Source organism: Lactuca virosa, chromosome 1 (genome assembly GCF_052849685.1).
Source record: "Lactuca virosa cultivar CGN04683 chromosome 1, Lactuca_virosa_CGN04683_v6, whole genome shotgun sequence".
Classification (NCBI taxonomy): Eukaryota; Viridiplantae; Streptophyta; class Magnoliopsida; order Asterales; family Asteraceae; genus Lactuca; species Lactuca virosa.
Window position 1 is genome coordinate 127,313,008 of NC_136426.1, and position 72,089 is coordinate 127,385,096.

Consider the following 72,089-nt stretch of genomic DNA (forward strand, 5'->3'; position numbering starts at 1 on the left):
ACGATGGAACCGATTCATGAGGTTTCTGAAACGATTTCCAAACAAGGTTTGAATAACTAGAGGAATGTAGCAATGGTGGTGTGTTGGATGCGACTCATGTCATCAATAGCGGTGGCAGGTCCGATTCACGATGTTTTTGTGATGGTTGTTGTGCACCAGTTTAATAGAATAGAAGGCAACGATGGTTGATCTGATCATGAGCTTCACAGTTGGTTGATGAACCCAGAAAACCTGCAACTTAACAAACCCACAAACACATTACCTTTTACTCCCCACAATTGCATCTCTTTATGGACAAAACGAAAGGTAGGGTTCCACCCTTCAAACCTCTATCTGATCTCGCCGAGATCCACTCACCCCACCTACAATTTCTTTGTCACCTGAAATCATATCCGAGACCTAAGACCAACCTGTAATCTTTTTCTTGCTGAAAATTAGATTCAAAACCAATTGGTTAGGCCCCGTTTGATAGACATCTTTCCAGGTCCAAACAGATCTTTCTGGCCGAATGGACCAGAAAGACTGTTTGATACGCACAAAAAAATGGGTCTTTCCTGGTAAGATATGTCTTTCCCAGAAAGCTTCAAAACCATATCTTTCTGTCTGAATAAGCTGGAAAGACATTTGTGCCCTAAACTCTGCCTCTTTCTTTCTTGCATTATTAATTTATTTTAAATAATTTTTTAATTTCTTTTTTATTTAATTATTATATATTAATAATTATTATTTTTAATATATAATATTTATGTATTAATTAATATTATTTTATTAGATTATTAATTTCTTTTAAATAGTTCTTTTTTTATTTTTTTTATTGGATTATTATATATTAAAAAATATTATTTATAAATATATAATATTTATATATTAATAAATGTTACTTTATTGGATTATTAATTTCTTTTAGTTAATTTTTTAATTCATTTTTATTGGAGTAGTTCTTATTTTTTTGGGTAAATTACGCCAATCGTCCCTCGTGCACATGCCAAAAAGCATGTTTAGTCCCTATTTTCAAAAATTAACCCGGACCGTGCCTCATTTGAAATGACGATAATGCCCCTGGATATTTATTTTTTAATTATTCTAATATTATTTATAAATTAACAAAGAAAATAAAAAAAACAACTCTCTGTAATCTCTATCTCTCTCAATTACAGTGGAAAATACCACTACCTCCTCCGATCGATCTCTCACTCTCTCTCCCCATTCTTCTTCGATATATGCTCTCATCTTTTCGAGCCCATCCACCCATTCACTTCCAAACCCTTACGCTATTGTTACTGATCGGAGATAAAAGAGTAACCCAAAACACACACACACGTGTTCTGATACGATATTGAGATAGAGGCCAAGTGAGATGGAGATATAGCACGATACCAAGAGAGAAATAGGTTGAGAGAGACGGACTCGATGAAAGTAAAAAATGAGACCACAGGAAATGGGTGAGATGGAGATGTAGCACGATAAGAGAGAGAAATACTTGATTTTGATTGTGATTTTGAGTTTCCTCCTTCTTCATCGTCATCAAATCCAGAAACTGAAACTGATGTAGGTTTTCATTTTCATTTTGAGGTTCGTTTCAGAGAAATAACTTTCGATTAGAGCAGTGGATGGATCAATTTAATTATTGGGTTTCACCACGAAGCAGATAGATTGAAATGGGTAGTTTCGATGGTCGTTGGTGTTCTTAAGGCAGAGGGAGAGAACGAAAATAAGGATGGTGGTTTGGGGTCTGATTTTCGTACACTGATTTGGGGTTTTGGATGGTTAACGGGAATGGGTGAGAAGAGGGAGACAGAGGTAAAAGAAAATTGGGGAAAGGGAAGGGGAAGGTGTATGCGATGATAGGTTATGATGTCGGAGGTGGTGACACTAATATGTGGTGGTGCCGGTGGAGTCGGCGGTGATAGGTGGTGGTGGTGTCTTGTTGCAGAAATAAGGACTGAACGGGAGGGGGGGGGGGGTATTTGTTTACCCTTGTTTTACTATTATTATCATTATATATATATATATATATATATATATATATATATATATATATATATATATATATATATATATATATATATAGAGAGAGAGAGAGAGAGAGTTAGGTTCAAGTATTCTAACTAATTATTGTGCGGATATCGTATGCTATGAGAATTACTAAGAGAATAAGTTGTTTAGCAATGCGAATACGTTCAACCTTACAAAAATATCGTCATTTTCATGCATTCTCGCTAATTATTATTTATTTTTGTTCTCACACATCGTTTTTCATTCTGTCAGAATACAACCCAATAAACATTCTGACAAACATTCTGACAGAAATGAGAATAATAATAATAAGTGTATAATAACCTTATAGACGATTTAATTAGTGAGAATGTTTGCTAATGACAATAGTTATATAAGATTGAACGTATTTATATTATCAAACAACATATTTTCTTTATCATTCTTATAGCATACAATATCCGCACAATAATTAGTTAGAATAGAATAACCTTAGCCTATATATATATATATATATATATATATATATATATATATATATATATATATATATATATATATATATATATATATATATATATATATATATATAAAATTGAAACTGATAAACAAATGAAAAAAGGAAAAAAGAAATAACTAAAGGAAAATTAGTCTTCTCATGTCAATAGGGATGATGTGTGTAAGTTTAAAACAAAGAAGAGACCGGCCGAGTTAATCTTGGAAAATATGGACCGAATGTGCTTCTCGGCATCTGCACGAGGGACGATTGGTGTAATTTACGCTGTTTTTTTTGGACAACACTACCATCATCCTAATATATTTTGAAAAAATCCATCCATCCCACCGCTATCGGACATAAACCGAGTCAAGAATCACATGTTGAGTTAAAAAAAAATTTAAATTTCTAGAAAGAATAGCGACGTAACATTAAATTGAAAAAAAAAAACTAAAAACAACTTAATCGACATTCTATTTGGAATTTAAATGACTATTATGTAATTTTGATTTCGTATGACAATTTCTATGTTTTTATAAATATTTAGCAACTTCATCCATCACAGTATTGAACAGCGGAGTAATATTGTCATTTTTCATCATTTAGCACAGTCAGTTAGATGTACAATTAAACAACATTGTTTCTTTCCCATTTAGAAAATTTTCTCATACAACACTTTCCTTTTCCCAGACAGCACAGACAGAAACTATCAAACGGCCGGGGACTTAATCTCACCTGGTTAATTAGATTCGTCACCATCAAATTCAACTTGAGTCATGCTTCACACACACGGATGAAGGAGGGATCTAACTCACATACAAAGGAGGTATCTGATTTACCTAGAGGATAACGACAAGAAGGATTTCATGTGGATTTAAGAGATGTATGATTTTAGTGGGGTGGGGAAAAGTCAAAAGGGTCTGTGGGTTTTATTATTTTAATATTTAAAATTATAAAGAATAATTAATTTATTAAGAAACAAAGTGGTAAATGGCAGAATAGTCTTTTCATACGAAAGAGGGACTAAGCGCACAACAAAAACAAAAGTTAGGTATGGTCCATTTAAAAAATAATTTAGGGACCAACTACGTAAATTACCCCAAAATCGACAGTGGATTGCTAAACCGGATCATTTATGTAATTTACTCTATATTTTATTATATTATTAAACTGGAATTCATCTTTATATAACAGCAAAATCAACAGTGGATTGCTATCACTACAAGAAATCGTGTCATTGTTGGCGACACTATTAAATTATGTCGCCGATAAAAGTGTCGCCGACAATGCCTGGAAAACTATGATCCACGTCAAGCCGTTTTACCAAACCTTGTCCATTTCATCTGTCTATGATCCAAGGGCTAGGGCCTTCGTCTCGTTTAATCAATAGCGGCGACACGAATAATGGTGACAATGTCGCCGCTAATAGTCGAAAAATAACCCGTAATTTTTTCCCTCTTTCGCTGTCGCCGATATTTCCTAATTATCGCCACTATTGATCTGCCGTCGCCTCTATTAATCGTCGCCGGTATTACCTCCCCCGGATACAACACAACAATGTTGTCTTCCTTCTCACTCTCTCACTCTGTTACACTTCTTCTCTCGTTTTTCTCTCATTTTTGCTCTGATTTTCGACTGTTTCGGCCAAAAAAATCAACGAAGGCCACTGTGAAGCTTCCCCAAGCTACCCACTGATATTACCGGCGACCGCTAGGACGACGAAATTGTCTTCTCCGGCGACTAAGGCTCAATTACGACGGCTAAGGTGCAATTCCTTCCACATTTCTCGTTTTCTTTATTAATGTCTATTTTCAACTTATTGTTGAGTTAATTGCAAAACAAATCATTAATTTTAGTTTTTTTAGTTGTTGGATCGACTACGACCACCACCACTACACTACCTTGTTGATTTCTTGCCACCATTGTTGATTTCCGAGCACCATAGGTTCCTTTCTCCTTTAATTTCGATATTATTTCCAGATTTTGTGTATTTGTGTTTGCTATGTTAAAATTAGTCATATGTATGTATATTTGGTAAATATCTATGTGTATTTGTATGGTATATGTGAATGTACGTATAATGTGTATTTGTATGTATGAAAACATGAATGTGGAATATTGTATGTGTGTATAGTGTATGTATATGTGTGTATAATATGTATGAAATGTGGATTGTACATATGTATGAGATATGGATTGTAAGTAATGTGTATATTGCAATGATATAGTGGAAAAAGAGCAAATAAAGTAGGATGCTATTATTGATAATGGTATGTAAAGTATATGGGTATTTGTATGCAATGTAGATTATGTGTGTGTATAATGTGTATTTGTATGAATGAAAACATGACATTATGTATGTATATTTGATTTGTATGCAATGTGTATTTTTTGTAGGATGCTATTATTGAAAAGGCTATTATTGAGAATGCTATTATTGTAGGGTACTATTGTTGAATAAACAAAAAAAAAATTAGGATGCTATTATTGAGAATGATATTTTTTGTGAAAAAAAAACAATATGCGTTGTAAAAAAACAAATAAAGTATGATGATATTATTGTAGGACGCTATTATTGCAAAAAAAAAAAACAAATAAAGTAGGATGCTATTTTTAGTAAAAAAACAATGTGGATTGTAAAAAAAATAACAAATAAAGTAAGATGCTATTATTGGCAATGAAAATATAAAGTAAATCAGTACAACAGAAAACAACATAATATAATTTTATAAAATACAACGTTACAATTGAAAAAAATAAAATAAAATGTTATAAATAACAAAATTATAAAAAAAAAGTACAATGCTCAAATAGAAAAAAAGCAATATAATATTTAAAGTACAATGTTGTTATAGAAAACTTAAAACAAAATCAATTACCATAAATAACAAAAATATAAAAAAGTAAGATGATATAAATAACAAAAAAAATCTTCCAAATTCTAAAACCATTTTTTGAATACCTTATTGTCATTTTCTCTTTATCTTTTGCTCCACTGCACTACCTTGTGTTCACATATGAGATAAGGTATTCAAAAAATGGGTTTAGAAGCCTACCCTTATGAATACTCTATCTGTTTCCGAATTGTTGTCCCCGTTTTCAGGGGATACTGTAACGTCCCAAAAATCAAGACTAAAATTTCAATTTTTTTAAATTAATAAAACCATTATCCAAAACAACATCATAGAAATCATGGTGAATCAAAATGTATCAATAAACATCCAAGTACATCAGAGTAATATAATATAAGAAATAATGTGGTATGTGCACTGCAATCATCCCGGGCTCTTCCCCTTCGAACTACAAGTACCTAAAAAATAAACTGAAAACCGTAAGCACAAAGCTTAGTGAGTTCCCCAACATACCACATACCATACATATCAACCATATAATGGGCCCCGTTGGGCATCGAGCCACGCCCATCATCGGGCCGCACCCGACATCGAGCCCCACTCAGTAAACAGATCTGTCAGTCATCATGCCTCGCCTGGCATCGGGCCCCGCCCGGTATACATATAAACAAATAAACATATAAACATACAAACACATGCAATAATAAGAAAGATAAATAGCATACATGATAGTCATCGGGCACCGCCTGATAAACATATAACACATTACACATGCAAGAGTCACGCAGACAACTAGCATCCTAATATATCAAACCATGGGCCGGCATTGGTGCATTCGACTCGCAAAACACAGTGAGGAAACTTACCTCAATCAGAAGATAGCAAATCCCGCGCCCAAACTGCTACAAAATGGCTCCTCACACTGAACACAATCAATACCAACCCTAATTACATTCTTAAGGTCAAACCCATAAAACATGAGGCCCAAGAATGGCCCAAGCCCAAACTAGGCCCACTAATCGCCCAAACCGAATTAGAGGGTCCTAAGGCCCAATACGAGCCTAAGTCCAAAAAGGTCCACAACCCTAGAGTCCAAAAAAGGTGGCCCAAAATCAAAAGGTCCCCAAGGAGTGTACGCCCTGCGTACGGGCCATCTCAGCGCATGCTACACCTCGTCAAAGAAGAAGAAATGGGTACTCCTCGGGAGTGCGCCCTGTGTACCAGAAGAGTACACACCACGTACTCATCACCGAATCACAAAGTACAAACCGTTGATGCACGAAACACACATTACGATGAGCGTACTGCTATATACGCCCAACATACTCATCAGAGGCACAAAAGTCCATGATAAGCTCTTAATGGTTAAGACAAAAGCATCTAAACACTTATCAGATTCTAAATTATGTCTTAACATGTAAAGATGGCAACTTTACTCCTTTACATGACTTAATGTGACCAAATCCTTGATTTTATCCATATTAAGAACACCAACTTATGCATGCATCCATAAAAAAACCCTCAGGATGACATTTTTATGACCTAATAACTCAACAAGGACTAAATATGAGGCTCAAAGGTCTTGGAGTAGCTCTTACTCACAAGATCAACAAACTTGGGACAAAAACAAGGAAAAACTCCACCAAAACTAGATCTTTACTAGAGAACCATAAAGTTTGAAGCTTTATACCTCCAGAAGGTAGATCAAGATGATTAGAGATTGGATCCACAAGCTCCAAGCAATCCCACACTTCTCCAAGAAGATCCTTCTTCTTCAATGAGCACTAAAATGCATGAAGTCACTGATGGGTTTTATACAAACAATCCTATGTGTGCATGCAACCCTAGATTGGATCTATGTTTTCTCTATTAGACATATAAGCATTGAACACAAAATAGAAAACCCTAATATGCATCTAATATTTTGAAATCTACATAAGAAAGATTAGAACACATACCTTTGTTGCTATATAATAATAACAACAACCAATTCTTGAAGATCCTTGCTTTTGAGAAGAAGTACCACAAGCGTAGTACCTCTAATGGCTCACAAACACACTAGGGCAAGAGGATGAATATGAGAGAGAGGAGAGAGGAGTAACTTGCTCAGAAATTTGGCTCTTCTAGGCTTTCAAGAGGGTGCACGAATTGATGATGTAAAGGGCTCTATTTATAGTTGAGGCTAGCTAGGGTTTTAAGGTGGAAACCCTAATTCCTTAGCTTAAGGCCTAAGCAAGTCCATGGACCCCTTCCTTAGGGCTTGGACGAAAATCTATAGAGCCTTATAGGGATTTTCGGCCCTCCCTAATAAGGGTGATCCAATGGCCCAAAACCACAACTATCAAATAATTGCAAAACAGCACCTGCACTTTTAATCAGTTCCTTTAATCCCAAAATTAATTCCGAACTAATTTCTGATTAAATACTAATTAATAATATGATTTCTAATTAATATATTATTCTTATAATATATTAATAAATTAGTTTTTATGCACCAATTTATTATTGTTAATAATAAACTCAGCCTCTCTCTCCAATAGTCATCTTGTCTAGTTGCCAGTGTGAAGGCAACCCAAAAGGACCATGCTACCATCAAATCAAGTACATACCAATTATAATTATGAGCTTAGACACCTAATCCAACAGTCTCCCACTTGTATATTTCTAATAACTATAATTGCAAGCATGACTACAAAATTTGACTAGCAATCGTAGCTCTCAAAAGCCGCTATCGAACTATGACCTAATCGATGATGCGTCCTTAGATAAGCTATCAAATATCCCACCGTTCTACAAGATATCGAATTGACATGATGAGACATGGATTATAATCAATCTATCTGTGCAAGATTTGTTCCCGATTTCCGATTCATGACGACTGATTCAGACTACTATTGAACACTTCAACTTAGTTCTGGCTTGGCCAAGCGCTTAAGATGTCATCACTAAATCATCGAGGGGCCCACATATATCGCTTTTATCCCATTTAGGGTAAAAGGAACGGATAAACTTCGACTCAAATGCTTGTACTATTTACTCATCAAATCATACACACCAATACGTTTTATAACATCAAGTTACTGATGTGTTTACGTATTATCAATGCACAACCTAATTGTAAACAACTCATATGTCTCCGTTTCAATAATATAAGATATTATCATCTCAGAATTACTCGTGATAAAATCCATGAAGTAATTCACTGAGCGTGGGTTAATCCAATACTCAAATTCCTATTTCAGGAGTACTCATGAATACTGCAACAAACATTTGCCATGTCTAAGCTCTTAGACAATCACTACTAGAAAAACAGTCTTTTACGACGCGCAATTAATGACACACACCAGTAGAGGACACACATTTGTGCGTGCCCTAAAAATTAATGTCAGTTTTCCAAAATCTGAATGATAGAGGACACATATTTTTGCGCGCCCTAAAATTAGTGTCCAACAAAAAAAACACGGAGGGCACCTATCATAAGAAGTGTGTCGTGTAAGGGTGCCGTTTTATATTTTTCAGGAAGCGCATTCTCCATTTTTTTAATAGACTATGGGGGGAAATGAAATCCCAAAAAAATTAAACACCCCGCCTCTTTTTCTCCTTCTAAAATCCTCTACCAAATTAAGAACCCTAAAATAGACTAAACACATTTTCAATCATTCCTCTTCGATCAACCCAATCGATCGAACATACGAACACCTTATCTCCTACTAATACTCTCTTCTTAATCTTCTTCAACAAATTCCTTACCAGACACAACAACTCAACTCCAAGTCCTTCCTCTTCCTCCGAAGACGATGATATCGCCGATTCAACCACCACGCACATAAGAATGGCTTGAGCGGAGGCGACTTTTCTAATGGCTTGGCCCGGATAGAGATGGAGCTTATCGGTGGAGGTGAGTGACGGTATGTTGGTGTTATATTCAGTTACGAATTCAAATTTTGATGCTTGTAGATCTGAAATTCTGTAAAACAACTTCAGATTTTCTCGCGATCCAACTTCGTTGCTGAAATCTACGTCGTTTTATGTGTTAAACGTATACACCGTTCTCGATCTTATTAATTATGGATCTTCAGTGAGACTGATACTAGTTTTTCCTGAATAATTGGACGCTACTGTATTGTTGATTAGTTAATTCCTCGAAACCGATCAAATGTGTACTTAGAAATATCCTGGTGAATTCTATTTGATTTGTGTGACGAATGTTATCAAGTACAAGGGTAGAATTATGTCAAAATTGTTTCGAAAATACACATTATACTCCATACATGGGATAAAACTTGCATTAATTTTCATTATTGAGGAGTATCATATTCATATCAATGTTTAATGTTCACTGTTCACATTCTTTTGGGTGAAATTTCAAGGTTAAATCCTTATTCTTCCAACTTTTGGTACTTTTCATCAATCACCCTTTATTTTCTTATCAGCTTTGTGGGCATTATGATGTTTCTCATCAATAATATGTTTATTATTCCTTATATTGAACACACTTACTCCTATGCAGTGTCATTAAAGCCTGAACTTTTTGAGGGTATGTGTGTCTACTTTCCCAAGGGTCTGAATTAGAGATTTTCACTATGTCACAGGTAGCCAGCTACACATTTAACTTATTTTAACTTGGTATGGATTAATCTACTTCTGATTTGATGATTTTTCTGTTTTAATTTACAGTATTGTTATGGGGCCTACAGAACTTCCTTCTCAATCAGCTGACTTGGTATGTTGTTAATTCAATTTTGGACTTATATCTGCTTACAAATGAGCCTCACATGTCACATGGAATGTTCAACTTTGACTATAAGGTACATTATTCATCTTGTGGCTCTTTATGGTTATGATATCTATAAATATTGTAGTTTATGTTCTTGCATGACATTGTACCTTCAAAATTGAAATACACTTTAATTTGTTTTGATGCAAATGTCCATTTTTGTTATGGTGAATCGTTTTTTCTTGATGCAGGGTAGTGATTACAGGACACAGTTCAAACTTGGAAATGGTGGCCTCCTTGGAGCTAGTTATATCCAGGTAAACGATCCCTCATCTATTATATTTCATTTATTTAATATCAACATTTTCTCATGGGTAATATTCTGCTTGCAGAGTGTGACCCCTCACCTGTCTTTAGGTGGGGAAGTGTTATGGGCTGGTCAACATCGCAAATCTGGCCTTGGCTATGCTGTAAGATACAACACGGACAAAATGGTAATTTTGCTCTCACTTACATATGTTTGTCTTTTAGATATAAATAAATATATAATGAAAATTAATTCCTTAATCTGTTACAGGTTGAGAAGAACACACGCAGCATATTTAGTAACCGTTCTTTGCTGTTCAGGTGGTGCATTGGCAAGAGTAGAAGCCAACGCTGTAATAGGCACTAGCGGCTGCTGTTGTATGCCGCCAGTAGCAGCACCATCTCCCCCTCCACCTCCACGTGGAAGTATGCCACCCATGTCGTAAGGCACCGAAAGCATCCTTCCTCCCATGTTTCCATTCCCATGTTCCTACCTGGGTAACGATACATTTGTCCATCCCCTCTTGGAACCATCTGAAAAAAAAAAAAAAAAGAGAAGTCAATTTCCGCACACATGGTTGTTATATATAGATATAGATAATAAGATACTAAATGAAAATTAATCATACTTGCGGTTAACAAATCATAATTATTTCCTGGTAAATCATTTACCTGAAGCCTTGCCCTTCTTTCTTCCTTACGTTGAGCAAGTGCAACATAAAGTGGTTTGCTAACAATCATTTTCCTATTCATCTCACTAAGCTGTAAATGTAAAACAATGAAAAACCTCGTTAATTTTTCGTTAAAAAATTTTAAAAAATATAGTCCACAATATATATTAAAATCTTACAGCTCGAGAAGCCTCTTCAGTAGACGAAAAGGCAACAAAACCAGAACCTCTACTGATTCCGCTAGGATCACGCATAACCTAGTGACACAAAACCAAAAAAGGTTATCTTTTTTATGATTTTCCCAAAATACCCTTTAATTAATTAACTAATTAATGAAGTTAAATTCGGAAGCTAACCTTCCCAAAATATCCTTTAATTAATTCCTTAAACTTATTTTACAGAAAGGGATATTACCACAGATGATGCTCAAGCATGCTGCTCGACTAGGTAAAACTTTTTTGAATCAATAGTGTTAAAAATCATATACCCAGGGAATAAAAGTGTAATTTTCTGTTACTATCAGGTGGTTCTGGGAAATTAAATTGTGTTCAGTATGTTGATGGTGTTACGGTTCCCAAAAGAATGAAGAAGTTGGATAGCATTTGATGTAATTATCCTTTTGTTTCTGTATAGACCCCCCTTGAAAACTTAGAACCTGTTTTGAGGGAAGATATCCAGAAGGTAATTATAGTTAATAGTTATTAATTATTTATTGTATTACTCCACAATTGCAACACTTATAATGCTCTGTTCTTTGTCCCAGATTTGGGATTCTGTCCCTAAGCCAGAAGCCCACAAACATACTCCATTGAGTGACTTTTTTAATGTAGAAGTTGTTGCACTTTCTAGTTTTGAAGATAAAGAAGAACAATTTAAGGAGCGGGTATGATAAAGATGACTTTTTTATAATACAAATTTGATTAAAATCAGTTTTAATTTGATGTGAAATAGGTTGCTTTGGCAAAGCAGAGAGTTGATGAGTACATATATACTCAAATGATGCAGGAAACTGGTGGTCAGCAGTCCATGTAAGTTTCTTGATTTGTAACATCTTGTATTCAAGAAATAGCAATGTACTTTCCCTAAAAAAATTATAAATTATATTCTTTGAAAAAATTGCTAGATTGGTAGGTTTAAAAGTAGGATGTTCTAATAAGAATTAATTTTAAAAGTAGAATGAAAATGACAAGTGATTTTGTGTTGTGTTTACAGGGTTGATGAAAGCGAATAGCTCTGGAGTTAGAAGAGGAAAAGAAAGCTTAAGCTGAAAGACATAAGATGCTGCAAATGCAAGTGTTGCATTCTTCATTTCAATTGTTAGTATGAAACACAGAGTAGATTAGATGAATGCAAATTTATATATTATAAGAAATAGAATTGTATGACATTAAATTTTATGCAATGGATTGTATTTTTTGTATATGGTATTTTATTTATATTATGAGACATTAAATGCAAATTTAATTTAAAAATTAATAAATATATAAATATTTTTTTAAACATTTAAATTTACGATACGCAAAAATGTGTGTCATCTTCATTTATGACATGGCCTTTCTTGACAGGGGTTTTAATGATACGCATTGCGTGTCATAAATGCGCGTCGTAAATTCGCATCATCTATAGACGACGCGCAAAAGCGTGTCGTCTGTCGTTATGACAGGGCCTTCCTTGACGCACATTTGCGCGTCGTCTGAGCGTATTACGACACGCATTGCGCGTCGTAAAAGGCTGTTTTTCTAGTAGTGAATTTACAATCAGATTCATTAGAGTCTTAATTCACTACTTACTTCCAAAAGTATGATCGACTGTGGATATTTGAATAACCTAGTTATCCAGGAAGTAAAACATGTGAAGTGAAACACAAGAATAACCTAATTAAATATGGTCTCAACCAATTGAATATAAATAAAACACTTGTTATTTAATCACCATATCAATTAGACTTTATTCATTGTATAATGTTTCGATTAATCAACTAAATACTTAAATTAAAACAATAGTCATACCATGCTCCAAGCATGCACACTATGTTTATCTATGGTAATTCCTTTGTGAAATAGATCAATTGAACATATTTCCAATGATTTTTATTTCACAATTCCAAATCCTTATCACAAGTGTAGGAATACCAAATTCTTACCACTCCTAGAATGTGTTAGAGTCTAACCTTTCATATTCCTTGAACATCCTTCTTGCATCAAAGTTAATAACTCACACATAGATCTTAATATCCAACTCCCATGATGAAACATTTCATATTACATATGACTATCAATTCTAAACAACAGTTACCTCTATTCAGAACATGTCAATATGGTATGTCCAAATTAATACTATACTTCCAACTATCCACAAGCAACCAATCTTCGGTAAACCTCATATTGTCCTTGACAGTTGTTTAACATCTTTAGTCATATCAAGTTCTATTCCTTTTTCCCTCCTAATGCCCTAGGCATTTGGAAAAATCTGAACAAGTGAATATTATAGCATATGAAATCGATCCTATACTCGAAGCATATAGGATCCAATACACAATGTCATACATAAAGACCTGACAGTCTCTTGCTATAATATGTCCATATATCGAATCTTCCTATGTTGAATCGCTTCAACATATATGTTCATGACTAAGTTCCATTAAAATTCCAATCTAAGCTTTTAGATTCGAAATGAAGTATTATTGCCCTCTCCCTTAAGCCTTACTATAGCGAAACAATTTCCAAATTCTGCAACTTTACAAATTTAGAACTTGGTTTCCTATAAACAACATTGCTAACTTGCAATACTTAACATAATAATCACGCTCCCACTAGCATAACAATTATGTTCTTACCAGCATAACAATTAAGCTCCCACTAGTTTTGACATGTATCCAGAAATCAGCTGGGCTTCTAGAAATCAATACCTATTGACTTTCTTACCAAAGTTCAGATTTCTGATACGTGGTGCTTTGATAAGTCTTTATCTAGACTTCTCAAGATCATACACCTTTCATTAGACAGCTTATGTATGCGTCTAAACCCTCTCAGAATTTATAGCAATAAGTCCCGAATGTTCAAACTATTTTCCATTTCTCACAATTCGAACTATAAAAAGGGATGTCGTAATCATACTCGAATTTGAGAACACAATTATCACAACTGCTAACTCTAATGATATTAACCAATCCTATAAAATCCACAAGTGAAAGCGTTTCCTCACAATCATTTTCATGAAGTAGAGAGAAACCTCTTACCACTTAGATTTTATGATGTATGTGTTCCTATCCATGTGAATTTGTCATTTCCAACCACTATCATAAGACAAGGTTTATGACAAATTCAAACTCATATGGACTGGACATGCTTAATCTTAATTTCTTGCCATCCGGTAGCACAAGGGCCTACCAGTGCTTCCAAGTTATTGAGCAGCTCACTCATACAAATCAATGTACTTTCACTGATCAAGGTGCTTTGCCTTATGCAGTCAAATAAGAACTCATAGAACTCACATGCATAGTCAACTTAACTGGAATGGGCACAGAAACAAGAATGTGTCAACACGATAGGTTATTAACCTCAGGTCGTGTGCTAATGATTACTAATAGGCTTATTCTTGATTATCTCCTGAAACGTTTCAAGATCAACAAGACTCCCACTGACCTCTTGACATATAAGATTCTCTGTCAAGGAACATTCCTTGACAAACAAATATTCGAGAGTTAGTGTGGGTTCTTATCAAGAAAACACTTCATATAATTGGTCTTAGTTGGTATTTGTTTTAACCAAAACATCACAACTAGCAATTTCAAATGTGCTAGAGCAAGAAAACATTTCTACTCCACATTTCATGAGGTGTTGTAAACCTACTTAGAACATATTACTCAAAGTACAACTTGGAGTAACTAGAGTACCACTCTAAAACTTGATTTTGGAACGAAGTATGACTCATCTTCTTGATTTAACCATTTCAACGATACCTGATTCCTCTTCTTAGTCATATAAATGCACTAAGGTGTCCTTAGAGGATCAATTGTGACGTGGTTCCATAATCATCAGGATGATCATAAAACATGGTACTAAAGTACTCTCCTTTCCTTTCAGATTGGAGAAACTTTTATCCCTCTGCCCAATGGATTCTTCTTATTCGTTCCGTAATACTTTGAAACTTTTCAAGGTATCCGAATTACACTTAATCTTGTAAGCATAACCATATTTACTGAATCAACAGTAAATCATGACGAATAGACTTTATCGTCGTTTGTGGTGGATCTGACCAGTTCACATCGATGTGTACTAGATCCTTTAATCCTTCACTTGACTTACATATACATGTGAACAAGGAATTAGTCTCAATTTACCAAAGATCAAGATTCTTATACATCACACAATTCAAATCGTAAGATTCCAAGGTTCTATCCAGTTGAAACTTGGGTGATGAGAATCCTTCCTCACTTGGTAAATGATAACACTACCACAAGCGATATAAGTAAGAATCAAACCCATTTCCAGCATTGCTAATAATAGAAATATAAACACCAATTTTCATAGATGTCATTGCATGTAATCATAAAGCAAATAAAACCAAAATTTACTTTATTGATAATGTGCGAAAACTTGTCCTTACAATGCAAATACACATGAAAACTATGTTTCTAAATATTCCTAATCAATCTATCATAACTTCTAAGTAGCAGCTCCAAATCCTGATCATTGAACCATGTGACCGAAATCCATTTCTTCAGATCAGAATCAGCCGGTAACATCCCAAAATCATGACTAAAAATTTCATTTTTAAATCATTAAATAAACCATAGTTACCAAAAATCATTTATCAAAACAGGAACCATATTATCTCAAAACATCAAAATCAGTATATCCATATCAAAAAACATGTCAAATATATATCATAGTAACATCCCATGCTAACATCATGGTGTGTGCAATGCATTCATCTCGAGCTCTTCCCCTTGCTACCGGAAGTACCTGAAACCAAAACTAAAAACTGTAAGCACGAAGCTTAGTGAGTCTCCCCAAACTACCACATACCATACACATAAACACATAAACACATAATAACATATCATGAGCCCCGCCCGCTTCATTGGGCCCCGCCCGGCATCGGACAAAATTCGACATCGGGCCCCGCTCGACATCGGATAGAGTCCAACATCGGAACCCGCCCGGCATTGAGTAAAGCTCAGTATACATATAAAAATTTCAACAAATACTCCGAAATAATCACATAACATAAACATATAAACATTCCTCGGGTCCCGCCCGATATCAGACCGAAATCCGAAAGCATACAAACATTCCTCGGGCATTGCCCGACATCGGATCGTAATCCGGAAACATACAATACAGACACATGCAAGAATCACGAAGACATCAAGCATACAAACATTCCTCGGGCACCGCCTGACATCGGATCGAAATCTAGAAACATATAAACCTACATCGGGCACTGCCCGGCATCGGACCTTGGTCCGGAACATACTAGCATACATATACGGGCCGACATTGGTGCCTTCGATACATTCATACAGGAGGAAACTCACCTCGCAAATCTGAATGCAGAATCTTACAGTAATAAATCCCTAGCGGCTGCTCTGACGACTCCCCGAGCTATCAGTAGAAAATAACACTTAGTCAAAACTCAATAATCCTTCTTAGGGTAAAATAACCATTTTACCCCTGATCTAATTCAGACCATAACCTAGGCCCAAATCCACAACATAAATGATCAAATTCTATATAGCCTTTCTAAGCCCACTTATGGCCCAATTTTCTAAATTGGGCCCAACTCCTCAAACGGGCCTTCCCTTAAGCCCAACATGCCTTAGCCCAATAACTGACTTCTGATGGCCCATTATGGCCCATAATAACAAAGTCCATGGATCGGCCCAAATGACGAAAACCCATATCCAGTGAGTACATGGGGCGTACTCCTCTATACGCTTAGCGTACAGCTTGCATGGCTTGTACGTTGCGCGTATGGGCTTGTACGCCCATCGTACTAACCTGTTAAGCCATAAACTCCAAACATGCTTAATCCCTTAAGACCTTAAGCTTCAAACACAGATCTAAGTCCAACAAAGTGTCTTAACCCATAAAGTCGATTACTTCGTGGCTTGCAACCCACCAAATGGACCCAAACTTGAAATATGGCAACCAACTTCCATAGAAATGACTAAAACTCATGCATGGCCACAATAAGACCTTCAAGATGGTAACTTTTCTATCCTTGGGACTCATATAGCACTAAGGGTGGCAAACCTAAGTCTAGAAACATATTTGGACCATAAAAATCCATTCGTGGGACCAAAAAGGTCCAAAACACCATCACCATAGATCTAAGCATACATGAGACAAGTTGTGAGCTTTTTACCTTAAATGAGTATTAAATGATGATGATATCTCAGATCCTTGAGCTCAAGCTACACAAGTTCTTCTTCCCCAACTTCTTCTTTCTCCTTCCAAGCTCCAAACCACCAAAATGGGATTTACAAGATAAAAAATCACACAAGGATGAGGAATGTTAGGCTTTCTAGGGTTTCCGAGTTTGAGAGGCTGGTAAGGAGGCTAGCGTTTTGGACATAACGATGTATTTATACGACTTAAACCCTAAAAATTAGGGTTTTGGGTTGGCTCGCGTACGTTGCGCTTACGCACATCAACCCCCCCCCCCCTCCCCCCCCCCCCCCCCGCATCCAATGTTGCCACTACGCCCCGCGTACACCAAGCTTACGCCCAGCGTACGTCCTCAGTCGACCCACTCACTAACGGGCCAACTCAAATAATACAACATTACTTTCATAATACAACAATTAATTACAAAAATTAAATAATTTAGCATTAACTCGAACCACGGATGTTACAATTCTCCCCCACTTGAATCAGACTTCGTCCTCGAAGTCCGCTGCCTTGAATAACTCCGGATAGTGCTCCGCCATCCCCTCCTCGGGCTCCCAAGTCCACTCAGACCCCTTGTGGTTCAGCAACTGCATATTTACCAACTCTACCCTCTTGTTCCTCAGCTACTTTGTCTTCCTGTCAAGAATGGCTACTGGTATGTCGATGTAGTTCAGGCTGTCATCCACCTGAATATCCTCTAAAGGCACAACTGCGAAGTCATCCACTAAGTACTTCCGCAGCTGGGAGGCATGAAAAGTACTGTGGATCTGACTAAGCTCGGCTGACAGATCCAGTCGATACGCAACCCGGCCCACCCGAGCCAAAACCTTGAACGGGCCGATGTACCTGGGGCCTAGTTTGCCCTTCTTCCTGAACCAGGTGACACCATTCCAAGGTGACACCTTCAGGAGGACCATATCCCCTACCTGAAACTCTAGGTCTGAACGATGCTTGTTGGCATAGCTTTTCTGCCGACTCTGAGCAGTCTGGAGCCTGCTCCGGACCTGCTGGATCTTCTCTGTTGTCTTGAGTACCACCTCAGTACTCCCCATGACTCTCTGACCGACCTCACCCCAACAGATTGGGGTCTTACACTTCCTCCCGTAGAGCATCTCAAAGGGAGGTCGATCTATGCTAGCGTGATAACTGTTGTTATACAAAAATTCCCCTAACGGAAGATACGTATCCCAACTCCCACCAAAATCTAATACGCACGCACACAACATGTCCTCTAGATTCTGAATCGTCCTCTCACTCTGCCCATCCATCTGAGGGTGAAAAGCTGTACTGAAGTGAAGCCGAGTACCCATCTCGTCTTGAAACCGCTTCCACAACCTAGAGGTGAAGCGAACATCTCGGTTTGACAAAACCGACACCGGCACTCCATGACGTGCCACCACCTCGCGTACATAGATCTCAATTAGCTTCTCAGCCGATATACTCTCCTGGATGGGGATGAAATGAGCACTCTTGGTCAACCGATCCACGATGACCCAAATCGAATCTACTCTACGTGCGGTCCTGGGAAGCTTCGTGATGAAATTCATAGTGATATCTTCCCATTTCCACATGGGAATATCCAACGACTGCTTCTTGTCGTCAGGTCGTTGGTGTTCGGCCTTGACTTTCCTACAAGTCAAGCACCGCTCCACATACCATGCTATGTCCCGCTTCATGCAGGACCACCAATAATCAGCTCGCAGATCCCGGTACATCTTCGTCGCCCCGGGGTGAATGAATAATCTCAACTTGTGTGCCTCCTCCATAAGAACCCAGCGCACTCCACCCCAGTAAGGACCCAGAAGCTCTGATGCAGGGTCAACAACCCACGACTGTCATAATCAAATGAGGCCACTTGGCCTATGATCCACTCACACTTCCGGCGCTCCTCCTTCACACCCTCAACCTGCGCCTCCCGGATCCGTTCCAGCAACGGAGTAATCATTGTCATCCTCAGACATATGTCTCGAATCAGAGCTACCACTGCCTTGAGGCTAAGAGCATTGACCACCACATTGTCCTTCCTAGGGTGATAAAGGATCTAACAGTCGTAATCCTTTACCACTTCCAACCAAGGGCGCTGCCTCATGTTCAGATTTGGCTGATCCATCAGGTACCTCAAGCTCTTGTGGTCCGTGTAAATGGTACAACGAACCCCATAGAGGTAGTGTCACCAAATCTAGAAGGTGAAAACCACATCCCCCAGCTCCAAATTGTGTGTCGGATAGTTTGCCTCATGAGGCTTCAGCTGCCTCGACCCATACACAATTACGTGACCCCGCTGCATCAGTACTGCACCCATACCCATTATCGAAGCATCACAGTAAACCACAAAATCATCGACACCCTCCGGCAAGGTTGGAATCGGTGCCTCGCACAATCGCTGTCTGAGAGTCTCGAAAGCTGTCTGCTGATTAGACCCCCAATGGAATGTCGCTGACTTCTTGGTCAGTCGGGTCAATAGAATAACAATCTTGGAGAAATCCTGGATGAATCTCCGATAATAACCCGCTAGACCAAGAAAACTCCGAATCTCAGATCACTACTACAAAAAGACCCTTTTACGACGCGCAAACCACGACACTCATTAATTTATGTTACGCAAAAGAGAGTGACCTTAAAATGGTGTCATCTCTTAAAAAATTTTAAGTATTTGGGTCATGCATTATTGCGTGCCCTTAAATTAGTGTCTCAAAGAAAAAAACTAATAACACGGAGGGCACTTTATATTAAATGTGCGTCCTCTATAATCGTCGTCTTTTAATTTTAGTGAAACGCACACTTGTTACAAAAATCGAGGTACGCACTACTAAAATATCCTAGGGCTTTTCAAACAAAAATCAAAACACTCACTGCACTCTCTACAATCAATCGTCGACTCTCGCCTCGCCTTGCAGACAACGTCTTCTCCGACGACGTTAGGTTACTTCTCCTCCGGCTGACTTCGCCTCGCCGACGACCTTGGGCTCACGTGACATCGTTGGAGACTGCTCAATTTTACATGCCCGAGGTCCGATTAAGGTATTGGAGAAGTTAATTGAGCTTGGTGTTCCTGTTGAAACGATTCAGGCAAAGTCAACTTCCCCAGTTGGCCAGAGAACCAAGTAACATAAGAGAAAGAGCAGAAGAAAGTCAACACAAGGGGAAGAAGCGCCTGGTAGCCTAGAATCTGATGATAAATCGAACACATTCAAGGGTTTCTCCCCTTCTGAAGCTTTTCAAGTTGAACACAAGGTAACATTTCAAGAAAACCGATGCTCTTAGTTGGGTTTTTCACCTTCCGATGCTTCTCAAGTTGAACACAAGGTAACATTTCAAGAAAATCGTAATTCTAGGGGTTTATTCACACATCTGGTTCGAGATCAATTTCTCCATTGCCCTCTCTCTCTCTCCCTCTCTCAAAACATCAAACAATTTCTCAATTTCTCCTAGGTTTCCATCTTTCATCTTGTTTTCATCTGTGACTCCTTGATCGCCTCCTTCTCTCCTCAGCGTTTCATCTGCCACTATCTAGGAAATTTTTACTTTTCTTGTTCCCTTCAATTTCAGTTTTAGCTTAAGTGATGTAAAATTTGTTAACTTGTGCTATTTCATGCAGCTTGATATGCTACAAGAAGAGAATGATAATGTCCTTGCAAAGGTGGGTTCTAATTATGGTATTCTCTGTTTATATATATCTGGTCTTCATTGTTCAATTTATATTGTGCAGCTCAGGTTTGTTGAAGAAAGTTGTCAGGATGCAGAGATGAGGGTTAAGGAGCTTGAGAAGCAGGTGCTCACCCATATTCTTCTTATTTTGTGTCTATCATATATTGGGATCTAAAAGGTTACATACTTCCTATTCCCACTGAAATAATAAATATGCTCTAATTAATCTAATCGTTTCACCATTTTGAACTTAAGAGTTACGACACTCATATCCCTATTTTTTATTTAAATGTGAGCCCCTTCTTTTATTCACTTCACTAGCTATTAGTTTTTTCTTGAGTTAATATGGTCTTGGTAGTTGTGTCTCGCCACTTGCCATCATTCTTAATCTTTCAACGTATCATTTAGGTGGCTGCTCTTGGTGAAGGAATATCTTTGGAAGCGAAATTGTTAAGCAGGTTAATAATATCCTATCAAATGCATTAGTGTCAAACTGTCAATGTATTTTCTTTATTGCTGCCTTCTCCACAATGCTAATCTATGCAATTTCAATTTGTTTTTAGGAAGGAAGCTGCATTGCGCCAAAGAGAGGTAGCTATATCTGTTAAATGATTTATTTTTTCGCTCATCTTATGTTCTTGAAGTTACTGGCCTTCAGACAGTTGATAATATATATTTACTTTTTACCATTGATTTACTTGTACATTGACAGGATGCACTGAAAGAGGCCAAAAAAGCTAAAGATGGAGTAAACGAAAGAATAGAGTTTCTGATGCATCGGGTGTTAGGAATACAAAAGAGGTGAAAACCAGAGATAACAAGTTAGAGGATGCAATTGAAGCAGCATTGCTTAAGAAGCTCAGATTAGTTAGAAAGAATAGAGTTTCTGATCTATCTGATGAATCATCTGCAGAGGTGTTGACTGATTATCAAGGTCAGCTTTCACGAAGTTCCATTGTTGACCATTCTAAACAGTCAAACGGTAACAATTTAAAGAATTTTGAAGGAAAGCATTCAACAATGGAGCTATCTAGCTATGATCCTGTGTCAAAGTCTTCTTCACTTTTGAAAGTTCCAGCTATTCCTGATCACGAATACATCTGGAAGTATGGTTTCTTTTGTATTGAGTACTTTTATTCTTCATCCGTGATCTGTTTTTAGTTGATAAACATTGTTCATGTTATTTGCAGGGGAAGTTTTTTGATTAATAGAAGTGGTAAAACAGCTGAATTTTGGAATGGGTTACAAGCTCATTTGTCAACCTGTGTATCGCCTAAGAGAGAAACACGATGAACAAGTAAGACTTACATTTTATCAGTAGTAGCTCAGCTCTTTTTTTTTTAATAATAATCTCAGACCATAAATTCTTTTGATCAAAAAATTGTCTGAAACAATATTAGTTTTTACTGCTGAATTTCGTTCATGAGAGATTATGTTCCATTTACATTTCGAGTGAAAAACTTTCTTTTGAGAAAACGAGTTATTATTATAGATGAAAAAGGTTTAGCATTTTGATGAGGTGGAAGTATGTGATTTGTAATTATAAAGATGTTACATAACACAGGGAACAAGTTTTGAGGTTGATGAAGAGATGTGTTGGGATGATGAGGATAGGGAGGCTTTGCAAGAGATCATTAACAATACCAAACTAAGTGAAGGCTATCTTACCCTTGCTCAAGATATTAAAGTCATGGAGCCCAAATCTCCCGAAGACATATATAAGGTTGGACCATTTCATAATTTTTAGGGTAAATTACACCAATAGTCCCTCGTGCAGGTGCCAAAAAGCATGTTTAGTCCCTATTTTCAAAAATTAACTCGGACCGTCCCTTATACCATAAAAAGGTACATATTTCGTCCCTTGTTACTTTAAATTTGCATGCTTCATCCCTTGTGAGAATTGGAATGACTTAAATGCCCTTTACAATTTATTTTTCATTTATTTTTAATATTTATTATTAATTTATTAAACTTAATATCTATATATCTATCTTTCTGTTTTGTTGAAGAAGACTTAAGCACCACCACCACCACTTGACTGCACAAACACCACCGGAATGCACAACCACCACCGAAATCTCCACAAACATCACCAGAATGCACAACCAACCACCACTTGTTCCCCAGAAAAATAACCACAAAACCACCACCTCCTTCACCATCGCCACCCTCCTGTACAACAACCGATGACCACACCCTTTGAACACTACCTGTCACCGCTCCATCATCATTACCGTCGGAGGATCTAGCCTTTTGCTGGAGTGCAGATCTGAACGGTAAGGTAGAAGCTTAGGGAGTGCTGCAGATCCAATACCCTCTCGCCGGAAAAACGAGAGACAGCTAGGGGTTTGGTGCAGCGATGGACCACCCACATTTTCCAGCGCAACCGCCTCAAATATTCCCTTCTCCATTCCCCTCCAATAGTGAAACCTTATTCTATCTTCTCAGTTCGATCGACAACCACAGATCGAGAATCGGAAACCAGATTTGCTACCCTATCGTCGGGAATGAGGATGATGACGTAGATGCAGATGAAGGGTGTTGGCAGTTCGTTCTATCTTCTCAGTTCGTTCTTCTTTTTCTGTTCAATGAGGATGATGACGCAGATGAAGGGTGTTGGCAGGAGTGCAGTTGAAGGGTGGTGTACAGACGATGAATGATGGCGGCGATGGTTGCTCTGATGATTTCCTTGCTCCTATGGTGGCTGAGATAGAGTTCGTGAGATGCACAGAAAGAAATGGAGGAGATGTGTGGTCATCGGTTGGGTTGCAGAAGAGAGAAGACGGTGGATGAATAGATTTCGTCGGTGGCTGCTTCATGGTTGTCGGCGGCTTCATGGTTGCAGTCTGTCGATAGTTAGAGAGGAAAAGGGGAAAACGAGTACGGGGAAAGAAAAGGGGGGGGGGGGTGAAGATACGTTTTTTTCTTTTTTTATTTTTAATGTAAAAATAATAAAGGAATAAAAGAAAATTAAAAAAGAAATTGTTAAGGGTAAAATAGTCTTTTTATGTCTGGATGGACTAAGCGTGTAAGAAAAAACAAACCTAGGGACCGTCCGAGTTAATTTTTGAAAATAGGGACCAAACGTGCTTTTGGGCACATGCACGAGGGACTAATGGTGTAATTTACCCTAATTTTTATATCATATTTATAATTTATAATTAATAATAAACAATTAATTTCTCTTTATTTAGGCACACTTACTGGATGGGCGGGCAAGTGCTGGTGCAAGTGTTGATTCAGCCAGGCAAAACCTGGCAGCTACATTTGTGAATGCTTTTGTAAATGCTGGCTTTGGTCAGGTATTTATTATTTTTCGACTACTTTTGTCAAAATAAATAAATAATCTAATAATTTAAGTTATGTTTCTCTTTTCAAGGATAAACAAATGACAGTCCCACCTGAGGCTTCAAGTAGTGGCTCTTCTGGGAATTGGCTTTTTAAGAACAAAGAACATGGGAAAGCCAGTGCTGCTACAAGTTTGGTAATATTATTAGGCTTAAGTAATTTGTTTATTCTCTGCTATTATTGGCTCATGAACGAAATTCAGCAGCACTATCTTGATCGTTATTTCATTGCTCGAAGGTCCCTACCTGCACTTAGTGAAGTTGGTCTGACTTGTTTTCGTGAATCAGTTAGTATTCTTTTCAACAGATAGTTAATAACAGGTTTTGGTTTATTAATTGCTAACTAATGAAATTTTTTTTTGGAGTACAGGTTTATGAAGAGGCTAAGGGTAAAGCTAAAGATGCTGTTATTGCACTTGTAAGTTGTTTTATATGCTCATGCACCAATTTCTGTTGGTGATGTAGAGTTGAAGTTAACATTGCTTGTGATCCAGATTGATCAAGAACGTGAAGGAGAGCAGATTGATAGAGCATTATTGAAAAATGTCATTGGTATATATGTTGAAATTGGAATGGGACAGATGGATTTCTATGAGAAAGACTTTGAAACTGACATGCTTGTTGATTCTGCTGGTTATTATTCTCGGAAAGCATCAAACTGGATTGTAGAAGATTCATGTCCTGATTACATGTTGAAGGTACATTCCATTATTGCCACTCCTCTTGGTTATAATTACTGTTGTTGGTGTAGGGGATGTTCCTTTTTTCAATTAAGAACTGTATTTCCATTAAGAACTGTATAATTACGGTTGGATTGTTTATTTAGATTTGTTTGATTGAATTCTTGTATGGAACACAGGCCGAGGATTGTTTAAGGAGAGAAAAAGAAAGAGTAGCTCACTATCTGCACTCAAGAAGTGAATCAAAGCTCTTAGAGGTTGGGTTTTCTGAGATGAGTTTATGGCATTTCATTGTTTCAGCATCTAATTTAATGACTTGATATTTATATATTTTCTTTTTACCCTCACAGAGAGTGCAAAACGAATTGTTGGTGGTATATAGCAGTCAATTGCTTGAAAAAGAGAATTCTGGATGCCGTACCTTACTTCGAGATGATAAGGTATTTAAGGATTTTCACATTTAAGGAGCATCTGCATCATGATTCTTATCTAAATAAATTATCATGTTCATTGACAAACAGGTGGACGATCTGTCGAGGATGTATAGGCTCTTCTCTGAAATTCCCAAAGGATTAGATCCCGTTGCTAATATGTTCAAGCAGGTAGGTATTATTTTCCTTATAAGAGATTGTCTAGATTTCAGCTTTTGATGGAGTGCCTGATGATTTGATTTGATTATTGTTTGGGGGTGATAGCATGTTACTGCTGAAGGAATGACTCTAGTCCAACAAGCTGAAGAGGCTGCAAGTAACAAGGTAATATTCAACCCAACTTTTAATCTTTTTCTTGTTAAGACATTGTACTTTGAAAAATCTACCCCCAATTATGCCATTTAATCTACTAGATTTTTCAAAGTACAATGCTGTAATGGAAATAATTGGAAGTAGAATGTTGTAATAAACAGATAAATGGGGTGTCTCGCATTAGTGCTTGGCTAGAGAAATTTGAAAATAGTGGTGTAAAGTAGGACAAAATTGCACTCTATTTCTTTGATAAAAATGTGGAGAGGTAACATTTAACTTTATGTTATTCTTCCTTGGGGGTGTGTTTTGAGGAAAGAAGAAGAAACCTGATCGTCCTGCAAAAAATGGTATCCTCATGTTAAAAGCATAGTATGTCTAATAATACAATGAATGTGGATCAGGCTCGAATGCAAGAGATGAAGGAGAAAGAGCTAAATTCTCATGTATGTTTCGAATCTTGTTCATCCAACATTCATTACTCATTACCTTACCCTAATACCCTCTCTATATAATTTTATCTAAACTTTTTGTATATATTTTTATTTTTGCAGTGTGTAAATCTTGTTTAGTTGCGTTGCATGTTCCGAGTGTCCAATTTGCCATGCCAAGATTGCTGATAGAATTTTTGCTTTCACATCTTGATATTTGCACTTTACTCCCCTCCCATTCCCTCCCTCCAAGGTATTATTTATATACCAAAACCAACTCTTGCTTTCTGTTTCTGATGATGATATCATTTGTCTAATATTTATATGGTTTCTTTTATGCAGATTTGTAATAATATTCACCTCAACCTCAACCTCACTTGCTGCCTGGTTATATTTTGTGTTGCTTAGTGGGTGTCATTCTTTAATTGGCCAAGCTGTATGTAAACTACTACTACTACTAAAGTTACGAATTCTTACTAATCATGTGTGATTTGCAGAGGAAAGGAAGGAAACTGATCTAGGTCTTATATGAGGAAGTATGAATATAATGTGTCGAATTTAATGGTTTTGGAGGATTATGTTTATAGAGATTTATGGAAGGCATGTGCGGGTCCACTAGTAGATGTTCCAAGAGATGGAGAAAGAGTTTTCTACTTTCCTCAAGGCCACATGGAGCAAGTAAGTATTTCCTTCAAAGTCTCTCATATCGTTTATATTTTACTTCTATTCTTCTTCTTAAATCTTGATTATATACGGTTTTTGCTCAGTTAGAGGACTCCAACAATCAGGAAATCGATCAGAGTATTCCTCACTTCAATCTCAAATCAAAGATTCTCTGTCGTGTTGTTTATACTCAGCTTCTGGTAAGTATGTACACATGTTGTTCTTACAGTGCGTGATTTGGATTATGAAGTTTTAGAATCTAGATTTTGTTACCATTACAAGCTGAACAAGATACAGATGAAGTTTATGCTCAAATCACTCTACTTCCAGAAGCAGATGTAAGAGTTCACATCTTAAATTCTTTACAATTTATAACCCTTTGAAACTGTTTTCTTTTCTAATAATGAATAGCAAAGTGATCCTACTAGTCTTGATAAATGCATTGATGACCCTCCAAAGGCAAGTATCCACTCTTTCTACAAAGTCTTAACAGCTTCAGACACAAGCACTCATGGTGGTTTTTCAGTGCTCAGAAAACACGCAAATGAATGCCTACCTACATTGGTAATTTCACTCTCTTTCTTTACTTCTAGTTTCATATGTTTTCAACAGTTTAATGTTCTAATTTTTTTGAAGTATTTTTGTTCAGGACATGTCTCAACCTACTCCTACTCAAGAGCTTGTAGCTAAAGATCTTCATGGGATTGAGTGGCGATTTAAGCATATATTTAGAGGTCATTCATTATGTTCTCATGTTTATACTTTATATGTTAGTACAGAACATATATATTTTTTATTTTATTAAAAATTTAAAAGTAAGATCTTTTTTTGGTTGACCAGGTCAACCGCGAAGGCATTTGCTTACAACAGGATGGAGTACTTTTGTTATTGCTAAAAGATTGGTGGCTGTGGATTCATTTGTATTCCTTAGGTATTAATTGCAATGTTTAAATGTTTTTCAAGCATCTAAAAGACTAACATACCCTTTTCTTTGTTTTACTATGTGATCATTTAAATGTAATTATAGGGTCGAAAATGGGGAATTACGTGTTTGGAGTCAAACGTGTTGGTCAACAACATAGCTCCATGTCATCTTCAGTGATTAAGGAACCGGTGACAAACCAATGATATGGAGGATTTTTTTTGACATGAGGTTCCCCTTAATAGCAATGTAGCATTAGGTTATATAGTTAGGGAAAACCTCTTAATAATAATGTACAATCAGATCCCCTTAATATCAATGTATTACAATTTTTTGACATGATTTTATTGGATGAAATTAATTGTTTTGGTATATATTTGTTTATATAATTTTGTATTATGCATAAATGAGTATCGTAAAGACAGTCGTATATGCATATCGTAAATGGTTCCTGAAGTTTATGACACGCAAATGCGTGTCATTATCATTTATGACAGGGGCTTTAATGATACGCAATGCGTGTCCTAAACACGCGTCGTAAGGTTACGACACGCATTTGCATGTCATCTTCCTTTATAATAGGGCCTTCCTTGACATGCAATGCGTGTCGTAAATGAGTGTCGTAAATGCGTGTCGTAAATGCGCGTCGTAAATGCACGTTGTAAATAGACGACGCACAAAAGCGTGTCGTCTTTCATTATGACAGGGCCTTCCTTGACACGCATTTTCACGTTGTCTGAGCGTTTTACGACACACATTGTGCGTCGTAAAATGCTATTTTTCTAGTAGTGGATGGAGACCTCGGAACCTCCTACTGCATCACGGCCTCTACCTTGGCCGGATCGACCAGAATACCCTTCTGGTTGACAAGGTGCCCCAAAAACTGCACCTCGCACAACCAGAACTCACACTTGGAGAACTTTGCGAAAAGTCTCTCCCTCCTCAGTATCTCCAGCACCTCCCTCAGGTGCTCCTCGTGCTGTTCCTGAGTCTTAGAGTAAACCAAGATATCATCCATGAAGACTATCACAGACCGGTCCAACATCAGTCTGCATACGCGGTTCATGAGATCCATGAACGCGGCAAGAGCATTGGTGAGACCAAACGGCATCACCACAAACTAGTAATGACCATAGCGAGTCCGAAATGCTGTGTTCCGCACATCGTCATCCTTCAATCGCATCTGGTGATAACCTGATCACAGATCAATCTTGGAGAACCAAGATGCACCCTGAAGTTGGATCCTCGGGAGGGGATAACGGTTCTTCACTGTTACCTTATTCAACTCCCGGTAATCTATATACATCTGATGTGACCCATCCTTCTTCTTCACAAACAGAATTGGGGCTCCCCATGGCGAACTACTCGGCCTGATAAATCCCTTGTCTAACAACTCTTGCAGCTGTGTAGACAACTCCTTCATCTCGGGAGGAGCCAAGCAATATGGTACCTTGGCTATCGGAGCCGCACCAGGAACTAGGTCAATCCTGAAATATATCTGCCTCTCCGGAGGTATCCCAGGCAAAGCCTCTGGGAACACATCCGGGTACTCCCGTACGATCGGTACATCATCCACGGTAGCCTTACCCTTATCCCGAGTATCCATAACATAGGCGACATAACCTGCACAACCCTGCTGAAGGTAGCGCCTAGCTCTCGCGGCTGAACACAAAGTCAGCCCATGTTGCAGCCTCTCGCCCCGAATCACCAACCCTCCCCCACTTGGGGCCCTAACTCGTACTAGTTGATGCTCGCAGTCGATCACTACCCCATTAGGGCTCAACCAGTCCATACCCACGATAACCTTATTCCCTCGTAGGGGAAAAGGGACTAAATCCATGGAAAACTGCTCATCAAACAACTGTAGTGTACATCCCCGGTGAACCCTCGCAACCCGAACGGTCCTATCCTCCGCTATCTCTACATCTAGTGGACAGTATAGCTCTCCTGGAGCTCCAACAAATTGCTTTCTCAACGCGAGCGATACAAAAGATCGGGTAGTCCCTGAATCAAATAATACCAGAGCAGATATACCGTTCACAAGGAACGGTCCTGTAATAAAACACATAAAAACAAGCAATAATCAATGTATATAAAGAGATAAGGAGAAGATACATACCCGTCACAACATCGGGAGCTGCATGTGCCTCCTTCGCAGTCCGCTAAAAAGACCTACTCCTCGTTGTAGGCGCCTCTGTCTGGCCATAACGGCCATCGGTAATCCTCAGTGTAGTAGGAGCGGGTACCGCCACATGTCCTGATGCTACTAAACTTGGGCACTGGGACTTCTTGTGGCCCCTCTGATTGCACTGGAAGCAAATCAGATCAGATACTGTGGTGGTGGTGGTGGTGGTGGCAGTACAGTCCCTGCTGACATGACTAGTTCGGTCGCACTTAAAGCAGCCCGAACTACCTGCCCTGCATGCCCCCTCGTGCATCTTGCCGCACTTGCCACAGCGGATGCGGCCCTGCTGGCTCCTTGATCTGTGATCCGATACCTTGAGCTTTTTGCCTGAGCTCCCTATTTGAACACCCTCTAGTTTCCTCTTCTTCTCCATCTCCAAATCTAGCTCCCTTTCCCGAGCCCTCGCTATCATATCCTCCAGCGTCTTGCAGCTGGAGTGGCTAACAAACTGCCAGATATCGCTCCACAGCATCTCATGGTATCGGGCCTTTTCATCTCCTCGTCTACCACATATTGTGGAACGAGAAGGGCCCTCTCCCTGAACATGACGATGATCTTAGTCACCGCCTCAGTCGTCTGTTGGAGATCCTTGAACTCCCGTGCAAGCTGTTGCATCTCAATCACAGGTGCGAACTCAACCATGAACCTGGTCGTAAATTCACTCCAGATCATAGTAATGGGTGCCCACTGCATGCCCAACCTCCTCGCACTAGTCCTGTTCCATGTGCTTCAGGAGACAGGAAGCAAGTCGGCCCTTGTCCCCCTCGGGACATCTGCTGGTGCAAAAGGCGTTGGCGACATCCGACAACCACCTTCTGCTCGCAATGAGGTCCCTAGCCCCATGATAGTCTGGGGCCCCACAAGCTCGGAACTCCCTGAATGTCATCGTGTGCACCCCCATCATGGCCGCCATCTCAGTGCATAATGCACCCAGTCTCTCATCCAAAATCTCCAAAATAGCCTCCTGGACCGTACCGAAGATCACAGGAGTCTGGTCAATGATACTGCGCGTGATCTCAGATGAAATGAACTCCCTCATCTGGTCATCGAGCTGCCCGACTCCAGAGCCCGAGCCTGATCCCTCTCCAGCGCCATAGCTGCCAACTGGCCTAGTGCGTAGCGTCACCATATTGAAAATACACCATAAAAATCATCAGAATACTCTGATGGGTTTTGAGCACTATAACATCCCTATGGTGCACATACAACCCTAATGTTTTGGATCTAAGTTTTCTCTAATTATACATGCAATTTCATTTTTTATATGCATGAAGCCTAACTAGCATACAAATTTGATATTTTAATCATAAAAACTGGTTAGATGATTACCTCTTGTTGTAGCTTGTAGATGTTGGCCTTTCAAGAGCTTAGCACCTCAAGTGTGATGCCTCAAATATTTCACAAAACACCACCAACAATTGGATGACAATGATAGAGAGCTTGGAGCACCAAAATCGACTATATCCTCTTAGAATACTCTTTGTCCGGTTTTAGGGGCTTAGAGGTTACATATATAGTGTAGAATTCCAAGAGTCACTTGTAAACCCTAATTCTTACACTTAGGCTTATGATCCAACAATTGATTTGGACTAACACTTCATGGACTATCTCATAAGCTTAGTCTATCATAGATTAATCATGGATCATTAGCCTAAACCATATGTATCACTGATTTACATAATCAGTCCCCGTTAATTTAATCAGTCTCTTTTGATCACTAAATTAATTCCAAATTAATTCTTGATCAATACTAATTAAATAATATGATTTCTCAATTAATATATTATACTTATAATATATTAATAAATCATAAATAACCTCTTTCTCAAATATCTATCCTATCAAATTGTTCTGGTGAATGCAACCCAAAATGGACCATGCTACTATCGGGTCAAGTACATACCAATTATAGTTATGGGCTTAGACACCTAATCCAACAGTCTCCCACTTGGATAAGTCTAATAACTATAATTGCCAATGCAACTTCAAAATCTGATTAACAATCGTACCTCTCAAAAGCCGTTGTCGAATTCTGACGCGTCCTTTATATAAGGGATCATATAATCCTCTTTTCTTCAAGATATCATGCGGACAAATACATGGAACATAGTCATACTTATTGTCCAGCAGTTCGTTTCCCGATTTCTGATTTGTTTGACATAGAACTTAATTGAACACATAAATTGAGTCCTGACCGGGCCCGACACATTAGTCAAGACAAAATCATCGAGGTGCCCAAGATATTGCTTTTAATCCTCTTAGGATAAAAGGAACAGATAAACTTTGACTTATATGCTTGTACTAATTACTTGTTAAATTATACACAACAACACGTTTTATAACATCAAGTTACTGATGCGTTTTTGCACTATCAATGCACAACCAACTTGTAATCAACAACTCATATATCTTGGTTTGAAGACTATGTGATATTATCGTCTCACAATCACTCGTGATAAATTCCATGAAGTGATTCATGTGAGCGTGGGTTTAATCCAATACTCAAATCTTATTTCAGGAGCACTCATGATTGTTGTAGCAAACTTTTGCTATGTCTAAACACTTTAGACAATCTACAAGCCAATTCATGATAGTCTTGTCTCAATACCTACTTCCAAAGTATGATCGACTGTGGATGGTTTGAATAATCTTATTATTCTGGAAGTCAAAACATGCAAAACGAAACAATAGTAAACGATTGACACAAGATAGTAACTTTACTCATAAATAAAACTCCTTTTATTTAATCATCAAATTCCAATTACATTTTATCTATTACAAGTTTCTAAACAGCTATCTAATTATTAAAACTAATATCGTCCTTCAGCCCAATACTTCTAGCATGCCGCAAGTGCTTAACCCTATCCAGTCCCTTCGTAAGGGGATTTGTTGGGTTCTCCTCTAATGATACCCTCTTTACTACAAGGAGTCCTTCTTCTACTCGATGTCTTATGAAGTGATATTTTCTATCGATGTGCCTGGATCTGCTATGATCCCTTGGTTCCTTGGTTAAGGAGACCGCACTCTCGCTATCACAGAAAATCTCCATAGGCTCCTTTACAGCTGATACAACTCCAATGTCTACGATGAAGTTCTTTAGCCATATTGCCTCCTTCGACGCTTCCCTTGCTGCATGTACTCTGATTCGCACGTTGAATTAGCTACAGTCTCCTGTTTGGAACTTTTCCATGTTACTGCTCCTCCATTTATGGTAAATACCCAGCCCGAATGAGAGCGGAAACTATCTAAGTTTGTCTGAAAGTTGGCGTCACTATACCCTGTCACTCTCAAGTCATTACTCCCACCGAGGGTAAGGACCCAATCCTTAGTCCTCCGCATGTACTTAAGAATGTTCTTTATCGCAGTCCGGTGAGCTCTACCAGGATTCCCCTGATATCTACTGACCATGCTCAAAGCAAAAGCCACATCAGGGCGAGTACATGTTATAGCATACATGATCGAGCCAACTGCGGAAGCATATGGTACACGGCTCATCTCTGCTCTGTCGGCATCGGTACTCGGACTCTGAGTCTTACTCAGTTTGGTATTGCTTAGAATGGGCAATTCACCTTTCTTGGAATTCTCCATGCTGAAACGTTTCAACACCTTGTCCAAGTAGGTAATTTGACTATATCCTATTAGTCTTTTACTCCTATTTCTCAATATCCTTATCCCTAGAATGTAAGCAACTTCCCCGAGGTCATTCATAGCGAAACACTTCCCAAGCCAAGACTTAACCTCCTGCAATGTTGGGACTTTGTTTCCTATGAGTAGTATGTCATCCACATACAATACCAGAAAGCTAACTGTACTCCCACTAGCCTTAACATACACACATGACTCATCCTCGCTTCTCGAAAATCCAAACTCTTAGACTTTCTCATCGAAACAAAGATTCCATCTGCGAGATGCTTGTTTCAATCCATAAATGGATTTCTCAAGCTTACACACTCTATTAGGGTACTTCGCATCGACAAAACCCTCTGGCTGACTCATGTAAACATCTTCATCCAACTTTCCATTAAGGAAAGCGGTTTTGACATCCATCTGTCATATTTCATAATCATGAAACGCAACTATGGCTAGCATAACCCTTATAGATTTGATCTTCACTACTGGTGAGAAGGTCTCGTCATAGTCAACTCCAGGAGTTTGAGTAAAGCCCTTCGCAACCAATCGTTCTTTATATGTGTGTACTTTCCCATCCATGTCGGTCTTCTTCTTAAAGATCCATTTGCACCCGACCGTCTTATGACCAGGTACATTGTCAACCAAGTTCCAAACTTGATTGTCATACATGCACTGAATCTCGCTGTCCATCACCTCTTTCCACTTAGAAGACTCAGGGCCCGTCATGGCTTCCTTGTAGTTAGATGGATCATCCAAATTTACCAGTGTACTATCACTGATAAACGTATCACCTTCCGTAGTAATATGAAAACCATAAACCTCTGGTGCCATCCTAACTCGAGAGGAACGTCGACGAGGTAATGACTCATCAATAGGTTCAACAGGAGTTTCCTCCTCGGGTTGAGCGCTAGTGTTTGAGGTTCCTTCGTCACTTAACTCTTGAAGCTCTTCAAGGTCAATTTGCCTCCCACCGTCCTCTTGGCATATGAGTTCCCTCTCTTGGAAAAACCCTCTCCTCTCAACGAAGAGAACATTGTCACTCGGTGTATAGAAGAGATATCCAAAGGATTTTTGTAGATAGCCGATGAAAATACAACGCTCACTACAAGGTTCGAGCTTGTCGTGAGTCTCTCGTCATACGAAAGCCTCGCAACTCCAAACCTTGATATGTGCCAACGAGGGAAGCTTCCCTGTCCACGTTTCGTGAGGTGTTTTGGCAACCGTCTTAGTTGGGACTAGATTAAGAATATGGGTTGCAATCTCTAAGGCATACCCCCAGAATGAGATAGGTAATGAAGCTCGACTCATCATGGAACGAACTATGTCCAACAAGGTTCGATTGCGCCTCTCAGCCACACCATTCAACTACGGTGTCCTAGGTGGCGTCAATTGTGAAACAATTCCACATTCCTTAAGATAGTCATGGAACTTGATACTAAGATACTCACCACCTCGATCGGATCGGAGCATCTTTATCTTCCCGCTCAGCTGATTCTCCACTTCTTGTTTAAACTCTTTGAACTTTTCAAAGGTTTCTAACTTATGATTGATTAAGTAGATATACCCATATCTGCTATAATCATCGGTAAAAGTCACATAGAAGCGGTTAACATCCTTTGTGGCAGATCTGAAGGGTCCACACACATCGGTGTGTATGAGATCCAACAAACCCTCACCTCTTTCACAAGTACCAGTGAAGGGTGACTTGGTCATCTTTCCAAGCAGACAAGATTCGCAGGTGTCATCTGACTTTAAGTCAAATGACTCCAACACTCCATCCTTTTGGAGTTGGGCTATGCGATTCTTGTTGACATGTCCAAGACGACAATGCAACAAGTATGCCTTGTCCAAACCTTTGGACAAATCAATATGCAATACATTATTTACTAAGTTGTCTACAACCATCACAATTTCATATACACCATTACAAGGAAATGCTTCAAAATAAAATTTACCATTACAAAAAGCATTAATAGAACCAATTTCATTATTAAATGAAAATCTAAAAGCTTGTTTATACAAACCATGAAAGGAAATAATGTTTCTCGCCATATCTGACGAGTAGCAACAACTATTCAAATCTAATTCTAACCCACTACTAAGCAATAAGGAATAAACTCCAATATTGGTGACAAACGACACTTTCCTATTCCCCATGATCAGGTTCATCTTCCCGTGCTCCATATCCCTACTTCTTTTTAGACCCTGCAAATCAGAACAAATGTGAAAACCACATCCTGTATCTAGGACCCAAGAATTAGCATGTGATAAGTTATTAGAATGAATAGTATAAATACCTGCGAAGGTGGGCTTTATCTTCCCATCCTTGATGTCCTGCAAGTATTTGGGGCAACTTCGTTTCCAGTGCCCTTTGTCATGACAGTAGAAGCACTCCGCTTCTTTTGGATTGGAAGAGGAAACAGCAGAACCACCTTTGGACCCACTAGAAGAGGATCCATCATGAGACTTTCCCTTGTGATTCTTTGAAGGAGCTTTCCTTTTCTTCCTTTTACCATATCCAATTGACAGGACTGGGGCAGTAGTGGTAGGAGTGGGAACAACATATTTTCCTTTCAAACTACTTTCAGCAGTTCTCAGTAGGCCTTGAAGCTTGCTAAGAGTGACTTCCTCCTTGTTCATATGATAAGTCATACGGAACTGATCATAACAAGAAGGAACAGAGTGTAGGATAATGTCAATAGCCAACTCTTCATCAAAGTTGACATTCAACTTCAGCAAGCGGTCCACAAACCTTTGCATCTTTTGCAAGTGGGTCGTGATAGACTCTCCATCCTTCATTTTTGTTGTTATCATGGAGGAAATGATTTCTTACCTTTCTTGTCGAGCACTTTGATGGTACCTTCCATCAAGTCTTAGTGCATCTCAAAAAGATAGTAGTCCTCATAGGACTTTTGGAGATCAACTGCCATAGTGGCAAGCATGACACACGACACTTTTGTCGCGTCCTTCTCATGAGCCCTATATACAGCAATTTCTTCAGGAGTAGCAGTCGCTTCATCAACCTCCTTTAGCTCTTTATCGAGGACATATTCCTTGTCCGCGTAACGACTGACCATCCGAATGTTCCGAATCCAGTCATTGAAAATCGATCCATTGAAAATGACCCTCCTATACAAGTTCATGAGGGAGAAAGAGCCAGAAGGGTTTGAGCCAGAAGCGGTGTTGGAAGACATCTGAAAAGAACGACAAAATTTAGATTAGATAAGAATCCTTAATATAACACCCAAATGAAATATTAAGACTAGGACCCAACACAATATTTCACAATTCGGAAGAGGGATGCCGTAATCCAATTGCAAAATATTTGAAGGTAGGTAAATGACGATTTACCAATTTCCACAATGAAAAATGAAAAAGGAGTATTAAGTTTTAAATGAATTGAAATTCCTAGATTCTTTTGAGATTCATTGAACTTTTCAATGGCATGTTTAAATCTCGATTATGTCCTTCAATTTTGTGACTGGGATACCGAGGATTACAAACAAGGTGTTAATAACCATGCAAATGTGCTTGGTACTCTTGAAGTCATTTATCACCTAATCAATGTGCCGGTTAACCACACATGCTCCATTGATCTGTGAAAAACATCAACCTACCCTTTGCCACCCTTGCTAGTCCCAAATTAATGTGCCGGTTAACCACACACGCTCCACTAACGACTTGGCAAGGTGCAAAGTGCAAGTTCATGGAATAACACCATTTTCACATTTTCCCTAAAGTAACTAAGATTGGGAATTTATAAACCATTTAGTTACTTTATAATTATCATTATACTTTTTAATGAGAATTAATGTCCTATCATACCCGTTCGGCTAACGACCCTCCACCAATCAAGGAAGCAGTGGGTGAGAGTGGGCACCCATTCAACCACCATTTTATAGGTAGTTTCCTTATACCCCCCTTATAGATCGACTTCGTGAATGAGGCCTACTAACGGTAAGACTGACTTGTCTAATATATATATATATATATATATATATATATATATATATATATATATACGTATTAAACTTTTAATATTATAATAGTATAAGGATTGAATTTTAAACTTTTAAAATTCTAGGGTTTGGAATTTTAATGTTTCATAAATGAGACTTTTCAAATTCCAAAACTTGAGGTCAAGTTTTGAAACTCTTCAAAACCTCTTGAATTCCATAACTTAAGGAGTTAATGTTTCATGAATGAGACTTTTCATATTCCATAACTTGAGGACAAGTTATGAAACTCTTCAAGAAACATTTAGATCAAATTTAACTAGTAAAATTATCATATAATTTATTATTTACTAAATTGACCTAATTTAACTCACATAGCAAGGCAATTCACATCAAATAATACAAATAATCAACTTATTATCTTAAAATTTGATAATTGTCCTTTAATTGGATGAGGATAATCATCATCATATCAGAAAAAACGAATTTTATGATACAAAACAGTTTGTGGTAATGATCCTAATCTAATTCTAGCCAAACAAACTCAGAAAACTGCAAACAGGGGATCCTACTCGTCGAGTTTGTGGCATGAACTCGACGAGTTCATCTCATATGATCCAACTCGTTGAGTTCCCTTATGGGACTTGATGAGTCCAGCAGTCAGTGGCCAGAAAACACATTTTTTCAGCTTTGAAAATCAAACAATTGCATCAATATAATAGAAAACGCCCTAGGCTCTGATACCATTGATGGGTTTTGAGCACTATAACATCCCTATGGTGCACAAACAACCCTAATGTTTTGGATCTAAGTTTTCTCTAATTATACATGCAATTTCATTTTTCCAAAGCATGAAGCCTAACTAGCATACAAATTTGATATTTGAATCATAAAAACTAGTTAGATGATTACCTCTTGTTGTAGCTTGTAGAAGTTGGCCTTTCAAGAGCTTAGCACCTCAAGTGTGATGCCTCAAATTTTTCACAAAACACCACCAACAATTGGATGACAATGAGAGAGATCTTGGAGCACCAAAATTGGCTATATCCTCTTAGAATACTCTTTGTCCGATTTTAGGGGCTTAGAGGTTACATATATAGTGTAGAATTCCAAGAGTCACTTGTAAACCCTAATTCTTACACTTAGGCTTATGACCCAACAATTGATTTGGACTAACACTTCATGGACTATCTCATAAGCTTAGTCTATCACAAATTAATCATGGATCATTAGCCCAAACCATATGTATCACTGATTGACATAATCAGTCCCCGTTAATTTAATCAGTCTCTTTTGATCACTAAATCAATTCCAAATTAATTCTTGATCAATACTAATTAAATAATATGATTTCTCAATTAATATATTATACTTATAATATATTAATAAATCATAAATAACCTCTTTCTTAAATATCTATCCTATCAAATTGTTCTGGTGAATACAACCCAAAATGGACCATGCTACTATCGGGTCAAGTACATACCAATTATAGTTATGGGTTTAGAAACCCAATCCAACATACTTATCATAAATCGAGAGATCTCACATACTACAAGTTCCCTGGGTTCATCTTAGCCTTCCTTGATTCGATTATGGATCCTCTGCTTTCAGTAGTACGGTCCCATACTACCTTCCATATCTATCCGTACTTTCCTCAAGAACTGCCTTGACTCCCCCAAGTCCCTTTCACTACTACTGCTTACCGTGATAATCTCATCCTAGGCTTGCCCTAGGGTAATCTCCGACCCACTCTTCGCCATCAGTTGCATAAGAAGTCCCTTCTATCTTTCCCTAACTAGCTCACGAATACCATTACATATCACTAACACCAAATAATTCTTTGAATAAAAGGTATCTCCCTACAACGGTTAGACTTAGACGAGAGCTGCGAAATAGGGCTAAACCTAACCTTCTGAAATTATTTAGTCCTCGTAATATGTAACTTAACATATTCGTTTACTAGTTAGTTAAAGATAGCTAGAACTCCTAAAAGAACAAGACAAGCAGCATTCGGGCATCGAGTAAACAAAACCAAACATATCCTAATCAGGTCATCACATCACTGACTAATCAGTACTAGAATGCAGTTCAATAAACTCATACAGTAGGCATACAAGGCATCCTTCCTAGATCCTTAGCCCTAATCTAGCATGCAATTCTTATACACATACAACAGGCATACAAGGCATCCTTCCTAGATCCTTAGCCCTAATCTAGCATGCAGTTCTCATAATCATATCATATCATAACAACATGTATGGGTAATTTAGGAGAACTTACTTGAGCTCGGCTGATTGCATGCACCACACCCTTTTTCTCTTTTCAAAATACTTTTTATAAAAATGGTTTTCTTTTGAAAATTTTTATACCAAGTCCTCAGTTTGAGTTCAAACACACCTGAGAGCGTGCCCGAATCGCTCAAACCAAGGCTCTGATACCAACTTTTAACATCCTAAAAATCATGACCAAAAATTTCAATTTTAAATCATTAAATAACCATACTTACAAAAAATCATTTATCATAACAGGAACCATATTATATCAAAACACAAAAATCAATATATCCATATCAAAACACATGTCAAATATATATCAGAGTAACATCCCAGGCTAACATCATGGTGTGTGCAACGCAGTCATCCCGATCTCTTCCCCTTGCTACCGGAAGTACCTGAAACCAAAACTGAAAACTGTAAGCACGAAGCTTAGTGAGTCTCCCCAAACTACCACATACCATACACATAAACACATAATCACATAATAACATATCATGGTACATCATGCTTCATCCGGCCCCGCCCGACATCGGACAGTATCCGACATCGGGCCCCGCCCGACATCAGACAGATTCCGTTATGGGGCCCCGCCCGACAAGCTCACGATCTGGATTTTTCTTAATAACCTAGCAAGCTCACGATGTGGATTTATTTTACAAATAAAATCCTCAGTAACTTCAAATGGAAGTATAAATTGAGAGTGTGTTGTTCTACCACCGGGCAATAATAATGAAGCAATCCCACTTGAAGCAACATTCAAAACAATATGACTATCAGATCTAATTGTTGCAGATATTGTCTTCCATAGAAAAGTTTTACCCGTTCCACCATAACCATAAACAAAGAAGACACCTCCTTTATTTTCTTTAACATCACTCATGATATCAAGGAAAATGTCGCGTTGCTCATTTGTTAGTGCAAGAAACATACGATCAAATTCATTCATTATAATGGGAATGTCATATTCGAACTCCTCGGTGATAAGTCGAATGTTTGAAGAAAATTGATTCAACATCCAGGTAAGGCATATTTGTATATTTTTTGAGAGTAGAGTTGTTTCAAAGTAAAATTTGTACTAGCTCGAACAAAGTTAAGTTGTTAAGTTCATCTTCGCTAAGTGATAAGTTTGGAGGACAAATATGCAATTAATTAGAAATAATATAATACAATATTATTTAATATTTTAAATTATTATTTAATGTATGTTGATAAAAAAGAATTTACTTTTTAAATAAAAATGAAGAAAAAATTCTAATACCTGGAGACTTGAACATTTGTCATTGGTTATAAAGAATTATATCCGACAAATATTCTCATGTATTTTCCCAAACAACCTCTGGTTTAGACATACTGTTACACATCAACAATGTAGCAAATAAGAATCGTACATAAAAATCAGATCCAGAATGGCTTGCTTCTTTAATTGCATCGATGTATTCCTTGTCATCATCCAAGAGCACGAGTGCATAACAAGCATCTCTAAAAGAAGGATATGTTTCACCATTTACTATAAGAATTTCTTCAAATGATGTCGGACATTTCACTTTATTTAAAAGAATCCTTAAGAAATAAGCTTCGCCAAGATTAGGTGAAACCGAATGAATTCTACCAATGGATTTTCCTACTTCCATTCCCTTCCAAAACCTACCATTTAATTTCCAAACAAACTTTGTTGGAAATTCAACATATGTAAGTTCCCGTGTTTCACTATTAATTGCATTACACTCCATCCAAGCGCTAAACTTTGAAGTAGCAACAAAAGGTTTGTCCAGAACATTGTCAATATCATCGTCTTCTCCATATACCATCTGTTGTTGATCAGGAAGATGAAAAGGTAGTCTAACCACAGAAGGATACCTATAATGAACATAATATTTAAAATTTTTCCATGATGATTCACAAATCTCATTTATTTCATCGACCGCATCATTATTATCACATTGATTGTTTCTTCGTACAACGGCAACTGTAGCTCTATCAGGTCCTTTGTTTATGTATTCAAATAAATACTTTATAGAAGAGCCATGATTGCAACATTCAACATTAATATGTGTCTGATATCTTTTCAATAGATATTTGTTGTAGGGGACAACATTTTTATTATCCAACTTGACACCCGATTTTTCAACAAAATAAACCTCGTTTCTTCTCCTATATAATGGAAAACCATTCTGATCAACAGACGTATGATTACAAAATTGCTTTGGAAAGTTTTTAGAGAGCCTTTTGTCCACCATGCATGGACATTTGATATTTTCAGCTCCACATGGACCATGAATCATGAATTCATTCCCATGTGAATACAATTATGGATCTTCATCTATGTTTGGTATCTCGGTGAAAATTATCGGATCGATAAACTCAACAGTGGATAGATTGTATTCAGAATGCATAAATAGACATATATGACTATGTGGCAAACCTCTCTTTTGAAATTCAATTATATAAACAATTGTAAAATATTTTGCACAAAACAAAATATGGTTAGACCGTAAGCAAATATATAAAAAAATATAAAAAAAAAGAATAAACTTTAATCAATTATGAAAAAAATAATTTCAAATACCTGCTTGAACTATGTCCAAAATGTGATTATCCCTTAGGTCTTTAATAAATGCATCAAGCTTGCTCTTGAACAACCTACATAGTATATCAGGTTTGGCTTTGAGTTGAAGTGAAGTATCCTTAAGAAACTTTTTAACCTGAGGCCGTTTGGGATTACACGTAAAGGTTATGAACAAATCAGGATGTCCAAACCATTTACATAGTACCTTGGCATCCAAATAGTTTTGCAGCATATAACACGCACCACCAGTAAAGGATGAAGGTAATATCACACGTTGTCCGACGTTGGAGATATTAGTGATTCCTTGAGCTTTATGGTTAAAGAGTCGCATCTAAGAACATGTTGTTGCCTACGTATGTAATGCAGTCTCTCATTTTTAATCATATTATAAGCATCTACCAGAAATTGTTGAAACAACCTTTTTGAATGAAGAATCAGTGAGAACGAATGATCTTTGTCTTGAATTCTAAAAGCGAAATATTCTCTCATTGTACATTTCGCCCGCTTGCTGTTGGTTGTAGATGAGACACCTCTATGAAGAATGTCAACACTGTAACCATCACCCCCATATGGAAATAGTAGCGAATATTGGCGAAGAATGTAAGAAGGATGTAGTTTACTAATATCTTGTAGAAATCTCGATTTCGTTTGAACAACGATATCTCTATTTTCAACTAAATCACAAATGTCACCTACAATTAAAGTGGCAACCTCAGAAGTAGTTGGTAGGTTATATGTCCTTCCATCACGATCCCTATGAGAACAAAGATATGATGCACAGGGACAAGGTTTGAAAACTCAAACCTTGAGTTAATGCTTAAGATCAATGTCTGCTTATAATTATGCGTTCCAATGAAGTCTGGCAAGACCAGTCGAGACTGAATAGAGAAATCAACAAAGTACTTCAAGTAGTAAATATGGAACTATGAGTATAATCAAGGTAAAGACAATAAATGAACAAGTAAAATGATTGAAAGAGTTTGATTTGAGAGAAAAGTGAAATTGCAGTAAATTCGAATATAGCTATCTTTGGAGCAACAATCTGTCATCTATTCTTGCATTAAACACTCCTTATATAGAAAAAGGAGGTACAACTTACAGACCGAAATACATACAAAGGGTTGGATAAACGAGTTACATCTGACACTCTGATTATCCAAATTGACAAAAGAACTTAGTCGTATGTAAGGTTACATCAAAAAAGACAAGAATAATTAATGCAAAGACGGATATACTATCTCGGTACATTTCTTCACTTCGAACCACAAACTCCACTCCTGACTTCATCTACCATCTCGTACCATAACCATTTCAGACATATGCTTGACTTTGGAATTACAAAAGTTAGAGATTGCTAGAGGTTCACTTTCAGGTTCCAACAATCTCCCCCGAAGTGAACTTAGCAATCCTGTCAGCTTAGTGCCATTCTTCCTTTATAAACACGTACGCCCGGTACAACCAATCTTTGACTTCAATGTACCACTACAGATGACTTATAAACTTGGCCTTCACATGTTCTGGTGCCTCGGACTTGGATGCACAATTGATGAACTTCTGAAGCGCCTTGGTGGGAACCGGATGTTTATCAAGGACTCGGAAGAAGTCCTTGTTGGTTTTCCTTTGAAGATACACGAACCCTAACACCGGTTCATCAATTGGTCCCTCTGCTAGTATCTCAGCTTCTGGCAGCTTGAAGTCAATCTTTGCTAAGTATTTCTCAGTTCCAAACAGATGGGCCAATTCAAAATCCCATCGGCAAAATTCAGCGACGTAATCTTTGAGGAAACTCAAAGCAACATGGTAAGCTCCCATGCTAAGATCATCGACTTGGTGGGTTCTGAAGTATGCTGCAATAGTCAGGATGTTGTTTGGATTGAGTGCAGGGAAGTCGACGTCAGTGATGGTTTTTTTGTGTTTGTTTGTTTCGGAAGATGTGGTATCAGAACATCACACAATTCAGTTCGAATTTGGTTAAGATTTTCCTTCCGAACCCGAATATCTTGGTGATCTTTTTCTAAGACCATACTTCTGTTTGAGGAAGTGCGTTCTTGCAGTAAAATGTCTTCAATCTTTCACGTTCAGTTCTGATGATCATTTATGGATCATCTTCCGGGTGGATAGGAGCGAACTTCGTGTAGAATTTGTTGTATGGAGAGAGAGGCAGATCAACCTGGTCCGAATCTTGGTTGGGAAGATCATAGTACATAAATGTTACTATGTATAAGTCATGTCTGATCCCTTCCCAGAGAAGAGGAGAAAGTCCTAGCATCAGATTAGGATTGTCTTTGAGGGCTAGGATCCTGATGCTTTCCTCAAGGGCTTGACTAATTTCTTCCTGGGACCAACCATATTTCTCTTTTAAGGGAGTTTCGGAGCAGGGGAATTCTGAGATTGGCTTCTTTCCCTTGTCTTGTTGTTTGTTGCGGACGGAGAGGATGTGTTGCATGGTTTCGTTAATGGCTAATTTTGGAGGAAAGGAAGGCAGGGGTTCTTCCGGAATATCATCTGGCTTCCAAGGTGGAGAGCCTCCATCGATAGGAACAATCCTTGGTGAGGAAATCAGAGGGAGCATTGATTGAGTGGCTCCGAAGGCATCAATTGTTAACTTTGTTTTTTCCTTAGCCATTTCCCTGCTTCTTTGAAGAACATCAGCCAGGGTAGATGCCCATGAGACTGATGACCAAATTCTTTGCTTTTCCTCGAAGATCACCTTGGCTAGGAACTTTTTCAGAGCTGGAATCTCTATGATGGCACTGGAAATGTACTTATCGTCATCATCATCATCATCATCTGGAGAACCTGAAAGAACTTGTAAGGAATCATCAGAGTCTTCATCTCGGAGTCGGAACTCCGAGACGGGTTTCCAGGGTTGATTTCTCCAGCTGGGTCCTTCTCCCCCTCTTGCAACGGATGACCCGGTAACCGGTGCAAGCAACGAATACTCCTTGAGCTCTGAGAATTTTTCAAATACCTTCTGAAAGTTGGTATTAAGTTGGAGAGTCAATGCATCATAGGCATCAGCAGTGGGAGCCTGAGCCTTAAGGTGATCAAACAGCTGGCCAAGAATCGAGAGTAACTCATCAAATTTGTGGTTCGGAACATCCACAATGTTCCAACATTCGCTAAGAAGCTTGATAAGAACCTGTTGCATGATCAGGTTCATTTCATCTTTCTTTCAGATCTCCTTCTCTAGCCTTTGAATCTGTTTCTCGTGGCGGACATGTGTTTGTTTGATGAGTTCATTTGTGGCACCGACTAAGTCATCATAAACATTCAGCATTTTGGTGATGGTATCGAGGTAGTGATCGAGAGAGGCATCATACTTTTGTTCAACCTCCTCGATAGTGTGCTTGAGTCAGAGGGAAATAAGTTGATCAAGCTGGGCTTCCCTTTCTGCAGTTGTGGGTCCAGACTTGTTGGTTTCGGATAAGGAGTTGAGGATTGCATCGAGCTTAGAATCCAAACCAGAAACCTTTTCATCAATATTGGCATTGAGTCCGACCACAGAGGTGTCAAGTGACTCGACCTTCTTCACAACATCAGAGACATTGTCTCGGAGCTCCAGTAGGGCAAAAGGATCAGCATAATTACTAGCTGATGATCTTGTGTCCGTGGTGGAGGTCCGATACTTGGCTTTGTTTGCTTCTTGGTTGACAGGTGGTTCGGAAGGGCCAGTTTGAGTTGCCTTGGTTGTATCATCTATCTTGTGAGGAGTAGTTTCTGTGTCATCTCCGATGTTCACATGATCTTGATCATCAATTTTGATTTCTTCATCGATTGGTTCAGAAGAAGAGGAGGAGAGCCCAAAATCATATGCTTGCCTTGAAGAAGATGGCTTAGTGAGGAGATGAAGTGAGGAAAACCGAGGTTAAGTAGCAATAGAGGTGCTATCATCATTGAACAAAATTCATCTGATCATTCTTCATCAGGGTCTGGGTGCAGAACATCATGGTGTTGGTCTTGGGAGGATCGTCTGAGACGATGTTCTGTGGTGTTTCTCCGGAGGTGAACTCTAGATCTATGAATGGACCTATTCCTCATTGAGATAAGAGTTGCTTTGACTTGAGTTCTGGTGAGTTCAGGATGCCACGAATGAGCCCGGTCAAGAAATTATTCCCATAAAGGATCATTATCACCTGGTCGTCTTGTACCCTTGCCATGTATCAGACCAGTTGTGGCTTCCGAGGTACGAGGGACAACTCCTGCTTCGGAAAGCTTAGGGTTCGAGACAGGAATCTCGGACCGTGCTCGTGATGAAAGAAATGGTTTTTCCAAGTTGACACTTAGGTTTGTTCCAGGAGGGGCAATAAACTTTGTTCAACACCAGCAGCACCTTGTTGGGAAGGTGAGGGTGGATTATGTGCAGACTCCCCGTGATTGTGTGATTGTGATTTTGAAGCTCCGAAGGGTACAATTGTTGGATGGTCAGAGCCCAGAATCTCAGACCTGATATCTCCAGTGATTTGCGATTGATGGAGAACTTCTGAAAATCTTGCCACAAGACTTCTGTGAGATCCACAACGTTGTTCTTCCCCGAGAAGATAATGTACACAACATACAACCAATCCTTGCTAAGCATATCTGTTCCTCCATGTTTCCCAGACAGTCCTCTAAGAATAAAGTGCATGAGGACTGTCCAAAGGCCAGATACAACAGATTTCTTGAACTTCTTTGCCTTAAACTCTTCAGCGTGCCCAATATGATCCATAAACGACTGGAACTCTTCAGCCGTTGGTTCTTGAACTTTGAAGTTTTCAGGGTTTTCAGGAATTCCAATCGCCTTCAAGAATGTGGATTTGTGAACAGGCACAATACGATCGCATGTGATTTTTGTTTCAAGAACATCATTCTCAATCCTGATTCTCTCAAAGGTTGTGTGAAGAAGAAGAAGGGGAATCGGTGGGTCAGGAATATTGGTGAGTGGAACAGCTATGGGATGATTGGAGATGAACTCGATCATGACCCGGATGGACTCGTCGTAGTCTATGGGGTCCAAAGAGAAGAGTTGAGTTGTTTCCCTGAGAAATGGTTCAGTCGTTATTAATGACAATGACCCTTTGGAGGACTTCTTTTTGGGAACTGATTTGGTAACTTTGGGAGCAGGTTGAGAAACTTTGGGAGGAGATTGAGAGGAAGCCATTTGCAGGTTTCAAAGCTTGAAGAACACTTGTGCAGAGAGACAAGGGTAAAAATGAGGGTTTAGTGAGTGTAATGGGTAAAAGAGGTTTTGGGGTTCTTTTATAGGTTCAGGGAATGATGGGTCGGGTTGGAAAAGTAATGATGAAACCTGGATTTGGAAAAGATCACATTATATGTGTTGCCATTTTTGGATTGAGTTGACCTGTACAGACTAAAGTAACCACTAACAGTTCGTGTAAAATGGGAACCGTCACACAACTGATGGGATGTTTGCTTTTTCAGAGATGTGTGCAAAAGATGCGGATTTCTATTGTTAAGCGATGATCATCATTAAAAAAATAACTTTTTGCGTTGTTTAAGGAAAATGTTTTTGGAACAGGATGATGAAAACCTTTTAAACTTCTCTTAAAGAATTGATTTCAGATCTATAAGGTTCAGAGGTGATTTAAAAATGAATCTCTGACCAGAAAATATCGAGATGAATTTGTGAAATTGTCTCGGAATATGAAAAGGTTCGAGATGAGTTTTATGAACTGATCTCGGAGCACAAAGGGTCCGAGATGAGTGTATGAAATGATCCCGGAGCACAAAGGTCCGAGATGAGTAGACATGAGATACTTCCAAGGTTAGAATGAAAAGTTCTTGTACATAATATAGAGTACGAGATTGCACAACCTCAGACTGAATATTAGAGGTAAAAGATAGGAAGATCTCAGTGGACTTATGTTAAACAAATTTTGAGACTCCGAGACAAGAAGGATCTGATCTCGGACATACAATGCGATGAAAGTCCAACACTGTTCTTGACATGAATTCCGAGATGATCTTCTTATGATACTTATGAAGTAAGTTCTAAGGTGAGATTATGCCAATGTGACTATATTGGTCATGAACTCTGTATGATGAAGTGAGTTGTACAACTTAGAACTACAAGAGGTGGTTAGACAAAAAAACACATAAAATGACCCTATTTATTCTGAGAGGTAACAGTTCTGAGATGGAATAAGATTTGACTCCGGAACTTTTTACTTTCTGGTGTTGCCATCAGAGAGTGCAAGCCTCTTGAAATAACTGAGGATCAGGCATCATCATATTCATTTTGTTCAGAAAACCATTAAATTTGGTTTCGTCTAATGCCTTGGTAAAGACATCAGCAATCTCATCATCATATGGAACAAAAACAAGTTTAATGTTACCATTTAAAACATGATCTTTAATGAAATGGTATCGTATGTCAATGTGCTTCTTCATAGAGTGTTGAGTTGGATTGTGTGAAATGGAAATAGCACTTTGCGATTCAAAATAGATTGGGAATTATTGAAACTGGTAACCATAGTCCAAGAGCTGTGATTTCATCCAAAGAACTTGAGATGTGCAGCTAGCAGCAACAATGTATTCCGCTTCAGTTGTTGAGAGTGCAATGCAGTTCTGTTTCTTAGATGACCAGCTCACCAAACGACCACCCAAAAATTGACAGCCACCAGATGTGCTTTTCCTGTCCAATTGAAGACCGCCATAGTTCGAATCGGAGTTTGATTGAAGGAGGAAACTCTCATTTGCTGGGTACCAGATTCCGAGACTCTTGGTACCTTTGAGGTATAGGAATATTTATTTAACAGCCAAGAGATGAGACATATTTGGATTAAGTTGAAATCTGGCACACAAGCATGTTGAAAACATGATGTCCGGATGACTTGCTGTTAGATAGAGCAGTGATCCAATCATTCCTCTGTACTTCTTTTCATCAACAACAACACCTGAAGGATCTAAAAATATTTTGTGTCTGAAACCCATTGGTACTTTGGCAGAGGCATAGGTGTCCATTGAATATTTATTGAGGAATTCTGAGATGTACTTTTCTTGGTGAATGAAAATTCCTCGATTGGTTTGTTTAATTTGAAGACCGAGGAAAAAACTCAATTCACGATTCATACTCATTTGAAATCGATTGATCATCAGTTTGGCAAAATCAACAACCATTGATGAATCTGTAAATCCAAAAATGATATCGTCAACGTAAATTTGGATAAGGATGAGATGTTTTCCATTTGACCTTCGGAATAGGGTAGAATCGAGAATACCTCTTTGAAAACCAGAACGCTTAAGGAAGTCGGTGAGAGTCTCATACCAGGCTCGAGGAGCTTGCTTGAGGCCGTAAACAGCTTTTCGGAGTTTGTAGCAGTAGTTCAGATATTGAAGATTGACAAAACCGGGGGGCTGTTGGAGATACACTGCCGTATCTAGTTCACCATTTAGAAAAGCACTTTTGACATCCATTTGGTATACCTTAAAGCCTTTATGAGCAGCATAAGCAAGAAAGATTATGATGGCTTAAAGATGGGCAAATGGAGCAAAGGTCTCGTTATAGTTAAGACCTTCGATCTGTGTGAATCCTTTGGCCACCAATCTTGCTTTATTCTGAATTATAACTCGTGAGTCGTCTAGTTTGTTTCGAAACACCCATCTAGTACCAACAATGGGATGATTCTGAGGAGGAAGGAAGAGAGTCGATACTTCATTTCTATCGAATTTTGCCAATTCTTCCTACATGGTTGTAATCCAATCAGCATGTTCTAATGCTTCTTTGATGGATTTGAGTTAAACCATTGAGATAAATTCTGAGAAATGACATTCATTTTGAACACTTGTAGTAGATGGAGTTTGTACACTGGCACTTGGATTTCCAATAACTTGGTTTGGAGGATGATCCTTGGTCCATATATGTAATCTCAGAAGCTCTTGTGTAGTGGAGGATCCAATATCGACAATGGGGTTGTGTTGCTCCCCCTGGATAGTTTGAACTTGTGGATGATGCTACCCCTAAACTTCTGAACCGGATAGGTTGACATCGTCTTCAGGTGGGAAATCGAAGAAATTTTCATCATCATCGTTGTTGATCGGATTAGAGTCAAATTCGGCAGCTGCATCTTGGAATCCATCAACATTTGATTCAAGGGAAGGTTGACCATTCTCCCCCTCAACCTGTGAAGGTTGAAATGGTTCGAAATCAAATGGCGGAAAGGTTGGAGTCGGACCTGAAACAGTTTGGGAAACAGGAGCTGTGGAGGATGAGGTTTTCCTTGATCGAGATTCCAAATCAAGAGCTATTTTTGTGGGTCCAAAAAGGGTTTCAAAGTCAACTTCATGAATTATTTGAAGATTCAGACATTCTGGTGGAGGAGCATCAGACTCCAGGATGTGAGTTGTGACATGGGTTGGGCCAGAATTTCGAACGAAGTTGTCATCAAAGGTGACATCAAAGCTTTCTTCTAGAACTCGAGTACGTTGATTAAGAACTCGATAAGACTTTGATTTTGCAGAGTAACCAAGAAAAATTGCTTCATCAACTTTGGGTTGAAACTTTGTAAGATGATCACGGTTGTTTTTGATGAAGCATCGGCATCCAAACATGTGAAGAAAGGAGATACTTAGCTTTCGACCATTCATTGCTTCGTACGGTGTCATGTTGAGGCGTCGATTGATAATACTCCTATTCTGAATGAAGCATGCAGTTGAAACAGCTTCAGCCCAAAGATAGAGTGGAAGATTGGGAAAGTTAAGCATGGATTGAGCAGCTTCAACAAGTGTTCTGTTGCGTCGTTCGACTACACCGTTCTGTTGTGGTGTGTATGGAGCAGAGACGTTGTGGTCAATACCTTTCTCGGTAAGGAAGTTCTCGATGGTGGCATTGGTGAACTCCAAACCATTATCACTTTGGATTCGCCTTACTAGAAGTTTGATGAGAACTTCAATTCCTTTGATAAAGTTGATGAGTTCGGAGGTGGTTTCTGACTTGAGCCTTAGGAAGAAGACCCCGGTGAACCTAGTAAAATCATCCACAATCACAAGAATGTATTTTTTGTGATGTAAACTCTCTACTGTTGAGGGTCCACACAAGTCAATATGATGAAGTTCTAACGGTTCTGAGATGGATTTTTCAATGATATAGGGATGACCCTTCTTCGATTTCTTTCCACACTCACACACAGCACATAAATGATCATTTTAAACTTGAGGAGTGGCAAACCTCTTACCATTTCACCGGAAACAAGATCATTCATATATCGGAAGTTTACATGAGTAAGCCTTCTATGCCATAACCAACTGACGCCGGGAACAACTTTTGAGAGTAAGCAGAGCTGGGGCTTGCCAATGATCATGTTGATTTCAAGAGGATACGTGTTCTTGTTACGATTTGATTTAATTAAACATTCCTTCTGGTCTTCTTTCATGACATAGTTGTGTTTCTTGCAGAATTCAACTCGTCGATTTACATCAGTGAGTTGAGCCACACTTATCAGATAATGCTTCAAATCAGCTACATATGCCACGTTTGAAATGGAGAAGTTGCCATTTGTAAGGATGCCATAACCTCTGATTTGAGAGTTGGAGTTATTGCGATACGTCACGTAGCCAACATTTGGTGAAAGTTTAAGATCGCACAAAAAGTCCTTCTGCCCTGTCATGTGCATGGAGCAAGCACTATCAATATACCATATTGTTTCTTGCTCTGAAGCACAGAGTGCCTACAAAATTAGTGATTTGTGGAGTTTTTAGGCTCCGAGTTAGATTTGGGGACAAGGGCACAAGTTTTGGACTTTGGTTGTGACTTTTGAGCAAAAGTAGTTTTAAAGGATTTATTCTGAGATTCTTTTGGGAACAAACAGAAAGATATGGTCCTTTCATCTATCCAATAATCATACTTAATGACATGTGGTTTCGGAATAACTTTTCTCTGATCAGCACCTTCCGAAGCAGTGAGAATCACTGTGTCATTCGGAGTTGCAGTTTCATTTTTGGGATTTTTTAATTTCCATACAAGATTTTGTTTTGAAGATTTTTTTAGACTGTTTTCTTAAAAGCTCGTTTTTTGTTTGATGATACACTTGATTTTGAATGCTATTCAGATTTGAAAATTATACCATCGGATTTGGCTATAAAAACAGATGAAACAGTCCGAGAAGAGTTAGTTATGTCAGATTGAGTATCTACAATGGGATTTTTCGAGGTGGGACCGACCACCTTCTTATGTTCCAACTGACTGGGAGGATTATATGACCTTTTGAGAATCTTAGTGGGTGTGAAGGTATTGTGACTCCTAGTTGCTGGGTTGGCAGTTTGAGATAAACTCTTTTTGGAGTTCTCAAGAAATCTGGAATTTTGTCTTGACTTAATTTCCTTTTTGAGAGCATTTTTAGCTTCTACCTTAGGATCAACAACATCTTTCCTATTTAGCATGGGTTTTTTTTTTGGAGTTGAAAGAAGATTTGGAATTTTGACCAACAGAAGGGTTGTCAAACACATGTTTGATTGGCACAAGATTGGTTTTGGAGACCACTTGTGAATCATAATCACATGAATTCGATGAATTATCAACGTCACTATCTAATGATGCCCAAACAAACTCAGAAGTATCAGGTTCAGTTATCTCTAGAATGATTTCTTCAACAACACAGTTGTTAGGAGGACTGTGGTTCGGAGTTTGAACGACAATGCTTGGAATGCTAGAGTGGGATTCCGAGGTCCGATTTAGGTCTAGGTTTGTCAGAGGCGTGGAATCGGGACACTTGACAACTATAGGCTGAAACTCAGGAATCAATGATGGAAATTAGTCAGAAGTCTCAGGAAGGGGTGACAAAGGCGAGACAGGGGTGTCCGAATTTTTGATGTTTGGAACGTCTCCCATAAAATTTAGGTTTTGCAACTCCTTCAAGGGACATGTAATAGGTTTTGGAAACTCGCTTCCGAGACCAGGAGCTTTTGACCAAGGATGACAAAAATTGTGGGTCATTCTTTCATTTGCTTCAAGAATGTCAATGGAATTATACCAAGCATCTATTTTAGCATTGAGACGTTTGTTGTCAGAAATTAAAACATTTCTTTCAGAATAAGTGATTTCACATTTGTCTTTAAGAATGATACATTCATCTTTTGACATTAGAAGCTCTCGTTCTAAAGACTCTATTTTCAACTTCTTATCCTCGAAACGTAACCTAAGACGTCTTAATTCACTCTCCTTCTTCTCATTGGCTTCTATGGCTGACTCATAGGCTTTGCAAATAATGTTCATATCTGATTGGATCTGAGTTAGATAAGGTTCACAGAGAGATAAATCAAAATTATTATCTATAATCATAAATTTTACCTGTTGAACGATGCTTCTACCAGGTGGATCGTTGGTAGCCATGTAGCAGTAGTTGGGTTCAGCATCATAATCTTCTTCTGATCCAGATGACCAGTACCCTTCATCACATTCAATTATTTGTCTACCCACAAGACACATGTTTCTACCCATACACATGTCATCATCATCACCAGAAGACCAATACCCTTCTACTTCTCTTGATACAGTGGTAACAAAAGCCTTTTCACTTTCTGCCATTTCTTGAGCTCGTCGTACATAGTAAGCAGAGTCCTTGATCTTGGGTTTAAGTGCGACTTCAGCTAAGAAGTCTTTGGCGAAATGGTTCACATGACCACATTTGTGACATACAATATTGGGTTTGTCTGACTTCGGAGTCTGTGAAGATTCTGAGGTTTGGTTTGGTGTAGGAAGGTTAGGTTTGTAAGCTGGAGGATTTTCGGAAGGTTTGTTGAATGGTTAAGGATTATTCTGATGAGGAGCATGGAAACGATTGTGATATGGCTTGTTAAAGGGACGATTGTATTTCATGGAAAGCAAAGCAAACTCCTGTTGAAAACGGAGTTCGGAGTCCATATCTTCAGTATTCAGGTCACCATCCAATTCATAGTTGCTGTTTGTAGGGACAGGTAAGGTTGGAGGTGAGGGTTGAACAGATGGGATATATGGAACAACAGTTGTGAAGGGGTCCGAGACAGTGAGGTTCAGATTCTGAGGGTCATAAGAACTAACAAGAGCTAAAGGACCTCCTGTGAGTTCTCATAGGGTTTGTGCAACATTTGATTCATGGCCTTGAAGCTCATCGAACAGTTGGTAGAGCTTCAGCTTTTTCAAAGATCCATTACTCTAAAGACACGACTTCACATTTCCCCATCCCTTTCCAAGGTTGTTAACGAACTTGAGGTTGTATTCAAGTGGGGTTTGGACTATCCCATGAGCTGTCATGTTGTTGACGACGATTCAGTATCTGTTTGAGGCTGAGGCAACAGATTCACCAGGAGTTGTAGTGAAGGTGTTGAACTCATTGACAACCGAGGTTAGACGCTTATCCTTCATGTTCTCTGATCGCTCGAATAGGTCTTGAAGTGTGTCCCAAATCTCTTTGGCAGATTTACACAGTTTAATGTGCTCAAAGAGAGAAAGAGGAACACCAAACACCATTTCCGAAAAGGAAACTTGATCTTCATGCAACTTCTCGATGTCATCAGCAGTGAGAGGTGCCTGACGATGTTCATCTTGTCCCATGAGAGTTACAACAACATCTCTAACCATTGTTCAAATTGGAACATGTGGACCTTCTTTAACGGATCTCCAGATAGCTTCACCTTTTTCTTTACCAATATAAATCGTTCCATTCTGACTTTCCAGTGATCATACTCTTCAACAATTAGCAGTGGGGCACGAGAAGGGCAACCCATGCTACTTGCTATTTGCATTGAAGGCATTTGTTGGTAATTAGAAGTAGCCATTGAAGTTAAGATATCTTGAGCAAAAGTGGTATATAGAAGAACTTTTATCCGGAACACAGAAATGATCGAAATACTAGGGTAATCTCGAATTAACTATAATCTGTTCTTATGGATTCAAAGGACAACCACTCAAGCTCTTATACCAATTGTGAGAACAAAGATACGATGCGCAGGGACAAGGTTCGAAAACTCAAACCTTGAGTTAATACTTAAGATCAATGTCTGCTTATAATTATGCGTTCCAGCAAATTCTGGCAAGACCAGTCGAGACTGAATAGAGAAATCAATAAAGTACTTCAAGTAGTAAATATGGAACTATGAGTATAATCAAGGTAAAGACAATAAATGAACAAGTAGAATGATTGAAGGAGTTTGATTTGAGAGAAAAGTGAAAGTGAAGTAAATTCGAATATAGCTATCTTTGGAGCAACAATCCGTCATCTATTCTTGCATTAAACACTCCTTATATAGGAAAAAGAGGTACAACTTACAGACCGAAATACATACAAAGGACTGGATAAACGAGTTACATCTGACACTCTGATTATCCAAATTGACAAAAGAACTTAGTCATATGTAAGGTTACATCAAACAAAAGACAAGAATAATTAATGCAAAGACGAATATACTATCTCGGAACATTTCTTCACTTCGAACCACAAACTCCACTGTTGACTTCAACTACCATCTTGTATTGTAACCATTTCGGACATTAGCTTGACTTCAGAATTACAAAGGTTAGAGATTGATAGAGGTTCACTTTCAGGTTCCAACAATCCCTTTTCCCAATAATTTTTAACTTCATATGAACTTGAGGATTTTTCTAAAAACAATTTCTTGCCATTTTCAGGTTCCAACAATCCCTTTTCCCAATAATTTTTAACTTCATATGAACTTGAGGATTTTTCTGAAAACAATTTCTCGCCATTCTATAAGAGCTAACGAAGACATTATTTGAATCTAACATCACCTTCAAATCTTCAATAATATCATTATCAATTGATGTAGATTAATGCTTTTCCCCACTAAAAAAATTGGATGAATATATAATATTAGTAAAAAGTGAAAAATATTAAAATTAAATAGAAATAAGAAGTTAGAAAATATACCCAAAACATCTTTGTCTATTCAAAGTTTCATTCTCGGTATCATAAATGTATAATGAAATTTTTTTTTTGGTTGCGATCCTCTTTTTGGTAAAAAGGCTTCCAATACTATGATAATTTTGACCACTAAGTCTGAAAATATATGGAGCATTTCCTCTATCGATTGACGAATCAATTTAACCACTCATTGACGTAAACGAAAACATTGAATTGTAACGTCGAATGTTCTTCATGAAGTTTTTGCTTTTAGAATTTGTTGATTGAAACATACTTTCATAACTTGGCGATACGTTCTTTAAATATGGTAGTTGAACCTTGCCAAAACCACAATATAAAGAATAAGTTGTGTTCCCTTTTTGTTTCCCTCTAATGGATTCATTTGTCCATAACTTTGCATGACGTGTTTGACATACAACACTTTGATCACCGTGATCCAAATAATCTGCAAAATAACAATGTCATAAATAAGATAATTAATTTAGTAGGTCTAATAAATAAGGTACTTGAGTTTTAATAAAAAGGAAGATGGCTATATATATATATATATATATATATATATATATATATATATATATATATATATATATATATATATATATATATTGATTACCTTTGGAAATGCCAACTATTAGGTTTTTAGAAATGTCTTCATGTATATTTTCTACATCTGTTGTCAAGTCGATTAAAGGAATACGAGATAAATGTTTCGTCTTCCTTTTTATTTTATAACATCCTAGATTTAACTTGATTGATGATGAAGAACCAATTTCTGTGGATGGATTTATCGATGTCATACCATTAGAAAATATAGAGTATTGTCTTTTATTTGGTAACGTTGAACTGTCGTAGTTATTGAAACTAATATTAGCTGAAAAATAAAACTAGTGAGAATATATAAGTTTAATAGAAAAATGGTTAAAATTAAACTTTAATAAGAAAAATTATTACCGTTTGTAATGTTAGATAACGGAGTTCTAACATTTATATATGAAGGAGAAGATTCTAAGGGTGTATTTTGGTTTCCATGTGATTTATACAAACGAACATTTTCATTTTGATGAACACAACTTTTTGATTGATCTATAAATAACAACTTGTTATAAAAATTGAAGACATATGTTATAAAACAAAGTAATAAGATAAAAATTTTAATTAGTATAAGGTAATAACATAAAAAAGATGAGAAGTTATGTGCTTTTTATATAGGTAAATGAAGTATAAAAAATGAAAACTAAAATAAGGAAGTTACGTTTATCCATGTTTTTTAATACATGTGGAGTCGATGGACTGAGAACGATGGATCTTGTTTTCAATTTCTTCGATCTATTATTATCCAAATATAATTTTCTTTGTATTCTACTCTCTCTTGCTTGCAAGTAGTACATGTTATTGTTTGTTTCTGCATAAGGAATAAGAGTATATAATAAAACATGTATAAGAATGTATATAAATGAGTTGATAGAAAATTCAAAATAATAAATTTTTGAAATTTAATTAATATTAAATCGTCATACTAATATATAATCAATAATACTAATAGTGAAGAAAGAAATGTACCATTGTAACCATTATTATCAAAATTTGTAGAAGATGGATTTTCAATGGACGATGAAGTAGGCAATTGATCTACTTGTTTTTTTTGTTAATAAGGGTTTTTAGAAAAATAAATGTTATTGTTTGATTATGTAAAAAAATTATTTGCTTGTGGTTGATATTAAATCTATGTAAATTTCAATGTAACAATATATATGCAAAATATATAGAAAATATACAAGTTTGTATTTATATGATATGAAAATATATGATCATAATTTTATGTTATTAAAACATCTATTAAGACGTTAAATAATTTGTAAGAAAAATTAAAACAAAATGTTAAAGAAAACACATACAGTTGTAAGTTAAAGTAATAACATTTGTAGTTTTTGAAGTTTGATGGATTGATGCAGTAGACAAATTAACATTATTTATATTATCTACATAGAAAATATTCAATTTTCTAGTTTTTTTCGAATTAATTGATTTCATGATATGTCTGCAATTTGAAAAAATAACAGTAATTAGTTTATAAAATAAGATGATCGGCAATAAACAATATGATTAAATTAAAGGTAAAATAACATATAAACTAACATTATGCTAATATTTGTCATATAATTGCAATTTGTTTTACACAAGTCTGTAAGTGGGATCATTCTTATAATATTGTTACATTTAAATATTTTCTACAATCGATGTATGAAAAAAAAACGATTTGTTTTTCTTATTTTCATATTTATAAAATTGACGTAGTCCATGTAAATATATAAAAGTAAAAAATATATTAACTATTAATTAACTATATATATTAAAATTATTTTTTATTAAACCAAAGTTTGTATGATAGCATATAAGTTAAATAAATGTAAAAAACTACTTATGATTCAAATTAAAATAATAAAGATTTACAAAATTAATTAAATAAAAACAATAGTTAATTACATTACTCTATTGAAAAATTGTCAATTATCTTAATCTAAAAACAATGATCGCCATAGTACCTGCAATAATTATAACTTTTAACGGAATAAGATAATATTAGTTAAAAAATAAAAAATACAAGGGCCATTTATGTAAGGGTATAATGAGTTAATCAAGTAAATAATTTTTGTATTGTAATATAATAAGGTATATGTTGAATTAGAATAAAATCATCGGCAATGAAAGAGTATTTATGTATTTGTCAAATCGAACATCGATTTGAATAAAGGAGGGCAAGAACGCAAGATGACCTGATATCGTATGATTGTTTCTTCTTTATTCATTACGATTTCTTATTAGACAAAATAAACATACATGCAAGAAGACCGTAGCACTTCAAAAGACTGGGAAGAATCAATCTTGCACAGGGGCTCGCATTGTCGGTCTTGATTTTGTGCTAAGTGGGAGAAATGGTCCGGTACGATTAAAGTGATGATCCTCCTCTTAACCTCCGATGAACAACGGTAAAAAATTAGGTTTTTTTTTTGGAGAAAATTAAGATACGGTGTTGTGGAATACTTTACACGGGTATAATTTGAATCGTACCTCCGATGACCTGATATCGTATGATTGTTTCTTCTTTATTCATTATGATTTCTTATTAGACAAAATAAACATACATGCAAGAAGACCGTAGCACTTCAAAAGACCGGGAAGAATCAATCTTGCACAGGGGCTTGCATTGTCGGTCTTGATTTTGTGCTAAGTAGGAGAAATGGTCTGGTACGATTAAAGTGATGATCCTCCTCTTAACCTCCGATGAACAACGGTCAAAAATTAGGTTTTTTTTTTTGGAGAAAATTAAGATACGGTGTTGTGGAATACTTTACACGGGTATACTTTACACGGTGTTGTGGAATACTTTACACGGGTATAATTTCAGTATATATAATTTTATTGTGGTGGAAATTTGAATCGTTGAATTATCTCTCGAATCTTTTGAAAAATTTTGATTCCCACTTTTTGAATATTAGGTTTGTTACGTTAATGGGTTACAATTTCCATTGAAGATTAATTAATTTTGTATATCTACCTATCTACGTTCTACTTATCTTAATAAAACACTCTTCTCTGCCACGTGTCCTTTTGAAAATCGAAATTCCTTAAAAGGAAAATAACTTTTTTGCCCTCCTTCATTTCAAGGTTCCGATTACATTCTAGCTTATATGTGTAATTGGCGTAGCCAGAATATTTTTTAGGGTAGGCAAAATAATATACAAAATATGAACTAGTGACAAAATTCTTCAAACGATAACAAAATGTAACTATATATGCATTCTAAACTAAATTGTTTATTTTGAGTTACACACAATGTTGTCTTACATCATTAAAATAATCTAAAATTGAGTCTAATCGACATAGGCAACAATGTATTCTCTTCTACTAATTTCAAGTTTTGATTGGAATAGGCCATATCACAACCATAATTCCTTTTGTTTAACAAAAATATATATTGTCCATACTCTATATATATATATATATATATATATATATATATATATATATATATATATATATATATATATATATATATATATATATAGGTTTAGGTGTTTAAAGTAAGTATTGTGTTATTGTATGCATAAATGTGGGCCAATCAAAATTAAATAAATAATTAAATAATTAAATAAATAAATAAGGGTAATTTAGTCATTTGTTTAATAACTTCCAAAAATAATCCCTATAATCATGGTATCTCTCCAGTTTAAATCTACTTCCCCTCTTTATCTAAAAACCGATTCTGAAAACCCTAAATTGAACAAATCGACACCCCCACCATTGTCCCTCCAGCCGCCATTACCCTTTATTCCGGTCTGCATCAAGTTCCGATTCCGACTCGGAGTCGGACGACGAAGCTCAAGCTGCTCTCGCGAATTACAAACCCTAGAAACGGAGCTCTAGGCAAGGAGCAACGAAGCAGCGACGCAGGTGAGGTTTTCGGAGGTGTTTGCTTGAGCGGAGAATGTGTGGGATGCGATGGGGGGCTGCTCCGGTAATCTCCTTGCTCCCCCTTTCTTTCTGATTTAACAGCCAACAACGAAGGAAAATGGAAGCAGGCAGAAAACGATCTAAGGGGAGTTTTATGTTTGTTTGATTCTTTTAATAGGGAAAGATAGAAGGAAAAGGGAGAGGCAGTTCGTCTCTTGATGTTCTTGGCAGAAATCAAAGAAGAAGAAGAAGAAGAAGAAGAAGAAGAAGAAGAAGAAGAAGAAGAGAAAGGAGTTGCAGATCTCTTCTGTTTGCACTAGAAAACATCCACTTCGGTGGTGTGTTCTTGACTGAAAACAAAGAAGAGAAGGAATGCAGGGGTGATTTTTCTTTTGTATTAAATATTGATTGTGAATCGATGCAGAAAAGAATAGAGAATTGAAGAGTGTTTATGTAGATGATTCAATGGATGATATTGGTGAGATTCCAATTCTATTTGAATGGAATCACGAATCTCAATTCTGTTGGAATGGAAAGACGAATTCCAATTCTGTTGGAATCACAGAAGTTGGTGTTTGAAGAACAGACCACAAAATTGAAACGGACCACATTATTCTTTTAGAATGTATTAGTCGTTAGATTTTGATGTTTTCTTTCCCGTTTTGATTGTTTTTTAGTTTTATTCCTTAACAATAAATGTAATTCTTAACAATTGTTACTCGTATTCTATAAGAAATAATGTATTTTTTGTTTTTATTCTTCAATTGATTGTTCAAGGATTTGTTATTCTACAAGAAGTTTTTTAATTCATGATCAAGAAATAGGTTCAAGAATTTTTTTATTATTTATGGTTCAAGAATATTTTTATTTTTGAATATACTCATAAACATATTCTGTCAGAATGTCCGAATTAAAAAATTATAAGAAATAATACTATGTTTTCCCATTTTTCTTTGATTCTAAACTATAACATAAACCCTAAACCACACTCATCCATTATCTCTTCAACTCCTTAAACGCCTTGAATCCGTTATCCATACTCATACATCTCCTTAATTAGGTTTGTTCTTTAATTTTTCTAATAAGATGATTCTAATTTTGTGTATTATGTTTGATATATGTCTTTTTTGTTTTAGGGAGAAATGCAGTAGGTTGTTGAGCTTATTGCCGACATAAATTCTAGCAACAATTGGGTTTTTGTTCTTGCTCACCAAATATCCATTTCGATTGTTCAGGTAAAACCCACAATTTTTTTTTGTACTAAATCTTTATTTACCATTATTGATGAATGCTAAAGAGGTTGTTTAACAAGTTTTTGATGTTTAATTCATTAGTTATCAAATTTAGTGATTGTTGCTTTTTTTTCAAGGATAAGTATGAGTACTGAGTAGATTAAATTGTTGATGAAGTTAAGTTGCAGTGAAATAATCTATGTAGTTCAACCTCCTATGTAGGTAGTATGATAAACTTGATTCCTTTGGAGTAGTTGACTCAGCAAAAGGCCTTTAGTGCTTAGCATCTTGATGGGTGGTTTGAATTGGTTTGGACAGTTCTTTATGCATTTCTTTTACAAAGTTTTTAATCTTATTAATTTAATAAAATTACAATTTTAAAATTACTTTACTCATGGTTCCCACAGCTTGTAACCTAAGATACGATGTTGTGGAATACTTTACACGGGTATAATTTTAGTATATACAATTTTATTGTGGTGGAAATTTGAATCGTTGAATTATATCTCGAATCTTTTGAAAAATTTTGATTCCCACTTTTTGAATATTAGGTTTGTTACGTTAACGGGTTACAATTTCCATTGAAGATTAATTAATTTTGTATATCTACCTATCTACGTTCTACTAATCTTAATAAAACACTCTTCTCTGCCACGTGTCTTTTTGAAAATCGAAATTCCTTAAAACGAAAATACCTTTTTTGCCCTCCTTCATTTCACGGTTCCGATTACACTCTAGCTTATATGTGTAATTGGCGTAGCCAAAATATTTTTTAGGGTAGGCAAAATAATATACAAAATATGAACGAGTGACAAAATTCTTCAAACGATAACAAAATCTAACTATATATGCATTCTAAACTAAATTGTTTATTTTGAGTTACACACAATGTTGTCTTACATCATTAAAATAATCTAAAATTGAGTCTAATCGACATAGGCAACAATGTATTCTCTTCTACTAATTTCAAGTTTTGAATGGAATAGGCCATATCACAACCATAATTCCTTTTGTTTAACAAAAATATATATTGTCCATACTATATATATATATATATATATATATATATATATATATATATATATAACCTTAATTTTGTGTGGGTGGGCCAAGACCCACTTTTGCCCTACATTGGCTACGCCCATATGTGTAAACCTATGTAAACTTCCCAATCTCTACCCCAACTCTCTTCATAAACTCTTCATAAACGTAGCTCTACCTCCATCTCTCGCTCTCTGTTTACATATTTCCCTCCATGTTTCCATTAATTTATGTTTATTCATGCAGATTACAATTTTCGACGCTCAATTTCTTTAATGAGGTATGGAGTAATTTCACAATCAAACGGTTATAGCATCTACTATGTTTTCCCATTTTTCTTTGATTCTAAACTATAACATAAACCCTAAACCACACTCATCCATTATCTCTTTAACTCCTTAAACGCCTTGAATCCGTTATCCATACTCATACATCTCCTTAATTAGGTTTGTTCCTTAATTTTTCTAATAAGATGATTCTAATGGTGTGTATTATGTTTGATATATGTCTTTTTGTTTTAGGGAGAAATGCAGTAGGTTGTTGAGCTTATTGACGACATCAATTCTAGCAACTGGTTTTTTTTCTTGCTCACCAAATATCCATTTCGATTGTTCAGGTAAAACCCACAATTTTTTTTTTGTACTAAATCTTTATTTACCATTATTGATGAATGCTAAAGAGGTTGTTTAACAAGTTTTTGATTTTTAATTCATTAGTTATCAAATTTAGTGATTGTTGCTTTTTTTTCAAGGATAAGTATGAGTACCGAGTAGATTAAATTGTTGATGAAGTTAAGTTGCAGTGAAATAATCTGTTGAGTTATAATCATAAAGCATGGTAGTTCAACCTCCTATGTAGGTAGTATGATAAACTTGATTCCTTTGGAGTAGTTAACTCAGCAAAAGGCCTTTAGTGCTTAGCATCTTGATGGGTGGTTTGAATTGGTTTGGACAGTTCTTTATGCATTTCTTTTACAAAGTTTTTAATCTTATTAATTTAATAAAATTACAATTTTAAAATTATTTTACTCATGGTTCCCACAGCTTGTAACCTAAGATACGATGTTGTGGAATACTTTACACGGGTATAATTTTAGTATATACAATTTTATTGTGGTGGAAATTTGAATCGTTGAATTATATCTCGAATCTTTTGAAAAATTTTGATTCCCACTTTTTGAATATTAGGTTTGTTACGTTAACGGGTTACAATTTCCATTGAAGATTAATTAATTTTGTATATCTACCTATCTACGTTCTACTAATTAATAAAACACTCTTCTCTGCCACGTGTCTTTTTGAAAATCGAAATTCCTTAAAACGAAAATAACTTTTTTGCCCTCCTTCATTTCACGGTTCCGATTACACTCTAGCTTATATGTGTAATTGGCGTAGCCAGAATATTTTTTAGGGTAGGCAAAATAATATACAAAATATGAACGAGTGACAAAATTCTTCAAACGATAACAAAATCTAACTATATATGCATTCTAAACTAAATTGTTTATTTTGAGTTACACACAATGTTGTCTTACATCATTAAAATAATCTAAAATTGAGTCTAATCGACATAGGCAACAATGTATTCTCTTCTACTAATTTCAAGTTTTGAATGGAATAGGCTATATCACAACCATAATTCCTTTTGTTTAACAAAAATATATATTGTCCATACTATATATATATATATATATATATATATATATATATATATATAACCTTAATTTTGTGTGGGTGGGCCAAGACCCACTCTTGCCCTACATTGGCTACGCCCATATGTGTAAACCTATGTAAACTTCCCAATCTCTACCCCAACTCTCTTCATAAACTCTTCATAAACGTAGCTCTACCTCCATCTCTCGCTCTCTGTTTACATATTTCCCTCCATGTTTCCATTAATATATGTTTATTCATGCAGATTACAATTTTCGACGCTCAATTTCTTTAATGAGGTATGGAGTAATTTCACAATCAAACGGTTATAGCATCTACTATGTTTTCCCATTTTTCTTTGATTCTAAACTATAACATAAACCCTAAACCACACTCATCCATTATCTCTTCAACTCCTTAAACGCCTTGAATCCGTTATCCATACTCATACATCTCCTTAATTAGGTTTGTTCTTTAATTTTTCTAATAAGATGATTCTAATGGTGTGTATTATGTTTGATATATGTCTTTTTTGTTTTAGGGAGAAATGCAGTAGGTTGTTGAGCTTATTGCCGACATAAATTCTAGCAACAATTGGGTTTTTGTTCTTGCTCACCAAATATCCATTTCGATTGTTCAGGTAAAACCCACAATTTTTTTTTGTACTAAATCTTTATTTACCATTATTGATGAATGCTAAAGAGGTTGTTTAACAAGTTTTTGATGTTTAAATCATTAGTTATCAAATTTAGTGATTGTTGCTTTTTTTTCAAGGATAAGTATGAGTACTGAGTAGATTAAATTGTTGATGAAGTTAAGTTGCAGTGAAATAATCTATGTAGTTCAACCTCCTATGTAGGTAGTATGATAAACTTGATTCCTTTGGAGTAGTTGACTCAGCAAAAGGCCTTTAGTGCTTAGCATCTTGATGGGTGGTTTGAATTGGTTTGGACAGTTCTTTATGCATTTCTTTTACAAAGTTTTTAATCTTATTAATTTAATAAAATTACAATTTTCAAATTTTTTTACTCATGGTTCCCACAGCTTGTAACCTAAGATACGGTGTTGTGGAATACTTTACACGGGTATAATTTCAGTATATACAATTTTATTGTGGTGGAAATTTGAATCGTTGAATTATATCTCGAATCTTTTGAAAAATTTTGATTCCCACTTTTTGAATATTAGGTTTGTTACGTTAATGGGTTACAATTTCCATTGATGATTAATTAATTTTGTATATCTACCTATCTACGTTCTACTTATCTTAATAAAACACTATTCTCTGCCACGTGTCTTTTTGAAAATCGAAATTCCTTAAAACGAAAATAACTTTTTTGCCCTCCTTCATTTCACTGTTCCGATTACATTCTAGCTTATATGTGTAATTGGCGTAGCCAGATTATTTTTTAGGGTAGGCAAAATAATATACAAAATATGAACGAGTGACAAAATTCTTCAAACGATAACAAAAAGTAATTATATATGCATTCTAAACTAAATTGTTTATTTTGAGTTACGCACGATGTTGTCTTTAATCATTAAAATAATCTAAAATTGAGTCTAATCGACATAGACAACAATGTATTCTCTTCTACTAATTTCAAGTTTTGAATGGAATAGGCCATATCACAACCATAATTCATTTTGTTTAACAAATATATATATATATATATATATATATATATATATATATAACCTTAATTTTGTGTGGGTGGGCCAAGACCCACTCTTGCCCTACATTAGCTACGCCCATATGTGTAAACCTATGTAAACTTCCCAATCTCTACCCCAACTCTCTTCATAAACTCTTCATAAACGTAGCTCTACCTCCATCTCTCGCTCTCTGTTTACATTTTTCCCTCCATGTTTCCATTAATTTATGTTTATTCATACAGACTACAATTTTCGACGCCGAATTTCTTTAATGGGGTATGGAGTAATTTCACAATCAAACGGTTATAGCATCTACTATGTTTTCCCATTTTTCTTTGATTCTAAACTATAACATAAACCCTAAACCACACTCATCCATTATCTCTTCAACTCCTTACACGCCTTGAATCCGTTATCCATACTCATACATCTCCTTAATTAGGTTTGCTCTTTAATTTTTCTAATAAGATGATTCTAATGGTGTGTATTATGTTTGATATATGTCTGTTTTGTTTTAGGGAGAAATGCAGTAGGTTGTTGAGCTTATTGACGACATCAATTCTAGCAACTGGGTTTTTGTTCTTGCTCACCAACTATCCATTTCGATTGTTCAGGTAAAACCCACAATTTTTTTTTGTACTAAATCTTTATTTACCATTATTGATGAATGCTAAAGAGGTTGTTTAACAAGTTTTTGATGTTTAATTCATTAGTTATCAAATTTAGTGATTGTTGCTTTTTTTTCAAGGATAAGTATGAGTACTGAGTAGATTAAATTGTTGATGAAGTTAAGTTGCAGTGAAATAATCTGATGAGTTATAATCATAAAGCATGGTAGTTCAACCTCCTATGTAGGTAGTATGATAAACTTGATTCCTTTGGAGTAGTTGACTCATCAAAAGGCCTTTAGTGCTTAGCATCTTAATGGGTGGTTTGAATTGGTCTGGACAGTTCTTTATGCATTTCTTTTACAAAGTTTTTAATCTTATTAGTTTAATAAAATTACAATTTAAAATTATTATACTCATGGTTCCCACAGCTTGTAACCTAGTATACTCATAAGAAAGAACCTCCTGGACTAATTAGATGTAACACATATTATGGTAATTATGATATACAAAAGCTGAAAATACCCTTTTCTCTTGATACTTCTCCAATATTTTGAAACCCATGTTACCAAATACCCTTTTCTATAGTTGCTTTATTTTTAATTGAGGATCATAAATGAACTTTATAAGCAACATTATTTGATTCACAATGCTCTACTTAATTGCTTATGCTTTCTCATGTCAGGTTATCAATGATCTACTTCATCCAACAAGGCACAATCTGCATGAGAAGATTTACAAGTTTCTCCATTAACTTAGCATAATTACATATTGCATAGTCATCATGTTATCGGCATTATATCATCATGTTATGTGGTGTTAAATTTATATATATATATATATATATATATATATATATATATATATATATATATTGTGAGTTCTTATTATGATAATTTTTTGTTATTTTGTTAACAATGAGTTTGTAATCTACATTTGAAACAATAGTTACCAATTAATGAATCGAGCAGAACTATTTGATTGGACACATGGATCAACTTATATGATCGAGAATATGACAAATTCTACTGGTCAATATAAGTAATTTCTTTGGTATAAATCAAACTGCTATATAAATATATATTATAAAAAATATATTTAAAACATTATAAATGAGTCAATATCAAATAATGGATGACCATTTGCATCCTCTAATCCTGCTCTTAAGCAAACATATTATTCATTAGAAAAATCATTGGGTCCAACTTCTTCTACTGCGACTTCATCCTCACCGTGATGCACCAACCGACTATACAGCTAATCAATTCCTAAGCTTTTATCAAATGGGCAGGAATACGACATAGCTTGTAGTCTCGAAATTGAGACAATTAACAAATATACATAAAGTTAACCCATTCGAGTTCAAAGTGAATAGGGGCAATATTGGAATATCTTACAATTTTGTCCCTAAAAGGATTTTTCTATAATTTTTTGCCATTGATAATCAATAATATCTTACAATTTGACACTTTTCTTATTAATGCAAACTAGCTTATCATTTTTTATATAAATTCATATCTGTCGTTGTCGTTATAGAATCACATCAGCACATGTAAATTTAGGACAACAATGCTTACTGTAAAAACGGCATGTAAGTTCTCCAAGTGCAGGTGTAATATACATGAAATGGCAATGTACTTCAAAAATATGTTGTCATTTCATGTAAATTACATGGTTTTTAAGGCAAAGGTAGAAGTAGAAGTGTCAAGCTATTAACAATCTTATATTACAAAGAGAAAATAACACATATTATGGGAATTTTTTGAAATAAAAGGGATAATTTTTGTATTCTATTTACAAGACATACACACACGGATGTTATAAGAAACATAAAAAATGGAAGTATGTTTCTATTTTTGCATTTAGCCCAAACTTAAAAAGTTAAAATCAAGGAAAAAGGGACAAACACATGAAAGTGCATTGCTAGAAAAAAGGATTTTTTTTACTTAAAAAAAAAAAGCAATACAGTTTCACTTCATGCGGTCATTTTCTCTTAATTTTAGCAAAAAACAGCAATTTTAAAGTACATTGCAATAATCGACAAGAATGGTTCCTGTACCTGTTTTATGAAATAAAAAAATAAACCTCGAAATATGAAGAATTGAAATAAGCATCTATTAATTTAAAAAAAATATTATAATAATTACGATGTTTGTTACATTGTCAACATATGCATCTAAACATAAAGAAACATATGCATCTAAACACAAAGAAAAATGGTACTCTTATGTCGTCTTTTGCTAACTTACCGGCTTGAGTGTTAATTATCTTGCATTTTACTTACTATCTTTGACCCTACAATGATAAGCATCTCTAACAATCTACTTAAAACAATCAAATGTACCTTAAACAATTTGTGCAAGCGATGTGTTTTGACAATCTATCTTGACTTTGTAGCTTTTCACAAGAAAACATATACACACACAACATACATTGTATGTGTTGTGTTTGTATGTGTTTGTGTACCTTTGTTAAAATTTGTTACGCAAAAAGTTTAATGTTAAGGACTATCCATACAATTCTATTATATGTGTATTAACGACAGTTTGTTGTCCATTTTCGGATTTTCTTGAAAATACTTTGATACAAAACACAATAGAAAGACACACTACAAACACAACATACGTATATGACAAAACATTTACACACACAACATACGTACATAGCACAATAGAAACAGAAATCACATCCAAAGAAGAAATGATAGAAACATAACATGTAAGAATGCATAAATGTTTTAGTTTAACAAAGGTTAATGTTGTTACCTGATGTTTTGTTTTGTGTTTAATATGATGCAACTTCGAAGAAAACAAAGTAGAATCGTATTCCAACAGATGATCAGCATGAGAAGAAAGAGACGTAAAGGATATAAAAAATAGATAAAGGTGAGATTTATTGGAATTGTAGAGACTGTGATAATCTTTAATAGTCAGGGATAATTATGGTAAAAAAAAATTCAAATCCCTATAACTATAGTAAAAAATCGGGTATATAAAAATGAGATTATATAGTTTCTAGATCTAATCAGAAAAGTTTTGAAAATTCTGTGTATTGAATTTATTTTAATCTTTAATTTGCTGAAAATCAGCAAGTTGTTACGAGGATCATAAATTTCGTTTGTAAAAGCCTTGTACCTAATGTTTTAAAAACCGGTTTTTTAGTTGAACCGGTATGGTGACCGGTTCCCGGTTCAACCGGTTTAACCGGTTCGACCGCCGGATCAACCGGTTTCTATAATTTTCATCTTTTTTCCTATTTCCTACACATACATACATATATAAATCATGAGTTTGACATTTACTAGTTCAAACATTAAAAATATATTATCTTTTATTATCTTTAACCGGTTCCCGGTCCAACCGGTTCGACCGGCCGGTTCAAACCGATTTTTAAAACATTGCTTGTACCAAATCGTAATGAGACACATCTTTTATTATCTTTAACTGGAGTCATGATATAACAAAAAGATCATGTTGCTGAATTGGTTAAATGTATCATCCAGAATTTAATTTAATATTATCATAATTGTACAATAAAGTAGAAAATTAAACAAATTGAATCATAAAAATAACATTATTTATTGAAAACTAATAAGTTTGAGTCTAGTAATTTTACTTTTTTACCCCTGAATGAGATAAAGGGACTAATTCCAAGCTTTTTTTGACAGTTGTAGGAGATATAACATTGGCAACTAAGATTTTGTGCTTGCTATGGCTAAGGGTAGTTGATGGAATCAGATATCAACCGAGTGAAACTGCATTAGAAGATGGAAGTTTGCCTGTAGTTGTTGGACTTATTGATTTTTGCTATGGTAGCCATGTTATTCTTCCTAATATCTATACTTCCATGAAAGAACCTTCTAGATTTCCATCTGCTATGCTTATCAGGTGACTTTTATTTCGATAATAAACACTTTTATTCCATGAAAAACACTATATTAGAGTAAAAAATAAAAGTTCGTTGATTTTTTTTTTTTTTTTTGAAACGGGAAACTATCCTACTCCTAATCTAATCCTAAACACCACCTATGTCTCCTAGTGAGACTTGAACCCATGACCTCTCATTTGAGAGAGTCACTCCTTACCGCTAGGCCTAAGACAACCTTATTTAAAAAAAAAAAAAAAGAACCCAATCCAAAAGAAAGATTAAATAATTTGTTCCAAATTACCAATTTTTGCACTCTTGCTTTGTTAAACTTGGTAATTGTGTATTGTATTCAGAAAGGGAAAATATTACAGAGTATATATAGACTACACATTTACACAAAGGAGCCCCTAATATAAACATTTATCTAACATTCCCCCTCAAGCTAAGGCTGGTGATGAACTCTTAGCTTGGAATTCAAAGTGAGAAACCGATCGGAAGGCAGCGACTTTGTGAACACGTCGACTATTTGGTCTTTTGTAGAAATGTGTTGAACGGACAGTTTCCCTTGAGAAACCTTTTCTCTAACAAAGTGAAAATTAACCTCTACATGCTTTGTTTGTGCATAAAAGACATGATTAGCGGATAAATACGTGGCTCCTAAGTTATCACACCACAAAATCGGAGAGGATTCGATTGGTACTCGGAGTTCACGTAAGAGAGTCTTGAGCCAAGTTACTTCAGCAACCGTATCTGCTAAGGCCTTGTATTCGGATTATGTGGATGACCGAGATACAATCTTCTGTTTTCTAGTAGACCACGAAATGAGATTGTGACCAAGGGATATCGTGAATCCCCCGGTGGATCGACGGTCATCCACGCAACCAGCCTAATCGGCATCCGGAAAGGCACTCATTGAGTTGAACTCGACATCGGTATAGGCATGAAGCACTTGGAGGCGAGGAATGAGGCAGGAAGAGACCGTGATTGGACGTGCCACGTAGGTAACGAAGGATCCATATCACCGCAGACCAATGATTGATGGTGAGTGAGTGCATAAATTGATAGACTTTGTTGATTGCAAAGGTGATATCAGGCTGAGATAAGGTAACATACTGAAGGACGCCAACCATCTGTCTGTATTTGACCGGATCATTGAATGAGGTGTTGTCCCCAATGGAGAGAGTGGAACCGGTGATGCACGGGAAGGGAACCGGATTAGCTTTTGAGAGGTTTACTTTGGTCGTCA

The 72,089-nt window shown here is 36.5% G+C and overlaps 3 protein-coding genes, 2 long non-coding RNA genes and 1 pseudogene across 5 annotated transcripts; 4 read left to right on the forward strand and 2 right to left on the reverse strand.

The window, feature by feature from the left end:
- Positions 1-11,252: 11,252 nt before the first annotated feature.
- On the forward strand, positions 11,253-11,623 carry LOC145106522 (uncharacterized). Its single transcript, XR_013707592.1, has 3 exons — positions 11,253-11,317; positions 11,439-11,484; positions 11,561-11,623. It is a non-coding gene; the product is annotated as an uncharacterized LOC145106522 (long non-coding RNA).
- A 9,513-nt stretch (positions 11,624-21,136) lies between these two features.
- On the forward strand, positions 21,137-21,832 carry LOC145106528 (uncharacterized). Its single transcript, XR_013707593.1, has 4 exons — positions 21,137-21,207; positions 21,492-21,541; positions 21,647-21,674; positions 21,796-21,832. It is a non-coding gene; the product is annotated as an uncharacterized LOC145106528 (long non-coding RNA).
- A 2,944-nt stretch (positions 21,833-24,776) lies between these two features.
- LOC145120400 (cullin-1-like) lies at positions 24,777-25,946 on the forward strand. Its single transcript, XM_079056231.1, has 6 exons — positions 24,777-24,848; positions 24,925-25,128; positions 25,290-25,367; positions 25,461-25,550; positions 25,632-25,712; positions 25,806-25,946. Exons 1-6 carry the CDS (start codon positions 24,777-24,779, stop codon positions 25,944-25,946), a joined length of 666 nt encoding a protein of 221 aa, XP_078912357.1.
- A 162-nt stretch (positions 25,947-26,108) lies between these two features.
- On the forward strand, positions 26,109-28,072 carry LOC145120409 (auxin response factor 11-like; annotated as a pseudogene).
- Positions 28,073-40,493: 12,421 nt separating this feature from the next.
- On the reverse strand, positions 40,494-40,862 carry LOC145120417 (uncharacterized). Its single transcript, XM_079056243.1, has one exon. It carries the CDS (start codon positions 40,860-40,862, stop codon positions 40,494-40,496), a length of 369 nt encoding a protein of 122 aa, XP_078912369.1.
- Positions 40,863-41,229: 367 nt separating this feature from the next.
- Positions 41,230-42,153, reverse strand: LOC145120427 (uncharacterized). Its single transcript, XM_079056253.1, has one exon. It carries the CDS (start codon positions 42,151-42,153, stop codon positions 41,230-41,232), a length of 924 nt encoding a protein of 307 aa, XP_078912379.1.
- Between the last annotated feature and the right edge of the window lie 29,936 nt (positions 42,154-72,089).

Bases quoted from the DNA above. Each gene is read 5' to 3' on its own strand.
- LOC145120400 (XM_079056231.1), top strand. From the start codon at position 24,777: ATGAAATTTTTTTTTGGAGTACAGGTTTATGAAGAGGCTAAGGGTAAA. The intron at 24,849-24,924 runs GTAAGTTGTTTT...CTTGTGATCCAG, and splicing joins AAGATGCTGTTATTGCACTT to ATTGATCAAGAACGTGAAGG. The intron at 25,713-25,805 runs GTAGGTATTATT...TGGGGGTGATAG, and splicing joins TTGCTAATATGTTCAAGCAG to CATGTTACTGCTGAAGGAAT.
- LOC145120417 (XM_079056243.1), bottom strand. From the start codon at position 40,862: ATGAATGAATTTGATCGTATGTTTCTTGCACTAACAAATGAGCAACGC.
- LOC145120427 (XM_079056253.1), bottom strand. From the start codon at position 42,153: ATGGTGGACAAAAGGCTCTCTAAAAACTTTCCAAAGCAATTTTGTAAT.